This window comes from Gorilla gorilla, chromosome 4 (assembly GCF_029281585.2).
Source record: "Gorilla gorilla gorilla isolate KB3781 chromosome 4, NHGRI_mGorGor1-v2.1_pri, whole genome shotgun sequence".
NCBI classification, from domain to species: domain Eukaryota; kingdom Metazoa; phylum Chordata; class Mammalia; order Primates; family Hominidae; genus Gorilla; species Gorilla gorilla.
Window position 1 is genome coordinate 48542020 of NC_073228.2, and position 70737 is coordinate 48612756.

General features: G+C 50.3%; 1 protein-coding gene, 2 long non-coding RNA genes and 1 pseudogene across 4 annotated transcripts in view; 3 read left to right on the forward strand and 1 right to left on the reverse strand.

The window, feature by feature from the left end:
* Nucleotides 1–7375: 7375 nt before the first annotated feature.
* LOC101124456 (histone-lysine N-methyltransferase NSD3-like) lies at nt 7376–10219 on the forward strand (annotated as a pseudogene).
* Nucleotides 10220–21426: 11207 nt separating this feature from the next.
* Nucleotides 21427–50273, reverse strand: LOC129533748 (uncharacterized). The gene is made up of 3 exons (XR_008680113.2): nt 49819–50273; nt 47854–47953; nt 21427–22756 (listed from the first exon to the last, which is right to left on the reverse strand). It is a non-coding gene; the product is annotated as an uncharacterized lncRNA (long non-coding RNA).
* On the forward strand, nt 37451–38639 carry LOC134758453 (uncharacterized). The gene is made up of 2 exons (XR_010133651.1): nt 37451–37658; nt 38330–38639. It is a non-coding gene; the product is annotated as an uncharacterized lncRNA (long non-coding RNA).
* A 16095-nt stretch (nt 50274–66368) lies between the features above and the next one.
* MEOX1 (mesenchyme homeobox 1) overlaps nt 66369–70737 on the forward strand; it is a 21621-nt gene continuing 17252 nt past the window's right edge. For both annotated transcript variants that reach the window (XM_004041538.4, XM_004041539.3), the window contains exon 1: nt 66369–67237. In XM_004041538.4, the coding sequence (XP_004041586.1) occupies nt 66769–67237 (469 nt within the window). In that variant the 5' untranslated portion in view covers nt 66369–66768. The remainder of the gene's footprint in view (nt 67238–70737) is intronic.

Genomic DNA, 70737 nt, shown 5'->3' on the forward strand with positions numbered 1-70737 from the left:
TTTTATTAGCTCCATTGTTCAGGTAGGGGAAAATGAAACTTGGAATGGACAAGTAACTTGCCCAGCATTGTGGGGAACAATACCATGAGCCTGAAACCAATTTCCCTAATGATTTATTTGCCTAGTCACCTATTTCATCTTTTAGCATCCTAGTTTTCCCTAATCTTTTGGGTATCTGAAGAACTCTATTAAAAGCTAATCTAAAGATATATATTTTTGGCAGAGTACGGTGGCTCATGCCTGTAATCCTAGCACTTTGGGAGGCCAAGGCAGGCGGATCGCTTGAGTTCTGGAGTTCCAGACCAGCCTGGCCAACATGGTGAAACCCCGTCTCTACTCAAAATACAAAAATTAGCCAGGTGTGGTAGCAGGTGCCTTTAATCCCAGCTACTCAGGAGGCTGAGGCAGGAGAATCGCTTGAACCCAGGAGGCAGAGGTTGCAGTGAGCTCAGATCATGCCAGTGCACTCCAGCCTGGGCAACAAAGCAAGACTGTCTCAAAACAAAACAAAACAAAACAAAACAAAAAAACCCACAGATGCCTGGGCTTCGCCCCAGACCAAATGAACCCAAATCCCTCAGGGTGGGGCCAAGCATCAGCGTTTTCACCTATTCTCCAGGTGCTTCCACACCCCAAGGTCTGAAGCCCACTTCTCTATGACATCTCTTGGAGGCGGGTTGTCTGCATGTCTTGTCTCACCTCCCAATGCCCCTCCACTGGCCCTTGGGGACTCAGAATCAAGGAGGGGTTTAGGAGTCCCAGTCACTGCCTCTGGATGGTTACCATACCTCTTGCCCTCTATTTCTGCCCTCATTATAGAGATGGTGAGTGTGGCTGCTCAGGGACTGCTAGATGATTAGAGCTCAATCATCCCTTCCCAACAGAGGGCCATTTGTTCTTGAGAAGTGCAGGTTTGCTGGATTAACAAGCTACCCTGGCTTCCCAGGGGTTAATGCTGCTCCCTCAGAGGTTGCCTGTCTGAGGGTGCTGACCCCACTGTGCTCCTGTTGGCCCAAGGAGTCTCGTGCTCAGCTGGACGTTTATGCCTCTGCTTTCCTGGCCTCACTAGGTGGGTGGGGGCCGCTTCTTTGCAATCTGGTGTCTCCCCTGCTGGGTGACCTTGGGAAGGTCGCTTAACCCCTCTGAGCCTTAGTATTCCCCTGCAAAATAGAAAGGATGGTGCCTACCTCAGAAGGATATTATGAGGATTAAATAGGTCTCCACGCACTCTCAGAACACCCTAAGTTTTTCATTCAAAGTATGTATATTAATCATCGTTTAATGTTTGTCTCTAGCTGGACTAAGAGAACCACTAGGGCCAGGCCTGTGTCCATGTCCCAGAATCTTAACACAGGGCCTGGCACCTCGTAGTTGCTCATAGACCCCTTGTTGAATAAATGAATAAGGATGGGCAGGGCGAGGAATGGAGTCTGTTGTTGATGAGTCTTAATTCCTTTCCTTTACTTCCCTAAGATACTTCCAGAACAACCTCCGCAGATGTATATTCTTTTGTTAGCAGTCATGCATGTCAGCAACTTCCTTCACCCAACTTCCTTCAAACAAGGGTCCCCACCACACACTCACTGGCCTTCTCAGTGGTCTTCTGGTGGGAACAGATGTGGCTTCATTAGTGGCCGGGCAGAAGCATGGATATCAGAGACTCAAGGGGTACCAATCCAGCAGGTTAAGATGGCACAGCTAGCTATCTGTGGCTGTGTAACAAGCCACCCCAAAGTTGGTGGCATAAAACAACAACCATTTTATTCGGCTCACAGATTCAGAGGTTTAAGAATTTGGCCAGGGCCCAACAGGGTGGCCTGTCTCTGCTCTCCAATGTCTAGGGCCAGGGTTGTGAAGACTCAAATGGCTGGAGGTGGCTGGAAAGGCTGAGGGCTGAAATCACCTGGGGGCTTCTTCCCTCACATGCCTGGTGCCTGGACTGAGACATCTCAGTGGGGACTGTCAACCAGAGTGCCTTCACATGGCCCCTCTGTGTAGTTTGGGCTTCCTCACAGCATGGTAGCCTTGGGATAGTTGAACTTTTTACCCGGAGGCTCAGGACTCCAAAGGCAAGTGTTCCATTAACAAAGGCAGAAGCTGATGGCCTGAGATGACTTAGGCTTGGAAGTCATACAGCATCACCTCTCTGTACTCAATTAATTGAAGCAGTCACAGCCCTGCCAATATTCAAAGAAAAGAGAGAAATAGACCCCACAGCTCATTGGGAAGACCATCAAAGAATTTGTGGCCATATTTTAAGACTATGACACATACCCTGCTGGTTGCAGTTGCATGTGCTAGAACATGAGACAGGGCCTGGCTCAGGAGGAGGGCTCAGGAGTGGCTTACCAAGTCCCAGGCTCTTGGCCCAATGCTGCCACTCACTCATGCTGTGTGGCCTTAGGCAAGTCTTTTCCACCTTCTTGACCTTCGTTTCCCCATGTGACATTCAGAGAATAAAATCCTGCAAGATCAACCTCTGATATGGTCAGGCTTTGTGTCCCCACCCAAGTCTCATCTTGAATTGTAATTTCCAGGTGTTGAGGGAGAGAGCTGCTGGGAGGTGACTGGATCATGAGGATGGTTCCCCCATGCTGTTCTGGTGATAGTGAGTGAGTACTCAGGAGATCTGACGGTTTTATAAGAGGCTCTTCCCCCTTCACTTCCTACACACTCTCTCTCACCTGCCACCATGTAAGACATGCCTTTTCCCCTCCGCCATGATTGTAGATTTCCTGAGGCTTCCCCAGCCATGTGGAACTATGAGTCAATTAAACCTCTTTTCTTTATAAATTACCCAGTCTCAGGTATTTCTTTATAGCAGTGTGAATATGGACAAATGTAACTCCTTTCCTTGTTGCTGGAGACCCTCACCATCATGCACATACACAGCTCACCAGGGAGACAGAGATCCCAATAGGGTGGGGAGCAGGCACCAACAGAATCCTCCCAACCAGTTGGGAAAACAGGAGTGCAAAGGAGACTGTGTCCACTGTTTATCTGGAATTCTGAGTGGGTGGAGTCCTGTTCTATCATGGCACCCAGGGTCAATCAGAACCTCCCTGGGTCCCTATAGTATGAGGGGCCAGCTAGTTTTCCAACACTTCCAAGGAAGGCATAGAAGGTGCTGGGCAGGGCCTGGTGGGCTGGGAGGGCCTCAGCTGCAGAGTCAGGAGGACACAGAGTGTGTGGGCTAATTACTACAGAAAAAAAAGATGTGGATTTAGCAGACACCAACAAAATGGGGTGACCATGCCCAAGAGGTTAGTGAAGACAGATACTGATGACCATGGCTCGGCTCTCCCCCTCCTCCAGCTCCCCCTCCTATGGCACAGAAGCCACTAGAACTAAGTAGATGACCTGACAAGGGAAGTTGAGGCAACTGGGAATAGATTGAATTTAAGTCTGATATGACCGACTTCAGCTGACATTAATTATTAAATAAACTTAAATGTTTTTGGCAGTTGGACAGAATGTGGAGTCTATAGGAGAAACAGAGAAAAATGAAGCTGTGTTTTTAGAGGCCCCAAGATTTGTAGTTAATTCATTTCTTCTTTCTGCTTAGCAAGGGACTGGCTGAGATCTCAGGCCTTTCCAGCTGTGATATCCAGTGTGGCTCTGATCCCCAGGCTTTATGACTCTGCTGCTGCTACCGCTGCATCCCAGGGGACTGCCAAAGTGTGTGCAGGTCACGTCCCAGTGGGGCTCTGCCTGACCCAGCACTGAAAAATGGTTTACCCCTGAGTCATTCAGACAATTGATATCGTTGAGAAACCACGGTGTGTAGGCCCTAGGCTGGGCACTGTGCCTGCTTCTGGGGACAGTCAATTGAATAAGACACTGGCCTCATCTTCAACATGTTTACAATCCTGTGGCAGCAAACAATTAGAAGCCACTGGTTCTAGGACCTTAATTAGGAATTTCTCCTGATTACTGCTTTCGTTAAAAAGACATGAGCACATCTCCAGCTAATCAGTCAACAAATATTTACTGAGCACCTACTATGTGCCAGGCTCTGTTTTAGGTACTTGGGGTACATCAGTGAACAAATGAACAATAGAAATATAAATAAATGAGCCCTGAAGGCCTGCTTTTATCTCTCTGCCCATCTCGGTCCTGGGGAAATAAATGTGGGTGTTTCAGGCCGAACAACCAAATGATCAACTTTTTTTCGAGACAGGGTCTCCTTCTGTCTCAGGGCCTCCTCCTTCACCAGGCTGAAGTGCAGTGGTGCAAACACAGCTCACTGCATCCTCAACCTCCTGGACTCAAGTAATCCTAGCACCTCAGCCTCCCGTGTAGATGGGACCACAGGCATGTGCCACCACACCAGGCTAATTTTTAAATTTTTTGTTAAGAAAAGGTCTCACCATGTTGTCCATGCTGGTCTCAAACTCCTGGGCTCAAGTGATTTTCCCGCCTCAGCCTCCCAAAGCACTGAGATTAGAGGCATAAGCCACCGCAACAGGCCATCATCAACTTAATTCTAAGGCACTTCCCACCCCCACCCTCATTCCCTGAACTCCCATCCTCCTTTGATCCTCAGTCAAGGCCAACTTCGAAAACTCCTTGGTAATCAGCTGGGAGCTTGCAGGTCCCAGACCTTCAGCAGCTTGTGGGAATGTCCCATGAGGAACTTTTTTTGTCAAAAGAATGCCAGGAGTTTAATTACTGTGTGGCCCATGGAGGTGATTTATCAGCCAGAACCCAGACAGATCCTAGGAAGGCCCGTCATGTGAGGCTGTGGCCGCCGTGGCCTGCTCTCGCCAGCAAAGGATAACCCTGGGGCCTGTGCCCTGGGCAGGGGCAGCAGGAATGTTTTGAATGCTTCCCCTGCATGTGGCCTTGGGTTTTACCAATGGCTACAGCGGGTGGTTTAATTAATAAATGTCCACTGCTTGTCATTTATCATTAGCAAAACAGGAGGGGTTGGAGATGGGGGCAGCCAAGAGGGCAGGGAAGCTTTCTCCAAACAAGGTGCACCGATAAATTAAAGCTTTATCCATCAGTCTCACAGGCTGGCTGCTGTTGTACAGCCCCACGTTACTTTCCTCTGGTTCAGAGGCCAATCTCATGTTTCTGAAGGGCTTTGCAGCAGCTGTAGGGGATTTCATCTATGACTGTGTTTCCCTTGTCAAATCTCAGCAAAGGACTGTGTTGCATGGTATGGAGGAGAGAGAGCAGCATGTGCCCAGGGGACTGGTTCCCATCGGGGTCTCAAACTGAAACTCTATGGTGGATCCAGCCTGAGGCTAGATTTTTGTTCGGCTACAATGGCATTTGACAAATTGGAAATTTTTACATAAAAATTCAAGTTTCTGGCTTCTATTGAAAAAGCAAGGTGAGGCAAAACCAAACCCTCTTTTTCAGTATGGCAACAAGCAGCTGATGGCCAGCTTAGGCATGCAGGGCAGCCATGTGAGGTTGTGTGAGTTGTGCACTGCACAAAAGCACCTAGCAGAAGGTGCAAATGGAGGCTGAATCCAGGCCAGGCTGTCTTTCCAGCAGAAGCCCTGTAGGCAGGATGCAGGCCTTCCACTTCCCCACCACTGCTGACAATCCCTGCTACTTTACTCACCTACTCCATTCATTTACGTTACCTATCTGAGCTTGGTAAGCACTTGGTGTTTTCATTCCTAGTATACATTCAGGGCACTATTTCGTCTTCTCTATGTGAGAAATGCCTCTTCAACCTTCAAGGCTCAGCTCAACTCATAGAAGCTCCCTGGTGGTACCCTCCTCTGTGTTTTCTCAACAGCAACCCACACTGCTATTATAGCACTCGGCACACCCTTGTGCTCTAATTTGTTAGCGGATCCTGTTTCCTGCAGACTTTGAGCCCCTTGAAGATAGATCCTACCATTTCTACTTTTCCTCTGCCTGGCACATAATGGGCACTAAATCAGTAGGGCTGAATGAATGGGTTTATGGCCAAGTGTGCCCCAGGCAAGGGAGGCCTCCAAGAGGCTGCCTAAAATCCTCAGCCAGGAAGGTCAGGAAAGGGTGATAAAAGGTTTTAACTTTGGGGTTTTGAAAGACCCTAGACTCCTAGGTTTCTTCTCTTGGACACTCTATGGGGCACTTAAAATCCTGAGTCATGCTGATTTTGGGATTTCCTCTGACCAGAAAGCTGAGTGTTTAAGACTTTTCGGCCGGGCGCGGTGGCTCACGCCTGTAATCCCAGCACTTTGGGAGGCCGAGGTGGGCGGATCACGAGGTCAGGAGATCGAGACCACGGTGAAACCCCATCTCTACTAAAAATACAAAAAATTAGCCGGGCGCAGTGGCGGGCGCCTGTAGTCCCAGCTACTCGGGAGGCTGAGGCAGGAGAATGGCGTGAACCCGGGAGGCGGAGCTTGCAGTGAGCCGAGATTGCACCACTGCACTCCAGCCTGGGCGACAGAGCGAGACTCCGTCTCAAAAAAAAAAAAAAAAAGACTTTTCACATTCGCTTGTTTTGTTGTAAGGAGCTAGTAAGAGCTCAGCCTGGCCTCTGCCAAAACCACTCATAAAGGAGCAGCAGACATGGTGCAGCCAACAGAGGCTTCAGGGAAGAAGGATGGCTGTGACTTGTGCAGAGCAATTCTGGGATCCTGGAACCTGAAATACATCTCCTCCCCAGAAATTTAGCCTGAAATTTCTTTAATCAAGATCAAAAGGTGAACCTTGCTTCTAATAATCAGAGAGGACTGAATGTGTTCTGCGAAGGAGAGACACACTGGTCTAAATTATTTCCAACTAACGTGTAAATGACTGATAGAGGTTTTTGGTTTTTTGTTTTGTTTTTGTTGATTTTTTTTTTTTTCCTAAATGCTAGTTTGGTGAGAAGGTAAAAAGAGTTATAAAAGTGCAACACCAAGGCGGGTGGATCACGAGGTCAGGAGTTCGATACCAGCCTGGCCAACATGGTGAAACCCCATCTCTACTAAAAGTACAAAAAATTAGCTGGGCGTGGAGGCGCGCCCCTGTAATCCCAGCTCCTCGGAGGCTGAGGCAGGAGAATCGCTTGAACCCGGGAGGCGGAGGTTGCAGCGAGCCGAAATCGCGCCATTGCACTCCAGCCTGGGTGACAGAGCGAGACTCCGTCTCAAAAAAAAAAAAAAAAAAAAAAAAGCAACAAGCCCTCTCGCCTAGTCTCTCCTTTGTCGTCCAGACCCTCGCGGCCGCGGGCGTTCGTGGTTCGTCCCCTCCGCCCCCTCCGTCCCCTCCGCCCCCTCCGCCCCCTCCGCCCCCTCCGCCCCCTCCGCCCTCTCCGCCGCGCTGACTCGCCGCTTCCTCCTGGGCCCCATCGCCCCAAACCCGGGACTGCACTTCCCGGCAGACGCCGCGGCCAGTGAGGGAGGGGCTGAGGATTTGGCGGCGGCGGCGCCCCGAGAGTCGGGGTGACGGGGCTTTGTGCGCTGCGGCGGAGGCTGCCAGCACGGAGGCGGAGGCCCAGGGGCTGTGCACAGGTCACCGCGGAGAGGCGTGCGATTTCGCAGCCGAGCGCCGAGGACCCTGCTGCCCAGGCCGGGCTGCCAGCCGTAGGCTCCTCTCTGGCGGCAGCGGGGGCGCGGCGACACCCGTCTCTCGGCCTCCCCTTCCACCCCACCTCCGGAGCCTTCCTCCTGCCGCAGCACGCCTGGCCTGGTCCGGCTGTGGTCCTCCTCGATCTCCGTGTCCCTCCTGTGATCGCATTGAGACGGCCGGGCGGTTAGAACGGGACAAACTGAAGGCCCGATGAGAGAAAGGGAAAGTTAAGAATGCTGGAGCAGAACAATGGATTTCTCTTTCTCTTTCATGCAAGGGATCACGGGAAACACAGTTCAACCACCACCTCAACTCGCTGACTCCGCCAGCATCCGTCAGGAGGATGCCTTTGATAACAAAAGTGACATTGCTGAAAATAGTGGCCAGACACCATACGAAGCTACCTTGCAGCAAAGCTTTCAATACTCCCCTACAACAGATCTTCCTCCACTCACAAATGGCTACCTGCCATCAATCAGCATGTATGAAATTCAAACCAAATACCAGTCGTATAATCAATATCCTAATGGGTCAGCCAAAGACTTTGGTGCAGCTAGAAACTTTAGCCCCACTGACTGTTACCATTCAGAAATTCTAAACACAAGACCACATTAAATTCTAGAAAACCCTTCCCCTCCACAGCCACCACTTCGGTACCACAAACTGTGATTCCAAAGAAGAGTGGCTCACCTGAAGTTAAACTAAAAATAACCAAAACTTCCAGAATGGCAGGGAATTGTTCAAGTCTTCCCTTTGTGGAGACCTTTTAAATGAAGTACAGGCAGGTGAGCACACGAAGTCAAAGCATGAAAGCAGAAAAGAAAAAAGGAAAAAACCCAAAAAGCATGACTCATCAAGATCTGAAGAGCGCAAGTCACACAAAATCCCCAAATTAGAACCAGAGGAACAAAATAGACCAAATGAGAGGGTTCACACCATATCAGAAAAACCAAGGGAAGATCCAGTACTAAAAGAGGAAGCCCCAGTTCAGCCAATACTATCTTCTGTTCCAACAACAGAAGTGTCCACTGGTGTTAAGTTTCAAGTTGGTGATCTTGTGTGGTCCAAGGTGGGAACCTATCCGTGCTGGCCTTGTATGGATTGAAGTGATCCCCAGCTTGAGGTTCATACCAAAATTAACACAGGAGGTGCCCGAAAATATCATGTTCAGTGTTTTAGCAAACAGCCAGAGAGGGTGTGGGTTCATGAAAAATGGGTACAGGAGTATAAAGGTCATAAGCGGTATGAAGAATTACTGGCTGAGGCAACCAAACAAGCCAGCAATCACTCTGAGAAACAAAAGATTTGGAAACCCCGACCTCAGAGAGAACATGCTCAATGGGATTTTGGCATTGCCCATGCAGAGAAAGCATTGAAAATGACTTGAGAAGAAAGAATAGAACAGTATACTTTTATCTATATTGATTAACAGCCTGAAGAGGGTTTATCCCAAGCAAAAAAGAATGTTGGGGCCGGGCGCGGTGGCTCACGTCTGTAATCCCAGCACTTTGGGAGGCCCAGGCGGGCGGATCAAAAGGTCAGGAGATTGAGACCATCCTGGCTACAGTGAAACCCCGTCTCTACTAAAAAAATACAAAAAAATTAGCCGGGCGTGGTGGCGGGCGCCTGTAATCCCAGGTACTCGGGAGGCTGAGGCAGGAGAATGGCATGAACCGGAGATCGCACCACTGCATTCCAGCCTGGGCGACAGAGCGAGACTCCATCTAAAAAAAAAAAAAAAAAAAAAAAAAGAATGTTGTCTCCAAAGCCGAAGTTAAAAAAACCTGATGACCAAGATCTGTGCTTTAAACTCAGCCAGAACAGATCAATGCAGGGGAGGTGACCTCCTCACTCTCAAGTACTGACATTTGGAGACACAGCCAGAGGCAGCACAAAAGCGCGGACGAGGAAGAGCCACCTCCTGTTAAAATAGCCTGGAAAACTGTGGCAGCAAGGAAATCCTACCAGCTTCCATTACAATGCACAAAGGGAGCCTGGATTTGCAGAAGTGTAACATGTCTCCAGCTGTGAAAATTGAAGAAGTATTTGCTCTTCAGAATGCTACAGAGGATGGGAAATTAATTTGTTTATTCAACAAAGGGAATTGGTAACAAAACAGAAATAAGTGTCAGGGGGCAAGACAGGCTTATAATTTCTAAACCAAACCAGAGAAATGAAAAGCCAATGCAGAATATATCATCTCTTGAAGCAACATCTGGTTCTACAGGCTCAGTAGAAAAGAAGCAACAGAGAAGATCAATTAGAACTTGTTCTGAATCAGAGAAGTCCACTGAGGTTGTGCCAAAGAAGAAGATAAAAAAGGAGCGGGTTGAAATAGTTCCTCAGGCTACAGTGAAGACTGGATTACAGAAAGGGTCGGCGGACCGAGGAGTGCAGGGCTCTGTCAGATTCAGTGACAGCTCCATCTCCACAGCGATTGAGGAAACTGTAGACTGAGATTCCTGTACAATTTCATCCCAGGAAATCCAGACTTGTAGTCTCCATGCAAGATTTCTTTTTCTGTCGGCAGCTTGATAAACAGTTTATTTGTTTTAGATTTTGATTTTGCCAGTCATCATTACTGGCATTTTCCTGCCTGGTTTCTTCTTGAAGACTCTGAACGATTGCTTTAACATTCAAATGATTTTTTTTTTTCAGTTTGAGCTGGATGGGTACAGCTTAAATCATGGGTCCAGCCTAAAAACCACCATTTAACTTACACTGATCAGTTTCAACATGACATGGACTGTTTTTGGTTTTTTGTTTTTATTTTTTATTTATTTGTGGTGTTTTTTTGTTTGAGATGGAGTCTCGCTCTGTCACCCAGGCTGGAGTGCAGTGGCCCAATCTCAGCTCACTGCAACCTCTGCCTCCCGGGTTCAAGTGATTCTCCTGCCTCAGCCTCCTGAGTAGCTGGAATTACAGGCATGTGCCACGCCCGGCTGATTTGTTTTTTTTTTTTTGTATTTTTAGTACAGACTGGGTTTCACCATGTTGGTCAGGATGGTCTTGATCTCCTGACCTTGTGATCCGCCCACCTCAGCCTCCCAAAGTGCTGGGATTACAGGCATAAGCCACCGCGCCTGGCCAAGTTTTTTGTTTTTAAATAAAGCATCATTAATGTACCTCTGACAAAAATAAATAAATAAATAAATAAAGCAGCAAATTCTGAAAGGGAGCCCCGCAATGGGGAAAGAGGTGCCCAAAGGGAAGTGTGGAGTTTAGGAAAGACCAAAGTTAGCTCAGGATTTCCCCTGGAGCCTGGGAGCGGGGGAATTGTATTGAGATAAAGGAGCACCAGGCCCATCTGTCTGGAGCTGACACGGAGACCTCTGAGTAATGATTTCAAGGAGGAAGAGCAGGCAAGACCCACTGAGGGTACCAGAAACAGCAAAATTGGGTGGGTAGATACACCATCTACCTGGACTGGAGTAGAAAAAGGGAGGATAAAGAAGACAGTATTCACCCCACACACATTTGCTGTGGACTTACTATGTGCAGGGGGCCATGCCCAGTACTGAGTTCAGTCTCCTGTTGGAAAAGTTTCATCAGAGCCTGACGGAGAGCAGATTTCCATAAGCCCATCAATAACATTTAATGTGCAGTGCATTTTGGGCTCAAACCCTGAAGGTGCCTCGAAAAGGCTTGTAAGCTGGGGGTACAGTCCCCTGCCTGAGGAAGGATACCACAGGCTGGGCATAGCTCCACTGGCCCTTCTCAGGGTGGCTTTCCAGACCTCATTATTTTAAACTGCAACGCCTAGCACTTCTGATCCCTTGTCCTATTTTTCTGAGCATCACTTACCCCTTTCTGACATATGTTTTATTTATCTATGTGTTTATTGTCTGTTTTCCCCAGTAGAATGCTTCTCCATAAGAGCAAGGGTTCTTTTTTTTTTTTTTTTTTTCGAGGCAGAGTCTTGCTCTGTCGCCCAGGCTGGAGTGCAGTGGTGCGATCTCAGCTCACTGCCAGCTCCGCCTCCCAGGTTCAGTGTCCCGAGTAGCTGGGACTACAGGTGCCCACCACCACACCCAGCTAATTTTTTGTTTTCATATTTTTAGTAGAGATGGGTTTTCACCGTGTTAGCTAGGATGGTCTCTATCTCCTGACGTCATGATCCGCCCGCCTCGGCCTCCCAAAGTGCTGAGAATACTAGGTGTGAGCCACCACGCCCGGCCAGGTTCCTCTAAATCAACTTAATTGAAGGATCATTTACATATAATAAACTGTATCCATTTACCATTTAAAGTGTATAATTCTGAACTGTGGGATGTATGCGGATATATATACCTGTACAGCCACCACGACTACCACGATACTGAACATTTTCCACTACCCCCAAAGTTGCAGTCATCCCCATTTCTCCCATTTCCTACCCCACACCCACCCCAGGCAGCCACGGATCTGCTTCTTGTCACCATAGGCTAGAATTAACGGCAGGGATTTTTATCTGTTTTATTTCTCTGTCCCCAACACATCAGATGATGCCTGGCATATAATTGGCACTCAATACATCCTTGGTGAAAGACTGAATTAATGGATGGGAAATCAGATGATCAAGATCTGTCTTCGGGGCCGGGCGTGGTGGCTCACGCCTATAATCCCAGCACTTTGGGAGGCCGAGACAGACAGATCACCTAAGGTTGGGAGTTCAAGACCAGCCTGACCAACACAGAGAAACCCCGTCTCTACTAAAAATACAAAAGTAGCCAGGCATGGTGGCGCATGCCTGTAATCCCAGTTACTCGGGAGGCTGAGGCAGGAGAATCGCTTGAACCCGAGAGGCGGAGGCTGTGGTGAGCCAAGATCGTGCCATTGCACTCCAGCCTGGGCAACAAGAGCAAAACTCCGTCTCAAAAAAAAAAAAAAAAGATCTGTCTTCGGGCAGCTCAGAGCCCAGTGGAAAGAGACAGGTGAAAACAATAGTTACAACCTCCACAGGTCCTCTGCAGGAAGTGAGAGAGTGAGGATGCACATGATGGAACTGCAGACTTTGAGTTCTTTGGCATCAGAGGGATTTGAGCTGAAGGACCAGCTCCACTTCTCACTACTTTACAATCTCACGCGAGCCCCTACATTCCTCTGAATCTCTTTTCTCTTTTGTAAATCTTGTATAAGAGCAGTACCCACCAGAGAGTGCTGTTAAAGGATGTAATGGGATAACGCTTGCCAAGGGCATAGCACAGCGCCTGGCACACAATCCATGCTTAAGAAACCTTACCTACTGATATTCTTGGCCATTTGAAGAACGTGGGGCTGGGTATGGTGGCTCATGCCTGTAACCCCAGCACTTTGGGAGGCCGAAGCGGGCAGATCTCCTGAGGTCAGGAGTTTGAGATAGCCTGGCCAACATGGTGAAATCCTATCTCTTCTAAAAATACAAAAATTAGCTGGGCATGGTGGCAAGCACCTGTAATCCCAGCCATTTGGGAGGCTGAGGCAGGAGAATCGCTTGAACCAGGGAGGCAGAGATTGCAGTGAGCCCAGATCGCACCATTGCACTCCAGCCTGGACTACATGAGTGAAACTCCATCTCAAAAAAAAAAAAGGAAAAAAAAAAAAGAACATGGTTGAAGACCAGCTCTATGAGTAAGATCAGACTCTTGATTTTGTGAAGGTAAAGCCAGGGAAGAGAGGCAGAAGCTGAAGTCAAGACCAGCTAGTTTATGCTGCAGTAACAAATGAGTCCATGGTCCCAGGGGCCTCGAGCACTGAGGTGAAGTTCATCTCTCTCACACTTATGTGTGCCCTGCTCCACTCCTATGCGAGGCTGGCAGTGTGGTTTCTGGCTGGGGCACTGCCATCCTTGTAGCAGAGGGAAGAGAGAACAAGGTGAGCCATGCTTGGCTTTGAAAGTTTCTGCTCCCCAGTAACTCACATGTCCCACTTCACTGGCCAGCGCCAGTCATGTGGCGAAGCCTGAGTGAGGCCAATGGATCAAGGAAGTGTAATCCTTCTCCAGAGAGGAAGAGGAAATATTTGTGAGCAATGGTACGGTGTACCACAGGCATGCAAGCAATTAATTACAGGATGTGAGAAGTACCATCTACCTCTGCACGGTGCTAGGAAGGAAAAGGGGCTGACTCTGCTTGGAAGGCAGACGTCAAGCAGGGAAAGGGAAAGTCAGAGAAGGCTTCATGGAAGAGGTGATGTGTATCTGGGTCTTGAAGAAGGAATAAGAGCTCACTAGGCAGAAAGAAACAAGGGAACATTTAGGCAGGATGAAAAGGCAATTGTCAAGGATAAAATTGTGAAAGTCTGATGTGCTCTCCGTGGTTGGAGCATCTGAGTACAGGGGCTGGCTCTGGACAGGTGGACTGGACCAAGAGGGGTATTTGACCATCACACTAAGGATTCCGACTTTTCCGGTAGAGTGATGGACAGGCATTGAGGTTTCTGAACGAGGAGATATGACTTTGAGCCCTGGAGTGGCTGGATGGAGGGATGTTTTCATCCCAAGTGCTGAAAAGTAACCAAATAAAAGGGGACCCTAAATCAGGGGAAAATTCCCGGGAAGAGATGAGGTTTTTCTGCACAAGAACCCAGATAGGAACGGTCGCTCGGGGGAGCTGGGCCCCTTCCTGTTGCAGAGAGCAGGCACAGCTCGGTGGCAAACGCCGATCAGGGCACGGCGAGGCCGAGCCGAGCCCCGCAGACCTGCCTGACCTCGCGCCCGCCCCCCGCGCCGGGAGAGAGGCCCCTCCTGGCCCCTGGAGACCTGGCGGGGCGGATATTTGTCTGTGATACGATTGTAATTTGGGTCCCTTTTGGCCGCAGTAAATTGTCCTGTTTGCACAGCGCCAGGCTGAAATAGCCCGGCGCGCGCGCCCCAGGAAATGAGCTCAGGGCCGACGGCCGCGGAGAGCGCGCTGCAGCCGCCCTGGCGCTCCAGGCGCCCCGGCCAGCCCGCGTGGGGGCGGAGCTGCTATTTTTTTATTTGACCGACTTAAACAGGTAATTCGAATTATGAGCATGAAAAAGTGCCCAAGGCGCTGTCTGCCACCGAAAGCTCAGAGAAAAGTGGGAGACGCTGGCATGGGGACTGGGGAGGCTGCAGCATCTTCCTTCAAGCGCAGCGGTGGGAGGTAGGGGGACGAACCGAGGCTCGGTCTGAGATGTGCTGCCTCTGTCACCTCCCACGAGGCAATAAGGAAAGTCAAAACCCCTGGTGACAAATTGCGATTTTACAAAAATGATTTCATACTAGAAGGACTCCACAGCCATGGAAAAGAACATTTGAAGCACAGTTACATCCGCCTTACGGTGCCTTACAGGTAACACTACAACTATCTACACATACATGGATTTGTCAGCATTGCCATTGATCACAGCATATAGACAATCCTGTGCTCCTTTTTTCACTTGCTTTTATTTTCTCAACACTCTTTCTTGTTGCTACACAATTTTCAATTTACCATTTTTACTGGCAGGGTAACATTTCATTGGATGGATGTATCATAATTTATAGGACCATCCCTCTATGTTGGCTGGGGAGGGTGTCTCCAGTTTTTCCCTATCATAAATAACACCCCAATAAATGTCTTTGTAGATACAAAATGGTTCTTTCTTCCTTGTGAATTATTTTCTTAGGATTAATTCCCAGGAGGAAGATTATTGGGCCAAAGGCTATGAACATCTTTATGTCACTTGATATTATTGCCAAATTGCTTTCCAAAAGGGTTGTCTCTGATAATTTATGGTGTAAAAGAAGGAACTAACCAAATGTGTACACCGTCCTTTCCTATACACACACAAAGGGCGTCACCTTGGTGCCCAGAGGAACAGGTGCTTGGGGTAGCTCCGAGTGGGGGCGGGATAGGGGTGCAGGGGAAAGGGCATTCAGAGGTGCGGGTGCTGGGATCCACCTCACCCTGGTGTCGGTACTTTCTGGAAGGACAGGCTTCCCGGATTTTTTGACTCCCTCCCTTGTCCTACCTTTTGCTTCCATCAGATGTTTAGACCTATCACTCCCAAGCCCCTACCTTACTGTCCGCCTCTCAGAGTCCTTCCTGCCAGGGCTGCCTGGGAACTGGCCCACCCTAGGCCCTGAAATAGCGTGATTTGCTGAGCCAGCTTTCATACTAAATGGGAACTATTGGCACCTTTGGCTTCTTGTCATCTTTATGTTTTCCCGAGAGGTAGCACTAACCCCTCGATGAGGCTCAGGAGGGGAAGCTGGGGTGTGCCCCCAGGTGATACCCTGGGAGAGGCTGTCTTCCTTGCAGCTGCTCCTCAAGTCATTGCCGGGTTCGGCTCTGGTGGAAACTTCTGTATTTACAAAGATCAAGTCTGGGAGATGAGGCCAAAGACAAAACATCTTCTGTCCACACTCCTCACACTATTCAATTTGCGGATGTTGTTCCTCCCACAATTGTTTTGGTATCACCCCAGCTGACATCGTGGACATTTTTTTTTTTTTTTTTTTTTTTACTTTCCTGGCAACATTGTAGGAAGAAAGCACGTTCAGGGGACAATTCACCAGAGGGAAAACAGACTTGATTTCTCCTCCGCTGTAGCAACCCATGTGTTCTTGGGACAAATCTCTTAGGGAATATGGGTCCCAACTTTACTGACAAAATGAGGTTCTGGCTGGACCAGCCACATCATTGCTGTCCCTAGGACCCAAAAGCCCTTGGTGGAGTTTCTTTTTTTTTCTTTCTTTCTTTTTTTTTTTTTTTTTTTTGAGACCAAGTCTTTCACTGTCACCCAGGCTGGAGTGCAATGGTGCGATCTTGGCTCACTGCATCCTCTGCCTCCCGGTTCAAGCGATTCTCCTGCCTCAGCCTCGTGAGTAGCTGGGATTACAGGCACCTGCCACCATGCCCGGCTAATTTTTTGCGTTTTTAATAGAGACGGGATTTCATTATGTTGGTCAGGCTGGTCTCAAACTCCTGACCTTGTGATCCACCAGCCTCGGCCTCCCAAAGTGCTGGGATTACAGGCGTGAGCCACCATGCCTGGCCCCAACTTGGTGGAGTTTCTTATGCTCCCAAGTTCTCCTCCCATGACTGCACCATGGAGATGTGGGACAGAAGGTGCCCTTGGCGGGAGGGACTCTGAGGGGTAGACAGTAAGGTGGGGGCTGACCTGGGAGTGACAGGTCTGAGCATCAGACAGGAGAAGGACAGGGCAGGATGGGGAGTCTGAAAACTACTGGGACAAACCATTACCTGACAAGGAGAGACCTGACCCAGACACACAGGGCTTTCCACTGCCCCTCAGGCCTCCACACATCTCCTGTCTCCAGAGATGCAGCCTGTTTCCCCAGGGGCTGCTGGGAAGCCCCCCACTTTATCACTGGAGGGTGTCACACTCAGAATCACCTCTCCACCCAAACCGCCAACCTCAGTCCCAGGATCAGGCCTGTGCCTCTGGCTGTCTCCCCTCAGGTGACGGTCACACCCTGTTGGGTGCCCCGCCTGCGAGGACAGAGGAGCCATCACTGTTCCAGCTGCCTGGAGATCTTGGTGCTGGTGCCAGCCCTCAGCCTCAAGAGGTCTTTCATGGTTTCTTCCTTGAAGTTCCTCAGCTCCATGGGCAAACAGAAGCCCACATTCAAGGGAACTGCCCAGATGGGTAATGGGTACATGCCCTTGGGCCCCATTGGATGAAAATGAATGTAGAAAGAGGAGCCAAGTCACTCACTCTTAGGTTGGTCTTTTCTTGCTTTGGCGCGTGTTTTCCCACAAACGCTGCTGCCACGGTTGGAATGTTTGTCCTCTCCAAAAGTCATGTTGAGGTTTAGTTGCCATTGTGATAGTATTGGGAGGTGGACCCTGCCCTCACGATGAATGAATGACTCATGATATGAGTGAGCTCATTATCATGGGAGTGGGTTTGCCCTTTCCTGCTCCCTCTCTTTCCCTTTCTCCCTCTCTTTGCCCTTCCACCATGTGACACCCTCTGGCATGTTATGATGCAACAAGAAGGCCCTCACCAGATGCCGGCTCCTTGATTTTGGATTTCCCATCCTTCAGAACCATGAGCCAAATAAATTTCTGTTTGTTATAAATTACCCAGTCTGTGGTAATCTATTACAGCAGCACAAAACAGACTAAGACAATTGCCTACTAGCAGGCATCCCTTTCCACCAGCCTACTGAGCCATTTCCAACCCCTTAAGCTCAATCCCTAATCTGGAATATTGTCCCAGTGCCTCCAGTTCCTACAAACCAATTCATTTTGTACTTTGCGATGGCACCATCCAATGAGGGCTCAAAGTCATCTTCTCTGGGTGTCTGCAAGGTCCAACTAAACCCCACTTTACAATGTGGTCTTGTTTACGATGTCATGCATGGTCTGTCTCCCCATAGACCCCCCGGGGCACTGCCCACATCTTACACATCATTTGAACACCGTGGTACTCCGCCCAGGGCCTGCCTCTCAGCACATGCTCAGAAACATGTGTTGATCCATTTACATTGTTCATTCAACCCTTCCTGCACCTGAATAGGCTCTTGGTTGCAAGTGACAGAAACAACACTAGCTAAGAAGCAGCAAAGCAATTAATTGGAAGGATATTTATGAGCAAAAAGAGTCCATAGGGAGGGAGCACCAGGATGGGAATGGGCAAGGGAGGCCAGGGGACAGGAAACCAGCCAGCTTCAAGTCTCATGAACGTGGGTTAGGGAGGCTGCCCAGCCCTGCTCCTACTGGCCCCCACTACCACCCCTCGTGAAGACCACTGCTGAGTGTGAATTCTGGGCAAGATGGAGGAACATCCGATTGGCCAAGCCTGGGTCACATGTCTAACCCCAGATGGAGGTGGGAGGATGTGGCCTCTCCAACTTTTGTGATGGGGTCCCTGACTTCCCCCACCAGGCCTACTCGGTAAAAGACCCCACACCCCTAGGCCGGGCGTGGTGGCTCACGCCTATAATCTCAGCACTTTGGGAGGCCAAGGCAGGTGGATCACCTGAGGTCAGGAGTTCAAGACCGGCCTGACCAACATGGTGAAATCCTGTCTCTACTAAAAATACAAAACATTAGCCAGGCATGGTGGCACGTGCCTGTAATCCCAGCTACTACTCGGGAGGCTGAGGCAGGAGAATCACTTGAACCCGGGCGGCGGAGGCTGCAGTGAGCCAAGATCGCACCATTGCACTCCAGCCTGGGCAACAAGAATGAAACTCCGTCTCAAAAAACAAAACAAAACAAAACAAAAAACCCACACCCCAATGTGGGAGGCTGAGCAGCTCCCCAAAAGACAAATGTCTAACAGTTACTGAGATTGTGTTCACTGTGTGCCAGGTGTTACTCTAGACACTGACGTGTGAAGATGAGGAAGCCAGGCCCCTGCCAGGCAGCTGGCTGAGAAAGCAACCCCAGCTCCATTCATCATTTATGGGGCACCACTCCATGCCAGGTTCTTGCCCATGGGCTTTCTCAGACATCATCCCATTTAATCCTCACTGTGGCTGGGGCTGAATTAAAGGGGCTAGTGAATGGTCAAGGGAGCAGCATGGCTGCCAAGGAGTTAGGGCAGCATCACAGAGAAGTGACCATCTGGCAGGGACTAAAATGGAGTCAAGGAGGTTGAAAAAAGAGAAAGGCCTTCTAGGCAGAAGGAACAGCATGTATAAAGGCATGGAGGCCTGACAAAGTCAGAGAGGATTCAGGCCATCATGGTTTCTTGGTGTGGCTGGAATATAGGGAGCAAAAGAGGCCTAGAGGTGGCTGTTGCAGGTAGCTCATGCTAGCAATGAGCAGGCCTTGAATAAAAACAGCCAATATTTCTCAAACACTTGGTAAATGCCAAGCCCTCTATGAGGCCCTTTACATCCATCATCTCCCCCATCAGGCAAGCACTATTTTTATTTTGAAGATGATGAAACTAAGGATAAGAGGAGTTAAGTAACTTTTTCAAGGTCACACAGCTAGCAAATTGGAAGAGGCAGGATTTGAACCAAAGCTTGTGTGTTCAACCACTGATGGTGCCAGAAGGAATAGGAGGAGTCCATGTACCTACCCTGATCCTTTAAAAAAAAAATTTTTTTTTTTTGAGACAAGATCTCACTCTGTCACCCAGGCTGGAGTGCAGTGGGGTGATCACAGCTTACTATAGCCTCGAACTCCTGGATCAAGTGATCCCTTCACCTCAGCCTCCTGAGTAGCTGGGACTACAGCTGTGCACCACCACACCCATCTAATTTGTTAATTGTTTTTTTTTTTTTGAGACGGAGTCTCACTCTGTCTCCCAGGCTGGAGTGCAGTGGCATGATCTTGGCTCACTGCAACCTCTGCCTCCTGGATTCAAGTGATTCTCCTGCCTCAGCCTCCCGAGTAGCTGGTATTACAGCCACCACACCTGGCTAATTTTTGTATTTTTAGTAGAGACAGAGTTTCACCACGTTGGCCAGGCTGGTCTCAAACTCCCGACCTCAGGTGATCCGCCCACCTCGGCCTTTCAAAGTACTGGGGTTACAGGTGTGAGCCATCACGCCTGGCCTTTTTGTTAATTTTTTGTAAAGACAGGGTCTTGATATGTTGCTCAGGCTGGTCTCAAACTGCTGGTCTCAAAACTCCTGGGCTCAAGCGATTCTCCCACCTCAGCCTCCCGAAATGCTGAGATTACAGGCATGAGCTACTGCACCTGGCCCCTTCCCTGATCCTTCCCATCCCCAGAGACTGTATTTTGCAGGATTCCCTATTCCCCTACCTCCATGGAGAGTGGCCTCCATAGCCTAGGGAGTGTGGCTTGTCTTACCCTCACTCTACCAGGTCACTTCAAGGAGGCCATGGCAGAGCTAGCTCCTTTGCACCATGACATTAAAAAGTCAGTTTCCTGTTACCATTCTCAGTTTTGTATTCAGGAAAAAGGAACTGGCCAAGCTGCATAGAACTTTTTATGGACAGAGAGAATTGTTGAAATGATAAAATACAGTCTGCTGCTTTTGGCCGGGTCATTTCTAGGCACTTCCAGTTAGAGGGACAGGTACAGAAGGCACCCAGCAGGGCAGCTTCATGCTTAGGGTTTGGCCCTAGGTCACCTGGGTTTGGATCCCAGCTGCCCCATTTCATAGTCGTGGGACTTTCGGCATGTTATTTAACCTCTCTGGGACTCAGTTTTCCCATCCATAAAACAGAGAATAACCACAGTGCCTGCCCTATAGGGCTTAGGAGGTTTAGAGAAGATGTTTGTAAAGTATCTGGCATGTAGTGAGTACTAAAAAAAGAGAAAAAAAATGCAATTTGGGCCAGGCACCATTATTATTCTCCATCCATCTTCACAATAACCCGTGTGTGAAGCAGGAGGTGTACCCATTTGACAGGTGGGGAAACAGAGGCTCAAAGATATTAAGTGGCCCTCTCAAGTTCACTCCCTAAGTGGAAGAGTGGGAATTCAATCCCAGATGTGTCCAATTACAATGTCCCTGAGTTTTACACGGTCCCTCGCTGTCTCAGGGCTTCTATGCTGGTGCACCTCGCCAAAATGTCACTTGCGGCTGAAACCACATTGTCTTCCAGATGATCAGCTATTGCACCAGCAACACAGGGCAGGAGCCAAGAGCACTGTGCTGGGGGAGCATCCAAGCCCCCCACATGAGCATGCCCAGCCCAGGCACTTGTCCCTGCTGTCTCAGGTAAAACTTTGGAAACCTCAACCCCTAATTACCGCCTGGCACAGGGCACCCGGTGGTTTCCGGATGGCTTGTATTGACTCGCGCAGTCTTCATAGGACATAGGTCTGAGCTAAATTTAAGCCCCGTCACAGACAATTTAACAGTTTTCTGTGGGGGGGGGGGGGGTAATTGAATGGTAAACCATAATTACTGATACAACTGATACCTTAATTCCCAAAACAATCTGTGGAGGTGTGTGGAATTCAAATCAGTCCAATTAGAATTCTATCTTCTCATAATAAAATACAGCATAATTGCTAATTGCCCCCTGGCTCACAATATTTTAAGGCAGAAAGTTGGTTTTGTTTTTTAATATGGCTTTTGTTTTTAATTTTGGGCTGTTGCACATGAGTGGGAAAGGATCCAGGTCTCTGTACTTGGGACAAGACGCCCAGGAGAGGCCAGCTATGCACAGGGCTCCACCGATGTCGGAGGTCTGGCTCTTGGGAAGGCCAGGATGAGCTCTGTTGATAGAAGCCACCTAAGCTGGAAATGACCTTTGGGTTGACAATGCATTCTGATGAGCACTGCAGTCAGAAGTTCCAAGTGAGACTGTAGGATTTAGGGCAAGTTTCTTAACCTGACTCAGTTTCCTGATCTGTACAATGGGTGTAATAATTGATCTTCGTCTGTGGGTTGTTGGGAAGATTGACACAGTGCCCAACATATGGTAAACACTCTAGAAATAGTAGCTGCTGTTATTAGTATAAATTCACTCACTCATTGACCCAGCAAATACATACTGAGTACTATATGTGCCAGGCACAATTTTAGGTGCTAAGGACATAACGGCAAACAAAACAGATGAAGCCCCTGCCGTTTGTGCAACTTCTAGTGGGGAAACATGATAATAGACAAATGAATACATTAAAGAATCTGGCCTCTGTGAGAGGTCATGTGATGTGGTCAAGGAGGATGTCTCTGAGGAGGTAGCACCTAGGAGCCTGAATTTACCAAGAAGGAAACTGAGTCTCAAAAGTTCAACTTTGGAGGACCGGGCATGGTGATTCATGCCTGCAATCCCAGCGCACTGGGAGACCAAGGCAGACAGACTGCTTGAGCCCAGGAGTTCAAGACCAGGGTGGGCAACATAGCTAGACCCTGTCTCTGCAAAAAATTTAAAAATTAGCCAGGTGTGGTGGTGCATGCCTGTAGTCCCAGCTACTCAGGAAGCTGAGGTGAGAGGGTCACTTGAGCCCAGGAGTTGGAGGCTGCAGTGAGCTATGATCACGCCACTGCACTCCAGCCTGGATGACACAGTGAGGCCCTGTCTCTAACAAAAAAAAGTTCAACTTTGGGCAGCAGGTGCACACCGCAGATGTTTGGGAGAGAGGGGCAGGAGGATAATCTTCAGGAGAGGGAAGGAACAATCTTAGTGGAAAGGCACTAGGTGGTCAGGCAGCAGCTGCCATGGAGAAGTCATGGGTTGCTGAACTGTTGGAATCCCAGCTCTCTAGCTTTAGTCTGAAAGGCTCCTCATGATGACCTGAAGGTCGCTGTGGAGGAGAAAGTGCCCAGGCAGTGGAGCTGGAGAGACCCAGCTTCAGATCCTGGCCCTGGGTGACTTGCTGTGTGGCCTCAGACACCTGCTACATCTCTCCCAGGCTGCATCTTCTCTCCTGTAAACTGGGAACAAGAAGACATAGGTCACAGGGTCATTGGCAAGGTTGTGTGGGACCATACTTGTCAAGAACATGGCACACATTGGCACTCAGCAAGTGCCAAGTCTCCTGAAACTGAGGCTGAAAGAAAGGAAGTGACTTGTCCAAGATCACACAGTGAGTTGTGGCAGAGAATAGGCAAGCTTGGGTCCAGTGTTCTCACTCCTGATAGCCAAGAACACAGCTTCTCCCGCGGCCAGCTAGAGGGTCTTTGCAGGGCAATTGCTGATAGGCAGCAGGCCAGAAAGGATTTCAGAGGAGGAAGGATTAGGATCAAGCAAAGAGACAACCCTATTTGGCATGCACCTGAGTTAGTGCAAAACAAGCCATTCAAATTTCAACTTCGGGCATTCACTTACTTTCAACAGCTAAGCATGTTGGAGATACCTCCTAGGAGCTACAGAGCTGACTTGCGGGGTAGAGGGAGGCTGGAGGTATGGGAGGGGGGCTGTATGGAAAGGAGACATATTTCCCCAGCACAACCCCGTCTGGCATTCCCAGACAGCCCCGCCCCTCCCCATTTGACAAATCCCACTTCCCGCCTGGGATCCAAGGGGTCTCCAAGATTAAAAATCTGGTCACCCACTGGTTACAGCGCAAATGGCTCCTATTACGAGAGGGCTCTAGGGGCCTGGGAACCCAGCAAGGGGTGGGCAGGCGCCTGCTGACACAGTCTTACCCAGGGGCAGGCCCATTCACTGCCCACACAGAGGTGGGAGGTGGGGGCCCTACCTGGGGTCCCTGCACCTCAACAGTAATTACTGCTTTCTGGCTGGCCACTGCCCAGACCACCTTGTTGATGGGAACTTGGTTCCAGGCTGAACAGGGCTTGGCCCTCCTGCTCAAGGGCACCCCTTCCCACGACTGAGGCACGAGGGAGGGGTGTTGGGGGGGGAGGGTTCAGCCTCCCAGCAGCCTAAGGAAGAAGCAGCAAGATTCAGGGACAGTGGACCTAGAAACTGGGACTGATAGTCTGGGCAGGCTCTTAGGGTTTAAATCACACTTTTAGCCAAGGGACCCCCAGGTGCACCCTCAGAAGTCTTCTGGATATAACTTCAGACACCTGGGTCCCCTAATGCATAACTACCGTGACAGCAGGTATAACTGGTATGTCAAACAAGCATAGCTCCTAGGATCATCAATACACAACTTTATTTTTGTCTCCTACCTTCCTTTAGACTTTCTTTAGTGCAAGCAATCTCCCCTGTTTCTGAATTGGAACTCCCGCAGGCCCGTAACTTTTCTGCCCAATCCTAGGTAGAATAGAGTCCTGAAGTTACTTTAAGTCACAAGAAACATCTCAGTTCTGATGCTAGAATATCCAGTCCAAGATAGTGACCAAAACTGAACCTGATTTAGTGACAAGCTTTCCCCCTCCTGGGTGGGCAGCCTGCAGTGAGAGAGGAGGCCAGTGGCCTTTTCCTCAGTTTCTCAGCAGTGCTGTACGCAGCCTGGTCTTCAGCTCTCTGGGGTGGAGCCTGGGGAGAAGGAAGGGGAGGCCAGGGCAGTCCTACCCTGGGAAACAGGCTTTGGGCCTCTGGCTGGCCTTGGCCTATGTCTAACACCAGCTCTTTAGGCCTTGGTTAGGAGAAAGTCAATAAATTTCTGGGTTTTGTGCAATATTCCTGTAGCAAGAATGGTCCCCTAGAGTAACAATGACTAAAACAAGATAATATCTACATTCATACTCTGACACAATTCTCACTTATTCTGCAAACTCTGATTAAAGGTCCATATGTGATTAACGCTGGGATAGCCCTGGAGATGCAGAAAACAGCCTCGTTGGGATGTTTGATGCCCTTGGCTTCGTCACCCATCTCACAATGACCTGAAGCTCAATGACACCCAGGTGAGGAGAAACTCATTTTTATCCCTGTTTAGTCAATAACCAGGAAGCATGGGGCTTACAATCTAGAGAACACTTCTAAAGACCACATCTTCAGCAGTACCCACTTTACTGATGGGGAAATGAGCTTCAGAGAGATTAACTAATGTGCCTAATGATATTTGGTAACTGACAAGGTTTAGACTCTAACCAAGGTCTTCTGGTCCTAACTTCAGAGTCCTGTGCCCTTAAGACCACAATCTGACTCTCTTTTGTTGTCTGTGTGAGAGAAGAGTGAGGCAGGGATCTGAGTACATGAGAACGAACCAGGGAGGAAGGGCAGGCAGGCTAAACTCTCCCCGGGATCAGCAGAAAGCGGCCAGGGCTCAGACACTCACTGTAGCCATGGAAGCTGCAAGGCAGATTTAAACTCCAGACATTTGAGACACCATGTAAGCCCTCCAGTACTGTAATATTTTTGGCGAGAGGAAGATGCAAAGAACACTTAAGATTTCGAATTGTTAACAGCAGTGAAAACACTACTTGAAAGCTGAAGGGAATAGCATGATGCCTGCTTGCAGCTCCCAGCTCACATTCATCCCCTCAGCCACCCAACATTAAGAGTTTATTTTCCCAAGAGTTCAGACAGGAGTCCCAGAACAGATCTTCATTGGCTCAGGCGGGTCACATGTCCCTCCCTAAACCAATCACTATAACTAGAGGATTTGGAGCCCTGATTGGTCAGGCCTGGGTCACGTGGTTGATTTGTAGTACGCAAGGTGGAGTTAGCTCCCCGGCCCTACTTACAATGTGGGTAGGGAAGCGCTCTTAGCAGAAGGGGGAAGGGGGAACGGGGAACGGGAAATGGGAAATTAGATAAGAAAGAGGGCTTTGTACCACAGAAGGATTTCTACTTTATAGATTGGCAGTAGGAGCCCACAAATGCTTTCACATGGGAAAAGACATTTTCAATGTTGGGGGTCATGAAGGTGAATAAGGCAGCCAAGAAATTGTTGCTACCTAATCATTAGGTGTCAGTTAAACATGCACAATATCGGCTGGGCCTGGTGCTGTAATCCCAGCACTTTTGGAGGCCGAGGCAAGTGGATTGTCTGAGCTCAGGAGTTCGAGACCAGCCTGGGCAACATGGCAAAAGCCGGTCTCTACAAAAAATGCAAAAATTAGTTGGGTGTGGTGGCACCGCCTGTGGTCCCAGCTACTCGGGAGGCTGAGGTGGCAGGATTGCTTGAGCCCCGAGGTTGAGGCTGCAGTGAGCTGAGATTACACCACAGCACTCCAGTCTGAGTGAAAGAACGAGGACTGGGTGCGGTGGCTCACGCCTGTAATCCCAGCACTTTGGGAGGCCGAGGCGGGCGGATCACGAGTTCGGGAGATCGAGACCATACTGGCTAAAGCGGTGAAACCCCGACTCTACTAAATATACAAAAAATTAGCCGGGCGTGGTGGCGGGTGCCTGTAGTCCCAGATACTCGGGAGGCTGAGGCAGGAGAATGGCGTGAACCAGGGAGGCGGAGCTTGCAGTGAGCCAAAATCATGCCACTGGACTCCAGCCTGGGCGACAGAGCGAGACTCCGTCTCAAAAAAAAAAAAAGAAAAGAAAAAGAAAAAAAAAAAGAATGAGACCCCATCTCTGAAAAAAAATAAAAAATAAAATAAACATGCACAGTATCTATTAATGTAAGTTACTCGGCAATATGGGCAATGAGTAAGAGGGTAAAATCTGGTTCTGTCACTTACCAGACTTTGAAGGAGTTACTTAATTTCTCTTTGCCTCAGTTTCCCCATCTGCAAAATGAGGACAGTAACAATAACTGCTCCTAGGTTTGTTGTGCACATTAAACAAATGTATACACCGTAAGGCACTTCAAGAAGGGGTAGTCAGAGTATTTGCTTCAGTTCCCAGGAGCTGGGAGACCTCACATCCTGGCGGAGCCTCTGGTTCTGGCTGCACAGACCTGACTAGCCTGGCCTGGCCGCAGTAGCTGGCCCTGAGTAGTGACCCGCTCGCCCGCTGCCCTCAGAAGCCTCACTTGGCTGACAAACAGGAAGGTGGCAGGGCTGCCTGCGTGCCCTTGCCGCCCCCACAGCCCTGTGTCTGGCCCCAACCCTCACCTCTACTCGCGGCTGCGGTGAACTTGGATGGTGCTACTCTCACCACAAACCACAGTCCGTCACAAATTGCCGTGTGGTGAGTAGCGAGCACATTTATAATTGATGAAATCAGGGGGTGAGAGCTCATCGCTGAGATGCTCAGTAAACAAAGCCCTGGTCCTTGGGTGGGGGGGGGGTGGTGCTTGAGAGTAAACAAGGGGACAGGAATGTGGGGGGGCTTAACTCTCCTGGAGAGTACATGAAAGGTCTCACCCACCAGCTTTTGTTTTTATTATTAAACTTATTTTAAAGAGTTTCAATCCTATAGAAAAGTTGCACGAACATATAGACTCACATAGATTCCTTTTTTTTTAGAGACCGGGCCTCAGTCTGTCTCCCTGGCTGGAGTGCAGTGCTGCAATCATAGCTCACTGCAGCCTCAAACTCCTGAGGTCCTCTGATCATCCCACTTCAGCCTCCCAAGAAGCTGGAACTACAGGCGTGTACCACCATGCCCATGTAATTTTTAGTTTTTTTTTTTTTTTTTTTGTAGAGATGGGGTCTCACTATGTTGCCCAGGCTGGTCTCAAACTCCTGGCCTCAAGTGATCCTCCTATCTCAGCTTCCCAAAATGTTGGGATTTACAGGTGTGAGTCACTGCACCTGGCCTAATAATTATATTCTTCAGTCTTTTCTTACTAGTCTGTTCTTAGTCTCATTCTGTTTAACCATTCGTGAGTAAGCTGCAGAGATCATGAACTTCCCTGCTAAATACCTCAAGGACATTTTCTTACATACCTATAAGAATGACTAATGGCCAGGAGCGGTGGCTCATGCCTGTAATCCCAGCACTTTGGGAGGCTGAGGCGGGCAGATCACAAGAGACCATCCTGGCCAACATGTTGAAACCCTGTCTCTACTAAAAGTACAAAAATAAGCTGGGTGTGGTGGCGCCCACCTGTAGTCCCAGCTACTCAGGAGGCCGAAGCAGGGGAATCGCTTGAACCCGGGTGGCAGAGGTTGCAGTGAGCCAAGATCACACCATTGCACTCCATCCAGCCTGGTGACAGAACAAGACTCCGTCAAAAAAAAAAAAAAAAAAAAGAATGACTAATATCAGAAAATGTAATAACACAATACTAATATAAAATCCATGTTCAAATCTCACCAATTATCCAACACAATCCTTTTTAGCAACTCTTTTTTCCCAATCAAGCCTGATTAGCCTTTCAATAGTCAAGGTCCCAGGTAATTGTCACCCTTGGTCCCCCACCCCACTGGGGGCTAGAATCCCACAGTCAGGTAGGAGTGATGAAGCTGTGGTCAGATCAGAAAACAAGGCCAAGCTTAGGATAACAGCTGGAGCCAGATGTAGAATCTGGCTAAGTAAGCTCTGGGAGCCCTGGAAGCTGTTTCCAGAAGGTCCCCAGGGATGGGAGCCCAGGTGAGCAGGGAGAGAGGCATGGAAGCTCTTACTGGGAGCCCAAGGGAGACAGGAGGCTCTCACACTTCTGTCACAGCAGCCAAACCCTGGGCATGGACAGGTGGGGACAGGAGAGATGTTAGGAAGATAGGGAGGAGATCATCAACATTTCAGGCACAGAAGCTGGCAGAAGAGAGACACCTTTGTCATCTGTATTATGCTAATTGGTTAGTCTGTATATTTATTTAACAAATATCTATTGCACCCTTACTGTATGCCAAAAACTATTTTAAGTGCTGGGGATACAGACCCAGTTCCAGCCTTAAGGTGTTTATGTTCTATTGGGAGATGGGATAGTTTGCACTGTTGTTGTGAAAACGGTCACCCCCCATCCCCTCCCACTCCCCTTCACAACAGGTGTAAGAGAGTAAACTTGCCCAATCCACTGCTATTACACTTGGCCATGAGACTTCTTTGGCCACTAGAATGTTAGCGGTGTGTCATGATCACCCCTAACCGTGCTGTGAGGTTTGGCTTGGCTTTTAAGTTCCTGCCATTCTCCAAGAGAAGCATGTGCCCCAGGGAGCTGCTGGTCCAAGGAGAATGGAGAGAGACATGGAGTCCACCCAAACCCAAGCCACAGCCTGGAGCTGCCCTGCTCGGGCTGACACACAGACTCACAAATAAGAAAGATCAGCACTTGTTTGGAGCCTCTGAGTATCGGGGTGGTTTGTTACACAGCATCATTTCAGCAGTAGCTGACTAAGATGGGTGGAGACAGAATATAAACAAGCCAACTAAGACATGTGTGATGTCTTAGTGATAAGAACAGGAAGACAAAGAAAGCAGGAGAAGAGGAAAAGAGTGCTCAGTGCTGTTATAGATAGGGCAGCCAGGGGAAGTCCCCTGATAAGGGAGCAGAGATCTGAAGGAAGTGGGGGAAGGAGTTATCCAGGGCAGGAATTTCTCAAGGAGGAAACAGCAAGCGCAAGGCTCCCCAGGCAGGCACAAGCTGAGCCCAGGAGCAAGCCTGTATGGCTGGAGCAGAAGGAGCCAGCAGGGATAGGGTGGAGTGATCGGAGATGGTTCAGAGAGGAGGCTGGGGCCAGATCCAGTGGAAAGGACTTGGACATTTATTGGACTTGGACATCATCTCGTATAACTTGTTCCTAGCTGTCTGATGAAAGAGCGGACATGCAGAAAGGGCGCTGGCTGAGCTCCCTGGTTTGGGATTAGTACTGGCAGTGCCAATGTCGGCCACATTCAAGCCAGTGTTCCAGGGGCGTTCTCTCAGTCTCATGCTCCTGCTTTTCCTTGAGATTATCCCCTGTCTTGTCCCCTCCCTATCTTGGCTCTCTACCCACCACCCCAACACCTCCAGCTCCCCCTCTGCTCCCCCTTTTGCTCCCCTGGACCTTCCTGGCTCTCGGCCTTCAACCCTCAGCCCTCAGCCCCTTTGGCTCTCAAGGTGGGGACCACTCCCACCTCTCCAGCCCTGTCTTGGAGCCCTGGGCATTCTGTCACTAGCTCTCTGCTTGGTCCTGTCCCTCAGGTGGCCTGTGGTCCTTTCACACTGGACATGCCTCAAACGGAGCCCATCGCCAGGGGAAGGGCTCTCAGGGACTATCTGAAACCTCGGGAGCTTCGTAGACCCCTCTACAAAGGGGAGCCAGTGGCCCAGCCAGTGGCTTTATTTTCCTAAGATACTGATTTCAACATGTCACTCCCCAGCCTTCTGTCTTGGATGGCAGCTCTTTTCTATGGGATGAAGGAACCCTCCTCGGCCCAGCACTGAAGGTCTTCTACCGTCTGGTCTCAGCTCACCTTTGCATCGGCTCCCACCGCCAGCCAAGCTGGATGCCCTCCCACCCCATGCCTCAAGCACACCCTGCTTCTAGGTCCTTACTCACAGGGCCCTTTGCTCAGTGGGAGTTTGCTGAGGGCCCACTGTGTGCGGGCACTTTCCAGGGTGCTAGGCACAGAGGAGCAGCTGGCAGACTTACATTCGTAGAGCACACTCGGGTGCCTCCGCTGCGCCTCCCTGCACCTCCCCTTCCTTCCCTTCCCTCAAGGCTGGTCACCTATGGCCTCCACGACCAATGTCTCCCTGCTCCGTGGTCATTGGGAAGGTAAGCATACCTTGCTTTGTGTCTGATTGTTCTTTTAAATGAAGATTTCCATTTTTAACTATAGAAGTGACACATCCTCATTGTGAAAAATATGGAAAATGTGGAAAAGAAAGAAGTAAAAGAAGTTATATAACCTGGCTAAGAACACGGAGAAGCTTCTCTTAAAAAGAGGTGTCCTCAGCTGCTCGCCTTCCACACGCCTTCCTCGCAGAGGAGGCAGCCTTGATTCCTGGGTGGGAAATGCCAAAAATGACGGAATCAAAGCCTTTTCTGGAAGCGGGCAGAGATTTCTAGGGGTGGGGAAGAGAGAATATAGAACTTAAGAGAACTGAGCTCTTGATGGAAAGTGGGGGTGGGGAACGCAGAGGGGAGGCCCAGAGACTGAGAGGTCTAGGAGAATGGGTTAAAACCGAGGCCAGAGCCCTGGAAAAGGAGCCCAGAGGCCCCGGCTCTTTCCCTACTTACTTACTGTATCTGTGTGACCTTAAGCGAGTCCCTTGGTCTCTCTGAGATGCAGTATTTTCCTGAGTGAACGGGCATTGCCACACTTCACCTCCTCAGGGCATTGTGGGGACCTTCAAAGCCGTAAAGCCCTTTGTAAATGGTAACGCCTAACACAAATAGGAGAGCACGCTGCCCCCTCTGGGTAGGCCCCTCATCTGGGTCCTGGTTCCAGTCTGGTACTGAGCCTCTGGAGGACAAGGGTCACATTTATTCCAATTTCTCTTCTGCATGCCCCAGTGCCCACTGAGCACAGTGGGAATACAAACACATTTATTATGCACTCTGCATATGACTAGAAGGAACTTTGGAGCTCAGATCCACCCTTTACACAGATGGGGAAAATCAAGGCTCACACCACAAGGTGAGCTTGGTAGTATCTTTACAACTCCAGGTAGTGACAAAACCAGGATGCAGATTCTGAGGAATGAGCGAGTGAGAGAATGAAGGGAAATGGGGCAACAGTCAGCATGAGCAAGGGCTGACCTATGGTGGGTCTTAGCCTTGACTGTGCTCAGTGGCCCCGCAGCACCATCGTCTCTCCAAGGAGCACGGAGGCGGCCCCCCGTGTGGGGTATGGGCACAGACCCCAGGGCCCAGGCAGGCAGGGGATGTGCCGGTGGTCCTTGCCACGGGCCACCAGCTTTGCCACCCTGCTCCAGGGCCCTGGCCTCTCCCCAGGGTGCAGGACGCCACTCCCAGGCACTCTGGCTCCGTTTCTTACCAGGCTGCTCTGGGATGGCAGCATCCCAGCATCGCTATAAATAGCATCTCTCCTGGGCCCCAGACGGCCAGTTGGCAAACACTATAATTTGCTGAAAAGTTTGGAATGTGTCTAAAAATGAAGAAGGCAAATGAGACCAGCCATGAGGGGGAGCAACCAGCGTATCCATTTCAGAGAGGGGCTGAGCCTCACTCCTGCTTCTTGCCAACTTCTTTACGAGGGCACTGCAGGCAAAGCTTCAGGGAGAGGGGACAAATGTGAGTCTAGGAAGGAACTATTGTCATTTCCAGCATCAGCTGTGGCGGCTACCTCTTGTATTGGCCTCACCCCTGACCTTCCTGTCCTAACCAAAGAACGAGAGGAACTGCCACTGCTTAACCCTTTGTTGGGCTGTGCTAATGAAATTGAAGGGGACATGGTGAGCATGCGAGGACTGTGAGAGCCAGAAAGAAACCCCCAAAATAATTTCATTCAATAGTTTCATCCAAACTCTCCCAGTTTGCAAATGAGGAAGTGACTTGACAAAGGCCAGGCACCAAGTTGAAGCAGAACCAGATTTTGGCCAAGGTCCCTGGGCTCCCAGCTGGGTGCTGGGCACTGGATCCCAGGCCTGCTGTGAGGGCTGGCTCTCTTAGGGAAAGGGGAAGGGTCCCATGGCTCTCCCATCATGCTGAAGGTTGACACCTGACAAGTCACTGCAGCTTTCCCTTGTTCTGCTCTGATTCTCATTCTACTCTAAGGAGGCACAGCCACCATTATCCTGATTTTATGGCTGAACAGGCCAAGCTTCAGGGTAGAAACTCATCCTCACCCACAAAGCCATGGGAAGGCTTGAGTAGAATTTACCACTCTATCCCCAGACACTCTGGGCTGTTCCCACCTTCAGGTAGAACTCACTGCCTCAAAAGCCACCTTTTACTGTTCTTTGTCTTATCTTCTGGGATTGTGATTTTCCCTGTAGGAAAAATCATGGACAATGGCAGTAGACAATGGCAGTAGACTGGTGTGGTGGCTCACACCTGTAATCTCAGCACTCTGGGAGGCCAGGCAGGTTGAGACCAGCCTGGCCAACATGGTGAAACCCTGTCTCTACTCAAAATATAAAAATTAGCTGGGCGTGGTGGTGGGAGCCTGTAGTCCCGGCTATCAGGGATGCTGAGGCAGGAGAATCGCTTGAACCCGGGAGGTGGAGGTTGCAGTGAGCCGAGATTGTGCCACTGCACTCCAGCCTGGGCAACAGAGTGAAACTCTGTCTCAAAAAAAAATTCTGAGGTAGAGCCCCAGATCCAGCAGTCTCACTGTATGATCTTGGGCAAGTCACTTCCCTTCACTAAGGCTGAATTTATCCTTATGTAAAACTATAATAAAAATAAAAGCTTCCTTTGGGAGGCCAAAGCGGGCAGATCACGAGGTCAGGAGTTTGAGACCACCCTGGCCAACATGGTGAAACCCAGTCTCTACTAAAAATACAAAAACTAGCTGGCCATGGTGACAGGCACCTGTAATCCCAGCCACTCAGAAGGCTGAGGCAGGAGAATTGTTTGAATCCGGGAGATGGAGGTTGCAGTGAGCCGAGGTCGCACCATTGCACTCCAGCCTGGGCAACAGAGCGAGACTATGTCTCAAAAATAAATAAATAAATAAATAAATAAATAAATAAATAAAAATAATAAAATAAATGAATAAATAAGTTAAAGCTTCCATTCACAAAGCACATGGTCACGGGCTTTATGTGCATTTGTTCTCTTTGTCTTCATAACAATCAGACGGGCAAGATATATTCCTATCCTATTTTACAGATGAAGAAATTGAGGCAGAGGGTTAAGTGACTTGTCCGAGATCACATCAGATTTTTACAAGTTTGAAACTCACTGCACCAGATGCTCTGAGGTCCTTTACAGCCTTAATAATTCTGCCTTTTGTGGTTCCAAACACAATAGAAACTAGCAATGGCTCGCTTGGTAGTTCTCAGCTCTTGCCAGCTGAGAGGCTTCATTTGGGGGCAGGAGAAGACAGGGAGTAGGAAGAGTTCACATCTGTGAAAAGTCTGTACACAGGAGGAGCCAGGATGCCCGGTCTTGGCCTGTCAGCCAAGGCCATCTCTCTCTCTCTGCAGAAGGCACCTGCCGCCCTGTGGGGCCGCTTAGTGAGAACTGTGGCTGAAAAGCGACATCGCGTGTCCAGCTGTAGAACTGCACTGTTAGAGAACTCCAGGACAATGAGGAGTGGAGGGAAATATTCTGTTGTTATGGACTTGAAGGCGCTTTTAAATTATTTGTAAAGTTTTAAAAACACACAGGGGCCAGAGCCTCAGACCTAGAGAACCAGCATCTCAAGCAGTAGGACAGAGACCTGTTTTTTTAAGACTTGGGCGATTCTGTGGCAGCCTAGCTGAGAACCACAAGTATAGACAGCTTTTAAGGGGGTGCTGGTATGCTGGTCAGAACTTCTCAGCTGCAACGCCTCCACCTGGTGTTGCACTTCTGTCTGGGATACCAGAATGTTCTAGGCAGCTGACAGAAACAAATCCATTAGACATTATTTATAAAGGAAAATCTAGCTGCATTGTACATTTGATTTGTGCTTTGTTAAGAAATAAAATGGCTGGGTGCAGTGGCTCACGCCTGCAATCCTAACACTCTGGGAAATGAAGGCAGAAGAATTGCTTAAACCCAGGAGTTTGAGACCAGCCTGAACAACATTGGGAGACCCTGTCTCCACAAAAAAAATAAAATAAAATAAATAGCCGGGCACGGTGGCGTGCCAGCTACTGGGGAGGCTGAGGTGGGAGGATTGCTTGAGCCCAGGAGGTCGAGGCTGCAGTGAGCCATAATTGCGCCACTGCACTCCAGCCTGGGTGACAGAGTGAGACCCTGTTTCTTAAAAAAAGAAAGAAAAGAAAAATAAATAAAATGGCAGCTGGTAAAAAAAAAAATGAGTATAGAAATAGATTCAGTTATTTTAGAGAAATGTCAGTGAAATTCAGTCCATGTATAGAGGATACAGAAGTCTTTTTTTTTTTTTTCTTTAATGAAGTGGCTCTCAACTGGGAGCAATGTCTGGAGACATTTTACGGCTGTCACAACTGGAGGGTGCTACTGGCTTCTAGAGGGCAGGGGCAAGGGATGCGGCAGAGCATCCTGCAATCTACAGGACAGCCCCCCACAACAAAGAATTACCCGGCCCCAAATGTCCATAGTGCTGAGGCCCCAAGGCCCTGCTTCCATGAGCACAAAGGACTCCCATTTTTCAGGTCCCCTGAGGGTGGGGGCTCTGCCCTCTTCGTCCTCTCTCCCGGGACCTAGCAAGAGGCAGGTGCTCAGTACATACTGCATGACAGAAGTTCAGTGAGGGGCATTTTGAGAAAAATTATCTAATGTGAACACATTTGCAAACCTCCCTAATATGCACAGTCCTGGGTGCATTTCTACATGGCATAGACTGTCTGAAGCTAAAAAATCTCATTTGTCGGCTGGACACTACCCAAGTACACCAAACACAACCTGGGAGTCAGGGGAGAGAGGGGTGGTAAGGAGGATTCAGACCCCGTAGAAACGGGTTACACCTCAGGTCCTTCAAGCTGTGTGACTTTGGGCAAGTTGCATAACTTCTCTGGGCCTTAGTTTCTTCCTCTGTAAAATGAGGCTAACACACCTTCTCACAGGCTGTTGTGAAGGTTAAATGGCATTGTGCGCAAAAAATGATGAGCATGGCCCTGTATGTGCTGACTAAATGTTAGCTATGTGGGCCAGGTGCGGTGGCTCACACCTGTAATCCCAGCACTTTGGGAAGCTGAGGCAGGTGGATCACAAGGTCAGGAGTTCAAGACCAGCCTGGCCAACATAGTGAAACCCCCATCTCTACTAAAAATACAATTAGCCGGGTGTGGTGGCAGGTGCCTGTAATCCCAGCTACTCAGGAGGCTGAGGCAGGAGAATCGCTTGAACCCAGGAGGCAGAGGCTGCAGTGAACCAAGATCGCGCCACTGCACTCCAGCCTGGGTGACAGAGCAAGACCCCGTCTCAAAAAAAAAAATGTTAGCTGTGATTGGCACCCTCATGACTGAGGTCTGGATTGGTTGGGTGTGGGTGCTGTGCTGCCAGAGACAAGCTATCACTCACATTGTATCTGAACAAGAGTAATGATGGTGCATAATGAATACATTGGGAAGAGGCAGAAGGCCTTGGACTCACTAACTCAAAACCTCCGTGGGAGGGGCCTGGGAATATGCATCTGTAATAAACTCCTGGGCTTTTATTTTTTTGAGATGGCATTTCTCTCTTGTTGCCCAGGCTGGAGTGTGATGGCGCAATCTCAGCTCACTGCAACCTCCACCTTTGGGGTTCAAGCAATTCTCCTGCCTCAGCCTCCCAAGTAGCTTGGATTACAGGCACCTGCCACCACGCCCAGCTAATTGTTTGTATTTTTAGTAGACAGGGGTTTTACCATGTTGGCCAGGCTGGTCTCAAACTCCTGACCTCAGGTGATCCACCCACCTCAGCCTCCCAAAATGCTAGGATTACAGGCCCAGGTGATTCTTACAGTTGGGCAAATTTGGAAAATCTGGCTTTAGTACAAAGACTTTGGAGTTAAGCTACCAGGCTCTGCTACTTACTAACTGGGTGATCTTAGGCAAGCTACTTAACCTCTCTGTGCTTCGATTTCCCCACCTGTTAAGCCCTTGCCCAGCACTACTGCTGGCATCCAGTAGACTCAAGAAATGGCAGCTCCTCCCGCCTCTTTCTCAAGTTTAATGGTGTATGATCTTCACCTTCATCCTCCATACAAGGCCTGCCTTCTGCTCCTGTCATTTCTCTCTGACTCATCCTTTCTCTAAGTCCCCACTGGTCCTCGGTGGGTCTATTTGGTGCCCCTTGGCCTCCTCATGGGCTTCTCTAATTCTTGTCCCCACCATCTCACTGAGTCCGTCAAGCAGAAGCAAAAACAGAACGTGTGCTGTGGTTTGTAGTTTTCAAGGCATGTTTCACATATTTTACCTCATTGACTCTTCCCAATCATCCTGAAGCATCGCCGTCAGGATCTCTGCAAAATGAGTGAGCTGAGTCTGAAGCTCAGGGTGACTGACTGTCCTGAGCCCCAGAGCAAGTAAACAGGAGCATCTCTGCCTCCCGGCCCTGTGCATCTTCTCCGGTGACCTGAGGCCTCTCGGTTCCTCCCACTGCCCCTAGTCTGATTCGCATCCTGCCCTTCTGCTGCTCAGGAAGCAGCTCTGGCTCCCCAGCGATCAGATCCAAGTGCCTACACCTGGTTTCAAGGCCCATCACAGGCCACAGCTTGGAATCATTCTCCCCCTCCTGGATTTCCTGCATTTCCCAGACTTTCCATCAACCCAGCTGGGCTCCTCTCTGCCTCTCATCCTCCCTGCCTCCCTGCTTGAATGCAAGCTGTCTCCCTGCAGAGCACCCCTTATATAGAGTGGATAGCACAGGGAGGAATGGAGGCATGCCATGCCTGGGGTCCCTCCAAACCCCCATGCCTGGCCTCACTCCCTCAGCCCCTGCCAGGTCTCCTCCAGGAAGCCTCCCTGCCCTTCAGTGAGTATCCAGTGCTCAGCCAGGCGGTCACAGCCTTTTGCTGCTCCTCTCCTGCCCTCCCCCCCACCCCTCACACACACACTGGCCTTTGGTCCCTTTCTGCCCAGCAACTCAATCTTTTGGTGTTATTTGTATCTGTATTACCCTATCTGTCGAAAGGGGTGGGGTGAGGTGGGGGAGAGGGCTGCCACCCCCCATGTGGAGCCCACCGTGAGACCATGAACAGAATGGGGGTGACTGACAGGGCTCCTCTGCCACCTTGGCTGCTGGGGGCAGTGGTAGAAATCACCACTGTCTATTGTGACCTCCAAAGGCACTTGTCACTACACAGTGACACAAAGGTTGGTTTCCGGCTCCTCCCCGTGGCCAGCATATCCCTGGGATCCAAGACAGGTCCGCATCATACTGCCAGGGGATCCTCGGGGTTAGGCACCCAGGAATGGATGGGATGCAGGCAGGGCTGGGACTGGTGGCTGGCTCTATTGTGCTCTGATGCTGCAGGAACAGACCAGATGTCATCCAGGGGCCCGGAATTTGGGGGGCGCCGCTGGGTGTGGCAGCATCAGAAGCCTCAGATCCACATCTCCATCTGCCACAGGTGAGCTCTATACCTCTGAGCCAGTGGCCTGTGGGAGTGAAATAATCAGAGCCACTTTGAGGTCAGAAGGTACAACAGGGGTGAAGGATTGGGGTGGGGGAGGAGTTGGGGGTCCTGGAGGGCTGGTGCTGTGTTTCTGCCTTCACTCCTGACATCCTCTTGCAGTACAGGGTGAATATTTTTACCCACATCTTGCAGGTGAGAAAATAGAGGCCTGAGAGGCTGTGCTGGGAGTTCACACAAGATTCTTAGTCCTGGCACCACAAGAGTCACATGCCAAGTCCCAGGCTGCATCCAAACCAATTGAATCAAACCCTCAGGGGAGCGGGACCCAGGCAACAGTATTTTTATGGTCCCCATGTGATTGTGGTAGTGCAGTCAGTGGGGAGAAGGGAGACTAATGGCTCAGACGGCACTTTGCAAACTTTCAAGTTGTGCAAAGTTCCCTTCATGTCTTTGTGTAGCTCCTAATCCACCCTGAGCCTCCGTCCTCATCTGTAAAATGGGGATAATACGGTTCCTTGAGTTGATGAGTTGAAGTGCTTTCTTAATTAACATTGCAACTTGACCACCCGGCACTCTTGGTTCCCTTTTCCCTGTGTGGAGGGTTTGTTTCTGTTTTGCCATAGCCCTTACCACGTGTGAACATATGATATATTTTACCTATTCAGGATTTTCATTCATCAGTGCTTGACACTCCCCTACCTCTGCTAGAACACCATAAGCATGAAGGCCAAGATCTTCGTCACTGCTTCACTTTTATTCTTTCCTGTATCCCAAGCACCAAGCAGCACAGTGTTTGGCACACAGTAAAGTGCTTAACAAATAGCTGTTGAATGAATGAATGTGCCTGCCACCATCTCATACATGTTACAGGCATCGCTGCTGCTGCTGGGCTTGTGGTCTGGTCTGCAGCCTTCTCGCCTGAACCGCTCACCTCCCAAGCTGCTTGCAAACTGAATAAAGTTCTCCCAAAGTCAAGCTGATCGCTCCTTTCCCTGAGAAACATGCCTCTGTCCCTGCTTCTTGGGGTCTCCCCAGCTCACCATCTCCCCTTGGACACAGAGTGCCAGAGCACTAGCAGGGAGAAGTGGCAAAGTTTCAAGATTTCATTTGTAATTCTTTTCAGATGAAATGTCAGAAATATTAGAAAGGCAGAGTCATAAATCTGATCCTAATATAGCATAGAGCTTATTAATGAAGAATAAATCACCGAGGGAAACCTCCCCGGGGTGCTTCTCCGGGGCCTGTGGGGAAGATGGCATATTTATGTGCAAGCGTAGTGGGTCTTTTACCTTCTCAGATATATGGCCAAGGCAGATTTGTCAGGGCAGTAGCCTTAACATCAGCCAATTATATTTTTTTCTAGTAAAAATTAATCTATTCTATAGAAATCTCCTAAGCATTTATTGGATTAGGATCACATCCAAATGTAGAAAATTAAACACACACACAGTGCACACCACGGTGGGACTCTGAGAGGCCCTGAAATGGAATGACAACCACCCCCCCACCACCTCTGCTCCCTGCCAAGATATTCTCCCAACTGAAAAACTCAGAGTGAAGGAGCCAGAGGGAACAGCCTCATTGCACAGGTGGAGAAACAAAGGCCCAGAGAGGGGATAGGCCTTGCCCAGGGTCACCCAGATTGCTAAGGCTGACATGAGACAAGAACCCCAGGTCCGGGCTGGGTGTGGTGGCACACACCTGTAATCCCAGCACTTTGGGAGGCTAAGACGGGAGGATTGCTTGAGCCCAGGAGTTTGAGTCCAGCCTGGGCAGCATTAAAAGACCTCCATGTGTACAAAATATTAAAATAATACAAAAATCATCTGGGCATGGTGGTGCACACCTGTAGTCCCAGCTACTCAGGAAGCTGAGGTGGGAGGATCACTTGAGCCCAGGAGGTTGAGGCTGCTGCAGTGAGTCTCAATCACACCACTGCACTCCAGCCTAGGTGACAGAGACCCTGTCTCAAAAAAATGTTAAAAAGAACCCCAGCTCCTTCTTCCCACCTCAAAAGATGTCCACATCCCAATCCCCTAACTGTCCCAATGTGAATATGTTACCTTATGTGGCAAAGGGAACCTTCCAGGTGTGATTAAATTAAGGATATGAGGATGGAGGGATTTATCCTGGACTATCCAGATGGGTCCAATATACTCAAAAGCGTTCTTATAAAGGACAGAGGGAGGCAGGAGAGGCAGAGGAGGAGATGTAATGGCAGAAGCAGAGGCTACAATGACATGGGGCCATGAGCCAAGGAGTGCGGCAGGCTCTAGAGGCTGGAAGAGGCAAGGACCAGATTCTCCCTGGAGCCTGCAGAAGCACTGCAGCCTGCGGGCACCCCGCTTTTCAAACTTCTTCCCTCCACAACTGTCATAGTCCGTCTGTGTTCTCTGAAGCCACTTGGTTTATGGCAATTTGTTACAGCAGCACTAGGAAACTCACATAGTGTTAGAAGGAGAAGCATTGCCAGGGAAACTGCACCTGGCAGTGTAGGCTTCCCTCTGTACTCAGTGCTAGGGAGGTACTCTTACCCTGAGGGTCACCCCAGATCACCCCAGAGTCATGCGGCTCCTCCTCTCCAGAGGCCACAAGGCCACCACCCCCTGCCTGCTCTTCCCTCGTTCATGACGCTCTCACCCTCACATGCTGGGCTGCAGTGGGGTCTTCCACTGTTTTCTTAGTCCTCCAGACTCCTGCAGCTTTTCTGCAGCCTGACCCCCTTCCAGATGGTTTTCCCTAGTACCTCACCTTTCCCCATCCCTCCTCTCAAAGACGCTAAGGAAAGAGCGACTTGCGCCCAGGGCTTTTTCCTGCAGCCCCTCCCTGGTTCTCAGCCACTGTCTTCGGTCACCTCTCACTGCCTCCGGTCACCTCTCACTGCCTCGGGAGCCTCAGAACACCGGCCTCCCCTTCCCATCTCCGCTCTGGGGGCCTGCTCCAGTCTGGTGATTCCTCTCTCCATCTCTCAGCACTTGGGGACAGTTACGTCACTCAGAGAGCTCCCAGGGAAGAACCTGAAGAACAGACCCATATAGAGGGGACAGAGGGCAGTGGAACCTTATGGAAAAAGGGGCAGGTAGCCAGTGGCTGTGGTGCAGATGTTCTCGAGTGTGGCCCCGGCCTGCCTAGCCTGGCTGATGCTTATTAAAAGTGCATATTCGGCCAGGCACAATGGCTCATGCCTGTAATCCTAACACTTTGGGAGGCCGAGGTAAGCGGATCACTTGCAGTCAGGAGTCTGTGATCAGCCTGACCAACATGGTGAAACCCCATCTTTACTAAAAATGCAAAAATTAGCCGGATGTCATGGCAGACACCTGTAATCCTAGCTGCTTGGGAGGCTGAGGCAGGAGAATCGCTTGAACTCAGAAGGCAGAGGTTGCAGTGAGCTGAGATCACACCACTGCACTCCAGCCTGGGCAACAGAGTGGGACCCCGTCTGAAAAAAAGAAAATGCATATTCTGGCTGGTGACGATGGCACATACCTGTAATCCCAGCACTTTGGGAAGCTGAGGCAGGAGGATCACTTGAGCCCAGGAATTTTAGTCCGGCCTGGGCAACATGTTGAAACCCTGTCTTTACAAAAAGCACAAAAATTATCTGGGTGTGGTAGCACACACCTGTGGTCCCAGCTACTCAAGAGGCTGAGGTGAGAGGATTGCTTGAGTCCAGGAGATTGAGGCTGCAGTGAGCTGTAATCAGGCCACTGCACTCCAGCCTGGGCAACCAAGCAAGATCCTGTCTCAACAACAACAAAAAAAAGGCCGGGCACGGTGGCTCACGCCTATAATCCCAGCACTTTGGGAGGCCAAGGCAGGTGGATCACGAGGTCAGGAGATCAAGACCATGCTGGCTAACATGGTGAAACCCCATCTCTACTAAAAATACAAAAAATTAGCCGGGCGTGGTGGCAAGCGCCTGTAGTCCCAGCTACTGGGGAGCCTGAGGCAGGAGAATGGCATGAACCTGGGAGGCAGAGCTTGCAGTGAGCCGAGATCGTGCCACTGCACTCCAGCCTGGGCGACAAAGCAAGACTCTGTCTCAAAAAAAAAAAAAAAAAGGTCAGGCTTGGTGGCTCATGCCTGTAATCCTAGCACTTTGGGAGGCCAAAGCAGGTGGGGCTGATCACCTGAGGTCAGGAGTTCAAGACCAGCCTGACCAACATGAAGAAACCCCATCTCTACTAAAAATACAAAATTAGCCTGGCGTGGTGGCACATGCCTGTAATCCCAGCTCCTCAGGAGGCTGAGGCAGAAGAATCGCTTGGACCTGGGAGGGGGAGGTTGCGGTGAGCCGAGATTGCACCGTTATACTCCAGCCTGGGCAACAAGAGCAAAACTCGGTCTCAAAAAAAAAAAAAGTGCATATTCTAGTTGGGCATAGTGGCTCATGGCTGTAATCCCAAAAATTTGGGAGGCCAAGGTGGGAGGATCTCTTGAGGCCTGAAGTTAAAGATCAGCCTGGGCAACATCACAAGACCCCAACTCCAGAAAAAATTTAAAAATTAGCCAGACATGGTGGCGTGCACCTGTAGTCCCAGCTACTTAGGAGGCTGAGATAGGAGGATTGCTCGAACCCAGAAGTTTGAGATTGCAGTAAGCTATGATTGCACCGCTGCACTCCAGCCTGGACAACGAGACCCTGTCTCTAGAAAAAAAAAAAAAGGCACGTATTCCTGGACACCCCTCTCACCAATAAACACATCCTTGCCAGAGCAGAATCTCTGAGAGTGGGCCCAGGAGTCTTCAGTCTACCACGCTGCTGGGATGTGTCTTATACAAAAATCAGGAAGTAGGCCGAGCACAGTGGCTCATGCTTGTAATCCCAGCACTTTGGGAGGCCAAGGCAAGCGGATCACCTGAGGTCAGGAGTTCGAGACCAGCCTGGCCAACACGGTGAAACCCTGTCTCTATTAAAAACACAAAAAATTAGCCAGGCATGGTAGCGGGCGCCTGTAGTCCCAGCTGCTCGAGAGGCTGATGCAGGAGAATTGCTTGAACCCAGGAGGCAGAGACTGCAGTGAGCCAAGTTTGTGCCACTGCACCCCAGCCTAGACAACAGAGTGAAACTCCGTCTCAAAAAAAAAAAAAAAAAAAGAAAATCAGGAAGTAGAAAGAGAATGGACTTTGAAGTCAGGGAGCTCTGGGCTGAACTCCTAGCTTTCCCCACCTCCTAGTTGTGGGAATGCTCTTTATCTTCTCCAAACCTGTGTTCTCTTCCATAAAGCTGGGGGCTCTGATCTGCATGTGGCGGGAATTATGAGGATTCACATAAACAGGGAAAGCACAGAGGCAGATGCTGCGGACGCCCTCCCGCATCTTCTGGGGGTCCCCTCATCCTGGAGCCCAACGGACCTAACTTCTGACAGCCTGAGGGCCCCTGGGAGTGCTGAAGAATGAGTGTCCCACCCACTCCATCCAGCAGCCTTAACAAAGGACGGGGATGGAGTTGGTGTATAAGTACCCGCTCCCTCATCCTTCCAGTGGGATAACTCTGAGGTGCAGGTTCCATGCTGGCTCCTGAGTTTCCCAGCAAAATTAAGCTTCCGTCACCCACCGGGGTGCCCTTCCTGACAACACGCCCCTGTAAGCTGCCTTCCTTCCCTGGGTCACCTCCCTACCCTCCTACTGGAGCTTCCTGTGAGCATCCCTCAAACAAACAACTTGCCCTCAAGTACTTGTCTCAGGTCAGCTCCTGCGGGACCCCAGGCTAACATAAGCCTGGCAGCCTGGAAATGAGCCTTTTTTTTGAGACAGTGTCTTGCTCTGTCGCCCATGCTGGAGTGCGGTGGCACAATCACACCTCACTGTAGCCTCAACCTCCCGAGCTCAAGCCATCTTCCCACCTCAACCTCCAGAGTACCACCATTCCTGGGTAATTGTTCTCTGTTTTTTGTAGAGACGGGGATTTCGCCATGTTGCCCAGGCTGGTCTCAAACTCCTGGGCTCAAGGGATCCACCCGCCTCGGCCTCTCAAAGTGCTGGAATTACAGGCAGGAGCCACCACGCCTAGCCGTGAGTTCTTTTTCCTCTCCTCGTCTTTGGCTGTCAGTGTGGAGACCAGGTTGGCCCAGACCAAGCAAAGCCACCACAGGGCCTGGATAGTGTTGTGGCTTGCAGGGATACATAGACACTGATGTCCGGGACCCAGCAAGGACAGTGTCCCCTGACTGTAAGGACGCCATCGAAGTCCCAGGAAAGGCAGCTCACCCTTCCCTTCCCCAGATCCCCAGTATCTGCTAGTCAGGGAGCAGAGCTATAGGCCCATCCACAAGAATCCCCTAATCCCACATCCCTCAGTCTGAAATTGGCCCTAACAACAGCTTTCCCTATCTTCATCTTTCTTTCCTAGTTCCTCAGACACAAAGCAAACAGCCGCTTCCCCGCTCCTCAGAGACACCTTGCCTCTAAATCTTGAAACTGCCAAGCCCCAGCTGGCTAGGCCGCTGGCCACATGAATTCTAGTCCCCAGGGGCACTGAAGTCACCTCCTAGAGAAATCCCTATGATTTCATCTTCTATTTAATCTTTATTTCTCCTCATACTTTTTAGAACTTCAAATAATTTCTCGTTTGTAGTAACTAGGAAGCCATAAATCGCCCCTTTATGTCTAAGGAAAATCAATTGTTATTTGACATTTTACCTTAATATTCCCGACTTCCTTCAACTGTAATAAAGCTTCCATCTGCCTTTTATTTTACAGGCAATTAGTAAGTCACCTTTTTAAAATTTCTCCACATTTTCTATCAAATGAATGCTAGGATTGAAAGGGGAGAGCTGTTTTATGGGATTGAACTCACTGAGTAGAAGGGATTTATCTGTAGCCTTCGAGGTACCAACACTCATTAATGGGTTTTATTGATTCAGGGGCTTTTTAACCCTTAGCAATAATACAGGTGTCACCTGCCCAAGGCAGTTGGGAGGGGGCAGGGATGCTGGGAGGGGCTGTGAGGGAGTCCATACATTTCTGAGACCTGGGCCCAAGTTAGAAAGGCAGAGAAATGAGATCTAACCCTTTGAAGTGTGATCACGCTCAGTGCAACCACACCCTCAGAGGTAAATCACAGCCCAGACACCCTCTTTTTCCTGGAGACAAAGTTGGAGTTTTTTGGGTTTTTTCTTCAAATTACCCAGGGGAATGCAATGCTTTTGCACCCCTATCATGGGATCAAAAGAAAGAGGCCCATTGTTGGGGTTCAAGGCCCTGGGCTTGGTCTGCCTCTTTTAGCCCTGGGGTTGTGGGCAGGCCAGGGAAGGAACCTCTGAGACTCAGTTTCCTAAGATGTGAAGTGGAGAGAAGAATCTCCTCTTTGGCCACCTCTCAGGGCTGCTGGTGTTCGCCCCCCGACCACGTCTGTGAGAAATGCTTAGAAGACTATGCAGGGCATAAGAAACTACATAAGGAACCAATGAGAATCCTGGTCACAAATGGAAACCTCAGTCCACAAACTCCAGAACGAAACCTTCCTTGCTTTTCTAGAACTCATCTTATGGGTTCTGTACCCCCCATTGCCTGGGCTGGTGGAACTTTTGTGCCAGTCTTTCCCTAGTAATTTCTCCAAAACCCCCCACGGCCTTTTCCACCATTCCCCTTCCTTGAAGGCCGCCATTTGACACTCAGAGCCCAGGAAGCCTTTCTTGGTCCAGACAGCAGGACTGGAAGCCTTAGAGCTGTCGGCAAGAGATGTGAGTCCTGTAGCTGAGGACAGTCCAGGCAGAGTATGAATAAGACGGCAAAAGTAAGTCCAGAAGACATTAATGGTAGACTTTGGGTGGCAGGTGTATGGGTGCTCACTATAAAATCTTTTCAACATTGCTATACACTTGAAATTTTTCATTAAAATGTTAGAAGGGAAAAAAAAGGCTTATTCTGGGGCAAATCCCCCAAGGTAGGGTACCCACCTGTGATGGGAGAAAGGAACGAATGTGAGCAGAGGAGGAAGGCAAGGGGCCCTCTGAATCTAGATGAATTTGTTTGTGGGACCTGCTACGTTATTTGTGGGCCCAGTGCAAAATGAAAATTTGGGGCCCTTCCTTCATAAATTAAGAATATCAGCTAGGCACGGTGGTTCATGCCTGTAATCCCAGCACTTTGTGGGGCCGAGGTGGGTGGATCACCTGCGGTCAGGAGTTCGAGACCAGCCTGGCCAACATGGTGAAACCCCGTCTCTACTAAAAATACAAAAATTAGCTGAGTGTGGTGGTGCATGCCTGTAATCCCAGCTACTCAAGGAGCTGAAGCAGGAGAATTGCTTGAACCCAGGAGGCAGAGATTGCAGTGAGCTGAGATCACGCCATTGTACTTTATCTTGGGTGACAATAGTGAAACTCCATTTCCAAAAAAAAAAAAAAAAAAGAAAAAAAAAACAGTATCAGGACAGCAAAGCATTAAACTATGTGCCCTTCTTATCTTAGAGCCCTGGGTCCTGCACGGTTGCCCGGCCATGAAGCCAGCCCTGTCTGCTTGGGTTGAGAGGTCTGTTTTGACCAACCCCTTCTGACCCATCTCTCCATTTCTAATCTTACAAGAACAATACACTGAACCTAGCATTTGATGCAACTGAACAATAAGTGAGTAGGTTGGGACCTTTTCTTTTTTTCTTTCTTTCTTTCTTTTTTTTTTTTCTTTTGAGATGGAGTCTCACTCTGTTGCCCAGGCTGGAGTGCAGTGGCGTGATCTCAGCTCACTGAAACCTCTGCCTCCCGGGTTCAAGCGATCCTCCTGCCTTAGCCTCCTGAGTAGCTGGGACTACAAGCACGCACCACTATGCCGGCTAATGTCTTTTGTATTTTTAGTAGAGATGGGGTTTCACCATGTTGGCCAGGCTGGTCTCTAACTCTTGACCTCGTAATCTGCCCTCCTCAGCCTCCCAAAGTGCTGGGATTACAGGTGTGAGCCACCACGCCCAGCCAACCTTTCTAATAATAATAATATTTACTGCTCACATGGCCTTCACCGTATGCCAGGCACTGATTCAGCACCCCATGGACATTAACTCATTCAAGCCTCCCAGCAACCCTGTGAGACAGGACTATTGTTACTCCCATTTCACAGATGAAAACTCAGAGGCACAGAGAGAATAGGCCACTTGCCTAAGCTCTCAGAGCTGGTAAGTGGTAGAGACGAGCTTTGCTCCCAGGTAGCTGGGCTCCAGAATCATGCTTTTAACCACTCCACTCTGCCGCCTCTGCAAAAAGATAGTCAGGACAAGCCTGACAGAGATGGCCTCCTGGATGGAATTTTTGCTGGTCCCAGGAGGGCAACCTCCTTGGCATGGCTATAGCGCTCAGTGCTTCTCAACTGCAAGGTCACCACACACCATCTTGAACTGAGTCACAGGTGTCACATTACTAGTCAGAAAGAAGCAAAGTCTGTGAATAATTAAACTTTTTAAAAAATGAAATCAGATTCAAGCAGTGTCCTCTCACATATTTGTATCTTAACTGGCTTTTCAGACTGCAGGAACAGCCAGCACCAGAGATATCTCCTGCAAGGCCTCCTAGGTGGGTTCTTGGAAGAAAGGAATGCCAATGAATATGATTGCAAGGTGAGGCAGGGCAGGAGACGCAAGAACTGCACTGCTAACCTTATTAATAGGGATTGAAGAGTGCTGAATTTATAAAAACAATGCTTTTTGTTTCACAGGCTCCCGCTCTCATTACACCTGCCCCAGGACACCACGGACACCTGGTAGCCACCAGTGGAATTGCAGGCTTAGTGTCCAGAAGGGTCTTTCTCACATTTGCTAGAGAGGAGAGAAGCGGCGTCCTCAACTCCAAGAATCCCATATTCCCCAACCCACATCCTTCAGTCTGAAAGTGCCCCTAACCACTACTTTCCCTACCACGTCTCCCTTTCCAAGTTCCTCAAACGCAAAGCAAACAGCCATTTCCTGCACCTGTGTGCAGTCGTAGCGGTACGCAGGAGATCCAATATGCCTGGGTGAGTCAGGAGAACTCCTTGAGATCATGACCCTTGAGAATGGGTAGGAAATGGCCAGGGAGACAATAGGGGAAGGGCATCCTCAGAAAGAGGGGACAGATTTGGGGGCACGCCTTGTAAGAAAGAGCTCCAGGATGCACCCGTGATTATTGTTTCATTTTACCCTCACAAACAACCTTGCCAGGGAGATAGTATTGCTCACGTTTTAAGGTGTGGAAGTAAAGATTCAGGAAAATGAGCTTACCTGCCCAAAGTGATCTGACAGGTAAGTGGCAGGGCCATCTTGTCTGATGTGAGTTGAGGAGGATTTCAGCTGGTAGAGTTCGGGAGTAATTCTGGATCACCTGGGGAAAACAATAAACATACAGGGCGGCTTTCAAGTGCTCGCACTACCCTTGGCACTGAAGCCTGCCCAGTCCTTGGGGCACAGCCAGGAGGATGAGGGCCCTTCCTACCAAGGTGGCTGCCACCGACTGGCTGGGCTGCACTGCATGCAGGCCAGAGGGCCGGAAAGATGAGATTTACGATGGCCATGGCCTTCACGACTTAATGGTCAGGAGTTGAGCTATTTTATCTTATCAGACAGTTTTGCCTAGAAATAGCCACAGACCTTCATTCCAGGATGGCTTTTAGTCATGAGGGGGTGACCTGCAGGTCTCCTAAATCATGTTAATTCCCAGGGCAGCAGGCTGTGCTTTCTTTTCTCCGCAGTGTCTTTCACCATTCCCCAGCCATTTGCTTCTCTGAAGGAAAGTCTCTCCGGGGCCAGCAATGTTGAGGAATGCGGGGTGTGGGGGAGCAGAAAGGCCACTCTGGTGTGGCCTGACTTGGGACCATCTGTCCACTCAGACAGAGCTCAGCAAACGGTCAAGGAGCTGAGAATCGGCTCAGTCCCTCCCTCTCCCTCTCACTCTCTTCTTCCCTCTTTCTCCTCCCCACTCTCTCAGCCCCTCACCTAGCTAGCTGCCCCTCCCTTACCTCGCAGGACCCCCCTGGGGTGGAACTGCTTGCTGAGCAGTTCTGATGAAGGCAGGACCCTTTCCTCTCTGTGGACTCAGTCCACAGTGTCTGTGGACACTGGCCCTCCAGAGGACCAGTGTGTGAGGGGGTGTTGCCAGCCTCTGTTTCTCCTGAGCCCTCCGCCAAAGTGCAAGTATGAGAACTCCTCTCCACACCTTCCTGAGTGTCCAGGGGCTTCCTTTAGGGCTCTAGGAGTCCCAAGACATCATGGGTAGGCAGCAGATGGAGAAAGAGCAGAATGTTCCATCCAGGCCAGGCACAGTGACTCACGTCTGTAATCCCAGCACTTTGGGAGGCCGAGGCAGCGGATCACTTGAGGCCAGAAGCTGGAGACAAGCCTGATGGAGTAGAAACTCCGTCTCTACTAAAAATACAAAAATTAGCCAGAAGTGGTGGCCCACGCCTGTAATCCCAGCTACTTGGGAGGCTGAGGCAGGAGAATTGCTTGAACCCGGGAGGTGGAGGCTGCAGCGAGTTGAGATTGCGCCACTGCACTCCAGCTCTGGATGACAGAGCGAGACTCCGTCTCAAAAAAAAAAAAAAAAAGAATGTCCCATCATCCAATGGCAGGACCCTGGGCACACGCCATGGGACAGTCTCAGTCATAGCCACTGGCTGGGACAACTCCAGCAAACAGTGTCTTCACTGGTCCTTCTCACCATCCACCCACCGGCTTTTCTTGACTCATGGAGGGGTCTTGCAGACCCCTTCCCCAGATCTGATTCCTAGGTCTGGGATCCCCCCAGCACCCTCGCTCACTCTTCATTCCCCCAGAGGTCCCACCCCACACACACCCTCTTGACTCTCCAGGGAGTGGAAAGCTCCTTTCACTTTCACCTTGATATTCTGTTAAAAGCCAAATCCAAATCATTAGCAACAGAAGCCAGCTGCCCTTCTCTAAAAGCCGGAGGGCCGGTCCTCAAACCCCTCCTGGGGGGTGAGATACTTTTGTATCCTACCTGGCTGGAGTCATGCCTTCCCCTCACCCTCAACCCCCAGAATAGGCAATAAATAAAATGAAAGTTTTCTAATGCAGTAAATAAAAGGAAGAAAACTGGAGCAGACCAGATTCTGTTTTATTTCCTAATAAAACAGAGGCTGTCTCCTGACAGTCCCCAGAGGGCCCACCACCTCATGATGTATTAGTAACACACCAGCTGCCTTGCAACAAGATTTGGTTATCACTTACCTTTATAAGGAGGCTTCTCAGATCTCATCTCACCATGTGAGTTGGGCATTATTAATAATCGCTACCATTAAACATACCTACAATGTGCTGGGTGCTTTCTATACGGTATTCTATGCAATCCTTACACCGACCCTGAAGTGTAGGCGCTATTATTTCCACTTCACAGGTAGTGCTCTGAGGTTCATTAGCTTTCTTAAGGTCATGCAGCTAAAAAATGACAAAGTGAATCCAGGTGGGTCCTCACTCCTGTGGGGCCCCAGGGAACTTCCGGCTGATTTCCGGGGCGTTTGCGCGCAGAGCGAGACTTGGCCAGCAGAGGGCGCCAGCGCCCCGCCAAGGCAGTGGGAGACCGGCGGGAAGGCGGCTGTGAGGCCTGGGCTAGTTTCGGCTTAGAGACTGCAGCTTCTAGATTCAGCACGCAGAGCTCGGACCAGTGGGACCCAAGGCTTCTCTCTCGGAGACTGCCCTGGAGCCAAAGTCTGTGGGCAGAGGAGGGCCAAACACTGCCTGGGCCTTTATTTTGCATCCAGAAACAGGGTGCTCTGGATAGCGGCAGCCCCCACCCGCTGAGCGAGCTCAGGCTGGTTGCAAGGAGAGAAAAAGGAGGTGGCTGTCCCTGTCCTGCGACCTGGGTTCTGGTCCCAGTGGGCCGTGGGAAAGCTGAGACTTTCTCCGTGCCTCTGTTTCCCCATCTGTAAAATCGCAGGATTTGTGCGCCGCAGACTCCTGAGTCCATGGTGGGGGGCGGGGGCGTGGTCCTCTCCCATTTCAGAAAACCTATCTTAAGAGGCACATCTAGGAGGCTGCCTAGAGTGACCAAGGTACCAGGGGCTGAGCACCCTGCAGACATTGCTGATCTCTGGTTGATCCAAAACGAAGAAGCCTCCCTGCGTGTCGATATGGGAAAGAGAACTGATATGCAAATACATGCAGCTTCTTTGGTAAATAAGAATATCAAATCAGAGTCTATGAGAGTTGGGGGCTGGGGTCGGTGGTCAGAGATGGGATCCCCAGGCCTGTAGGGCCTTTCTTCCTTTCCAGCTAGCCAAGCCCTGCCAGTCTTTCCTCCTCAACCTTCTCTCGTGCCTAAAGAGAAATTGTCATGAGCCTGCTAATCGTGAAAGGTTCTGTGCCTTCCCTGCTGCCAAACCCATCAAACCTATTTACCAGAAATGGCTTTGTTCTAAGAGGAACAAAATGAGGCTCAAGGGTGAGGGTCCACAGGTCTGGCCCCCAGATGCACCCTGGAGCAATGAGGGCCCCCAGAGCAGGGACTTTTACCAGCCTTCCCTGGTGGAGGCAAGATTCACAATGCAAACTCTTCTCCAATGCAGGGACAGATGACCAAACCTTGCAGACAGCGGCGGGAGCTGGAGGGACTTTGTTGAGGACTGGGACCCAGGTGCGGTTGCTGCAATGCCCTCTGCTTTGGCAGAGAAAAGATGCAGATTCCCAGGTCACACCAAGTGACCTCTCCAGAACCTGGAACAGCCTCTGTGTGGACTGCCATGGGAGAGCTGGAGCCACCACAGAATCTTGCTCACCCCAGGGAGGTGGCAGCAATAGGATCATCATGACTTTTCACCTTGACCTTTCACCACAGCCTGACCCCTCCAAGGTCGGAGTGAGCGCAATGGCACAGGAGTTGGGAGTCTGTGTCCGAGTAGGAGGGGTGTTTAAACGGGAAGTAAGAGAGCATTGCAGAGAATGTTAACTGCCCCTCTCTTCTGTTTGCCAAGGCTATTTGGCTTCATGCTGTCTCCAGCCTCAGGAGTCAGGAGGCTCTGAAATGTCTAAATGTCACATGGCTTGACCACAGCCAGGGAGGGGCAAAGCCAGGCATTGAGGTTTCTTTTCTGATTCCCAAGAAGAAGGAAGGAGGGCGGGAGACAATAATTAAAAAAAAAAAAAAAAAAAAGAGAGAGAGAGAGCAAGACTTGTTAGAGGCCACGAGGAGTCTCAGGCCAGAGGTGTCGCTCCCCAAACCCGGGATGGGAGGGAGCTGGGGGCCACCCTACCCTCCTGCTCTTTCTTCTGCCCTGGGATTTAATTGCTCTGCAAGTTCAGTGAGCTGTTCACTGACAACACTGGGGGCTCTGGGCTGCTCAGACTCAGACACAGGTGTGCCCTCCCCGCTGAATTTATGAGACCCCAGACTTAGGGGGCCTCAGGGCAGTAATTCAAGGCAAATCCTAGAGACCTGTTGAACCCATGGCTACTCAGCAGCAGAATTCCCTAGGAAGCATTAGAAAGCTACAGACTGCTCCGGGCTTCTGCAGGCTCAACCCTCTGCCTCCTGCTGCCTGCCCCTCCCTGCCTACAGCAGCCCCCCTCAGAGCATTTCTCTCCCCCCATCACTAACTGCCTGTCTCCCACCACCCCCTTTAGGACCTTCCCTCCTCCAGCCCATCCTTGGAGCTGCCCAGTTCCCTATGAAATGCTCCTCCCCACCTCGCCACCAACATCAGCCCCTCTGTTGCCCTCTGTACCCCATACTGGGCATTCTGGCTCTCAGCCCTTCTAACATTCTCTTTCCTTGCTTTCCATCAGAACTTTCCCCTTGAGCCAAACTGCTTTGTTCCTGTTCTGCATTGCCCTGGCTTCTGGATGCCTTGTGCACCCTTTTGCTTTGTTCTTTCCCAGCCCTACACAGGCCTGCATGCACATGCGTGCGCACACACACACACACACACACACAGAGAGAGAGAGAGAGAGAGAGAGACACCCTGCCTACTGCTCACACACTTTCCTCCTCCTCTGAGTCTCCTGAGCCCTCTCCCTTTTTCAAGTCCCTGCTCCAGCCCCACCCTCCCTGGGCCTGCCCAGGCCAGCCCTGTCCGGGAGACCTCTCCTCTTTGAATGGCAGTGCCTGCGTCCTCATCTGTTCCACGCCCTCCCCAAGTTCATTCTCTTCCTCCAGAGCTAGCCAGACCTCCCAAAGAGCCCTGGCAGGAGCTCCCAAAGTAAGAGTTTCTTTGATCTCCTAGGTAGCTGCTCAATGCCAGTTTGTGGATCGACATGTGATTCTTACATTTGCAACAACATCTTCTGTGAGTAGCCTGCTCCCCCAGCACGAGGAAAATGAGACTGATCCTGAGAGGATTTGATTCGTGCATTCTGGAGGGACAAGCCTGCCTGGAAAAGTCTCCTGCAGGAGAGGCAGACCAGGCTGCCCCAACCTGAGTGTGGACTCCAGCCCTGGGCTGCCGGGCGATATGTCCTCCCATGCACCCACTACCCTCACCAGTCTCAGCAGCGACTCAGAATCTCTGTCTGGGTCTGGTCCACCACCTTCCCCTATCTGGACTTGAACTCCTTCAGGGCTGGAACAGTGACCCGTCATCCTATCATGCCCACAGTGACCTGCTGGGTGCTGTGAGATGTCAGTTTGGGCCCTGCTGTGTGCACCAACTTCACTGGTGATACTGTTACCACCTTAAGGGTCAGAGAGGTTTAAGAACTCACCCAAAGTCACCCAGCCAGTAAATGGCTCAGCTGGGGTTCAAACCCAAGTCTATAAGATGCCAGATCCCCTGGTCCATCCAGACACCTGACTGCATCTCGTACATTGCACACAGTAGATGTAAACAATACAAACGTCTACAGAAGTCAGGGACTGGGCGCGGTGCTTCACACCTGGAATCCCAGCATTTCAGAGGCCAAGGTTGGTGGATCGCTTGAGCCTAGGAGTTTGAGACCAGCTGGGCAACATGGTGAGACCCCGTCTCTACAAAAAGTACAAAAATTAGCCAGGTGTGATGGTGCACACCTGTGGTCCCTGATACTGGGAGGCTGAGGTTGGAGGATCACTTGAAGTTGAGGTCAAGGCTACAGTGAGCCAAGATTGCATCACTGTACTCCAGCCTGCGGGACAGAGCCAGACCCTGTCTCAAAAATAAATAAATAAATCTACAGAAGTAAATCTGCCTGGAAACGGAGAACCTAAAAGAATCATCAGGAGGTTTGGTTGGTGATGTAGCATTAAGGTGCCTGAGAGCCTCTTACACACACAGGGCAAGTGGGGATCTAAGCCAAAGCACCTCCTCCATGGTTTTAGGCCTATGCTGGTGAACAAGGCAGATAGATGCAGCCCCGACAGCACCTGCCTTCCAGCTCTGCCACTGGACGGAGACATCACAGACTTGTAGCAGGGACAGCCATCCAGCCCACTGGGTGTTCACATATCTTCCACTTAAAACCTAGAAAATGGAAGCGCAGAGTAGACATAAGCCTGGTGCTGTTTTAAAAGGGAATGGTTTAGTAACCTGTAGGTAGCTCTCTTCCTATCCCCTGTGCCTGCATGCAGCTGTGGGACCACAGTGGCTTGACACCTCCATCAGTTCCCCCATTCTAGGGTCAGAAGTGGGTCCTATCAGAAGGTAGAGTTTTCTGGCCTGGGCACATTGCAGAAAGTGCTGCGGTTCTAATTCTCACCACCAGAAGGCGCTCCCAGACCCTCCGCTGGGTTCATACTACAATGTTTCCATCTAAATCCATGCATCAGTTTTTTCTCACTCCTCTGTATGTGAAAGCTACACCTAAAATGTTTCTACTTAAATCCATGAACTAGTTTCCCTTACACCTTCCTCTGTAGGCGAAAGTTCCTCCAGAGACTAGAGCAGGACTTTCAAGGCCCATGAACTGGGAAATTAACTGTTTAGGTGCCAAAAGTGGGAGTTGTGATGGGGGTTAAACTGACAGAGGAGGCGAATGCTATTGCTGTTTGAAAACGTAGGCCCGGCACTGTGGCTCACGCCTGTAATCCCAGCACTTCGGGAGGCCAAGGCGGGCGGATGACGATTTGAGGAGATGGAGACCATCCTGGCCAACATGGTGAAACCCTGGCTCTACTAAAAATACAAAAATTAGCTGGACGTGGTGGTGCATGCCTGTAATCCTAGCTACTCAGGAGGCTGAGGCAGGAGAATCACTTGAACCGGGGAGTCAGAGGTTGCAGTGAGCCAGGATCGCGCCACTGCACTCCAGCCTGGTGACAGAGAGAGACTCCGTCTCAAAAAAAAAAGAAGAAAAAAAGAAAAGAAAATGTAACCACACATTCAGCTTTCAAAATACCCGAAGGCTCGGCCGGCTGCGGTGGCTCAAGCTTGTAATCCCAGCACTTTGGGAGGCCAAGGCGGAAGGATCATCTGAGGTCAGGAGTTCAAGGCCAGCCTGGCCAACATGGTGAAACCCTGTTTCCACTAAAAATACAAAAATTAGTAGGGTATGGTGACGGGCGCCTGTAGTCCCAACCACTTGGGAGGCTGAGGCAGGAGAATCACTTGAACCCGGGAGGTGGAGGTTGCAGTGAGCTGAGATCACGCCACTGCACTCTAGCCTAGGCAACAAGAGTGAAACTCCAGCTCAGAAGAAACCAAAAATAACCAAAGGCTGAGGACATCAGTTCAATGTGTGTGTGTGTGTGTGTGTGTAACAAAGACCACAGTGTGTAGACATTGGGTTTCAGAGATCACCTCTGTGTCCAGCGAGTCTGGACTGATGAGACTCTACCCCACTGGTGAATGTGGACCTGCATATGTGTATGGCAGCGGGAGTGGAAACATTGTCCTGATGTGTCTCCTAGCGTGTCTAGCTGTGTGTGTGTTGTTAGGAATGCTGGATGTGGATTGAGCTTTTGTGGCTGTGCTAGTGTGTGTGTGTGTGTGTGTGTGTGTGTGTGCGCGCGCGTGCGCGCGCGCCTGCCCCTGCTTTGGCATTTCTGCCCAGATCCAGGGGCTCTGCCATATGGGTGAGCAGGTACACACACGTGCTTAGTAGTATCTCTAAGGGTGTCAAGGACATACGTGTGTGCTGGTGCTCTGAGCCTGCCTGTATTCAATTTTGTGTGATGTGTGGCCCACATGCACCTGCTGTATATAGGGACTCTCAGGCTCCAGGGAGGAGACATACATGTGTATGTGTGTGTTTATGGGTGTGCACCCCTGGTGTCCTGCCTCTCCTGGGGCTCAGTCAAGGCCTTCTGCTCTCTGTTTCTGGGATGTTTTACTTCCCCATGACACAGAGCCCTTCTAGGCTGCTGCTCTCCTCTGTGAGCCTTGCACCTGCCTTTCTCCTTCGCCAAGCATGCCTTAGGGGAGATGGTTTATTTCTTCAATTAAAAGAAGAAAGACCCTGGGAGGCTGCACACTTAAAATTACCACATTTTAAAAAGCTCTGACAGTCATGAAACTATAAACCTCACAGCAGTGTCTCTGCTGCCCCCAGGCTACTCCCAGCCCTGAACTAAGGGGTTCACCTCCTCCAGGACTTGGATGGCCCCTCTCCTGAGGCTGGAAGATCACACCTTTTCTTCTCTGATCAGAGAGACCCCAGTATTGTTTGCATGTGTAATCATGTGTTCATCTTTCCGTTCCTCCAGATCTTTTTCTTCCATAGTGTTATATTCAGGAAAGAGGTTAGGATGCAGAAAACCCAGGTTCTAGCACCCTTTCCCTGGCTGGGTGACCTTGGATGAGGCTCCTAACCTCTCTGGGCCTCAGATTTTTCCATGGCAGAATGAAGCTGGTGCACATCATGATCTAAAGTTTCTTTCTGCTCTGACACTGACATCTGAGCCCCACAAAACCTTGACAGTGAGTATAGGAGTCTGCATTATCCCCATTTTAATAAAGAAACAGAAGCTTATTAAGGTTAAGTGACCTCCCCCTTCCAGGGACACTGCATTTTCCACAACAGCACCCTGAAATTGACAAAGGCGGAGAGAGCAGCAAGAAACAGACAGGCACACGCTCACACTCCCTGCGTGATCCTCTCTGAAAACACCCCGACAGCCAGGAGGGGATTGATGAGAATTTGCGTCACAGCCCTACACAGTAATTATTGGTGTTCATAATGATGCCCTAAGGCATTACATTCCCCTGAAATGCCTTCAGAATCATCAAAGAAAGATTAAGCCATGCCTACTATAATTGCTCTTTGAAATACCTTCTATTTTATTCTCCTGCTTGGAAAATTGATAACCTATGGATTTTCAATTAACTTTAAGTTACAAAGAATATTCAGTTTACCCAAGTATCTCATCCATTTATGGTTCCTTTTAGGAGGAGTTGATTATCCATCTCAAGCTGTATTCCCCAAGGAGCCTGATGTTTTTACGAGATGACTGAGTTTGGGGGTGGAAAAACCCTTGATCTGTAATTGGAGGCCCTGGCTGCAGCCCTTTCTAGGACTGTGACTTTGGCAGGTCACCAGCCTCTCCAAACCTCAGTGTTCTCACCATTAAAAAAAATGGATTAATGCCAGTTCTGCTCCCTCGGGGTCATTGCCAGAATCAAGTAGATGATGGATGTGTTTGTAAATGTCATGTCTATGCAAATGAGAGACGCTCAGGAAGCACTTGAGAACTGCATGGTGAGACCTCTGGCGTAGCCAAGCCAGCCAAACTGCAAGGCTGGGCAAAGAACACATAACAGGCATCCTGGCCTCATGGCATTCCCAATAACAACTGATGCAGCCATGGCTAAGTCCCTAGGCCTCTCTGGGCCTCAGCTTCCTGATCTGTAAAATGGGGAGCAGGGAGAGTTGGACAAGATCAGAGATTGCAGATTGGTATTACAAGAACCAGTCGTGCCATGTTCTGGGCTGCTTTTAATTGAATGGCAGTGTTTTGAATTCATTGCCAGCATTTAAAAGTTGACAGGTTGCCTATAAAAAATCTGGAAATATGGCTTTTTTTTGACAAATGGAAAGATATGGTTGGTTACACTGGGCCCATGTTCATGCAAGGGAAAATTGGCCAGTGCCAAGTAGCTGTTGGCTCCCTCTTTCTCCCATCAAAGGCACCCAGGTGTCTCCCTTCCAGCTGGCTTGGGGAACCTGTGTTTACTTGCCTGGCTCCATGGGTTCTGACCCCTAAACTGACTGATCTCTAAAGCTTTAGACCTTGAACCATCATCACACCTCCCCCAGGGATGCTGGCCTTGAGGGGAAGGGTGAGGTGGGCAGTGATCTGGGAACTTCCGCAGGGCCGCCTTCTCCACCTGGCCTGGGATGGGGAGAGGCACATTCCTTCAGCAGCTCCCAGGCCAGTGGACAGAGGGCTCTGAAGAGACTCCCCCCACCCCAGCCCTCACAGCCAGAGCTAGTAACTCACAGCTGCGGTTACCCACACGCTGATTTCTGTTTTAAAAAATACTGCTGGGTAAACAGCGAGGGAAACCTGAGCTGTTCCCACACCACATAAATCCCCGGTTTGCTGTCCTATCTGGTTAGCTGGTTTCCTCAAATAATGGCACTGCTGCCTCGAAAGCAAGGGGCTGGAAAAGGGAGGCCCCGAGAAGTGGGCGGCTGGGAGTCTCCCAGGCTGGCTCCAGGCCCAGGCCTGGTGGCCTCCCTCCTTCTCTCTTTCAGCACTTCCTGCCCAGGGGCACTCACCTTTGTCCTCACTCCTTCCACCTGGGCCGCCCTTCCTCCACCCCTCTGCTTTGTCTCTCTCAAAAGACCTCCACAGAAGGCTTTCCTGGGGGACTCTGGGCCCCTCCAGCAGCCAGAAAGCCCATAGCCAAAGGCAGACCTACCCCAACACCGCATTTCCCTCTGGAAGGCTCCCTTTAAAGTTTCCTTCCAGAGCCTTCTGTCAAAGTGCAACGTCCTGACTCAAAAGGTAAGGCCAGAGCCTTCTGCGTCCTGAAAATGAGTTTAGCCTTGGATTAGGATTGCCAGATTTAGGGGGAAAAGAAGACACTCAGTTAAATTTGAGTTTCAGATAAACAATAATTTTTTAGTCTATGTCCCAAATATTTCCTGGAACAGACTTACCTCAGCACCCTGCATTTTATCTGGCAGCCCTACCTTAGCTCTTTTCCTTGAGAACAGGTTCCGATGGGGAAGAAGAAGAAGATAAAAGAGTTATTAGGGCCACCAAGGTGCCTATAGGCTGAATCTCCCAGCCTCCCCAGCAGTTCCTCACTGCCAAGTATATAGTTGTGGGCAATTGGTCTGTAGAGTAATTGTTGAACAGGACCCTCCTTAAAACAGGGCAGGGAGGGTTGGGCACAATGGCTCATGCCTGTAATCCCAGCACTTTGGGAGGCCAAGGCGGGTGGATCATTTGAGGTCAGGAGTTTGAGATCAGCCTGGCCAACATGACAAAACCCTGTTTCTACTAAAAATACAAAAATTAGCCAGGCGTGGTGACATGCACCTGTAGTCCCAGCTACTTGGGAGGCTGAGGCAGGAGAATCAATTGAACCTGGGAGGTGGAGATTGCAGTGAGCTGAGATCACGTCACTGCACTCCAGCCTGAGGGACTGAGTGAGAGTCTGTCTTAAAAAAAAAAAAAAAATGTAGAGAGGCTGGGCACTGTGTCTCACTCCTGTAAATCCCAGCACTTTGGGAAGCCAAGGTGGGAGGATCACTCAAGGAAGGAGTTTAAGACCAGCCTGGGCAACATAGCAAGACCCCATGTCTATTTTTTTTTTTTTTTTTTTGAGACAGAGTCTCGCTCTGTCGCCCAGGCTGGAGTGCGGTGGCACGATCTCGGCTCGCTGCAAGCTCCGCCTCCCGGGTTCAAGTGATTCTTCTGCCTCAGTCTCCTGAGTGGCTGGGACTACAGCCATGCGCCACCACGCCCAGCTAATTTTTATATTTTTAGTAGAGATGGAGTTTCACCACGCTGACCAGGCTGGTCTCGAACCCCTGACCTCGTGATCCGCCCACCTCGGACTCCCAAAGTGCTAGGATTACGGGCGTGAGCCACCGTGCCAGGCCTCCATGTCTATTTTTTTTTTTTTTTTTTTTTTTGAGACGGAGTCTCGCTCTGTCGCCTAGGCTGGAGTGCAGTGGCGCGATCTCGCCTTGCTGCAAGCTCCGCCTCCCAGGCTTACGCTATTCTCCTGCCTCAGCCTCCGGAGTAGCTGAGACTACAGGCGCCTGCCACCACCATGCCCGGAGAATTTTTTGTATTTTTCGTGGAGACGGGGTTTCACCACGTTAGCCAGGATGGTCTCGATCTCCTGACCTCGTGATCCACCCGCCTCGGCCTCCCAAAGTGCTGGGGTTACAGGCGTGAGCCACCGCGCCCGGCCCCCCATATCTATTTTTTAAACGGGTTGTGGGGAGGGGGGCAGTGGGCAGAGAGATGGGGAGAGTCCATTTGTCCTTCCTCCTTCGTGCTGTGTGGAATGCTGACATGCCAGCTGAACAAGGTGCCGCAGGGGGGCAAAGTAGAGAGACAGTGCCTGGGGGAGAGGCCATCTCAGCTTGGACTGTCACCTCCGGCCTTTTTTATGGGGGAGAATAATAAACTCTGTGTGTTTCCCCTTTTGTCATTTGTTTTCATTCTATACAGCTGACTCCAGTACAGAACCCCTGGAAGGTGTTCATTTGCTGGGTGCTTACTGAGTGTCTGTACAGTGAGCCACCACTTTACAGTTGAGGAAACTGACTCATATGACCTCCAAGAGCCAGGTTTCTATGCAGGCCATTCTGTGTGTTACATTTTTCAGTCATCTGCCTACAATTTTGGTAGCAGACAAGTAGAGCACCAAAGGTTTAAATGTATATATATGTGTGTGTATATATATATGTGTGTGTATATATATATGTGTGTGTGTATATATATATGTATACACACACACATACACAGAGAAAACCCATCTGCAGAACTTACCTCCCTTAGCTTAGTGTTTTCTGAGATTTAGAGAAAGACCTCGTTATTGGGCCCCTGGGGTGGAATGCAAGGACTATGTTCTGTAGTTTACTCAACTCTGACCCTTGGATCATATTATTTGAGCATTACAAAGCCCTGTCAGGGCCAGGCGCAGTGGCTCATGCCTGTAATCCCAGCACTTTTGGAGGCTGAGGCAGGCAGATCACCTGAGGTCAGGAGTTCAAGACCACCCTGGCCAATATAGTGAAACCTTGTCTCTATTAAAAGTACAAAAAATTGGCCAGGCATGGTGGCGCGTGCCTATAGTCCCAGCTACTTGGGAGGCTGAGGCAAGAGAATCACTGGAACTTGGGAGGCGGAGGTTGCAGTGAGCCGAGATTGCACCACTGCACTCCAGCCTGGTGACAGAGCGAGACTCCATCTCAAAAATAAATAAATAAATAAAAATAAAAATAAAAAATATTAGCCGGGCATGGTAGCATGCACCTGTAATCCCAGCTACTCAGGTGGCTGAGGCAGGAGAATCGCTTGAACCCAGTAGGCGGAGGTTGCAGTGAGCCAAGATCACACCATTGCACTCCAGCCTGGGCAACAAGAGTGAAACTCATCTCAAAAAAAAAGAAAAAACAAACAAACAAACAAAAACCCTGTCAGGCAGGCTGGCAGGCAGTAGTAACTCTGATGCCTCAAAGTCTTCTGAGAAGCAAAGGACACATGTGTACATTCCAAATAAATCCCAGGCCCAGTAGTAAACACGCTAGCCCACAGCCACGTATACTGTATCCAAAATCTGCCTGTCTTTTGTCCATCCCTTAAGGTCTTGCTAGAGACCAAGCATCTCATCTGATTCACACATTCTACTATGTAAGCGCAGGCTAATGGCTTCATCCTGTGCCCTGCTCAGTGGCATATAAATATTTCACAGGGCTCTCTGGAGTTGTCTGTAAGGCAACAATCTCAGGTATCATCGTCTTCACCATCCAGATGTTACCCCTGCATGCCAGGCTATGACAAGAGCTTTCATAGACCACCTCACTCACGTCTCTCAGCATCCTCATGCGGACGGAAGAAGTTTATCCCCATTTTACAGATGAGGAAACTGAGGCTCAAGAGATAAGGCAAGTCGCTCAAAGCCATTTAGCTTATTAATAACAGAGCTGAGGTCAGGCACAGTGGCTCATGCCCGTAATCCCAGCACTTTGGGAGGCCAAGGCGGGCAGATCACCTGAGGTGGGGAGTTGGAAACCAGTCTGGCCAACATGGCAAGACCCCATCTCTACTAAAAATACAAAAATTAGCTAGGTATGGTGCCAGACACCTGTAATCCCAGCTACTCGGGAGGCTGAGGCAGGAGAATCGCTTGAATCTGGGAGGCAGAAGTTGCGGTGAGCCGAGATCACACCACTGCACTCCAGCCTGGGCAACAGAGCAAGACTCCGTCTCAAAACAAAAAACAAAAAAACAGAGCTGAGATTTGAACCCACAGGCCCCCAATTCCCAAGGCCATGATTTGGATCCTTGTGTTATGTTGCCATAGAAGAAGGTATCTGGGGGCTGGGATGAGCCGTCTTCACCTACATTGTGCTGTGTCCTGCGCAGTGGTTCAGCATAGTTAAGGACAAGCTATTCCTCACATGCATCACCCTTTATAGTCAGCCAGCTCTGTTCTCAGATGCAGTTCATTTATCCTCCTAACCGCCAGGTGAGGCCGGAACTGTCAACTCCATTTTGCCAGTGAGAAAAATGAAGCTTAGAGAAGGGTGTGATTTGCCTGAGACCACACAGCCGGTAACAGGCAAGGTCACACCTTGAACCCGTGTCTTCTGCCTCCAGGTCCAGGGCCTTGCCCTGACACCCTGCCTCTCCAAGCACAAGTGGGTGGGGTGGCCACAAACAGAAGCAGCCCCGTCCTGCCAAGTACACGCCTGCCTGCCACGCACAATGGGAGACATTCCGCAAGTTCCATGTGATGGCTCAGGTGTGGCCAGGCTGAAAGCCCTCCTGGGCCCCCCCACGCCCCTGGGGGACCTCCTCGTGACTCACACTTTTCCTCTTCCTCCCCTTATTCTCCCCCACAACAATCAGAAACCGGGGTCCCCTCCCTTCCTGAAAACAGAGCTCTCCTCATGAGGCCACAGGGCTTTTTCGACACACAGCTCCTTCCATCCATCTCTGTCTCTGGCCCTGTGGGGCCTTGACAGGGAAACGCTGACTTTGAGGAGGTTAAAGGTGCTGGTGCCCGGCCTTCATCTAACAAATGGGTTGTCGTGAGGGGAGGAACTGTTGTTGTTTTTTCCTGGCCTCAGAAGAGGGGCCTGTCAGGAAGATGTAGGGGCCAGCAGGCCCCCGGCCGCGCCCCGCAAGGTGGCTGACAGACGCCAGCAGCTGCCGGGGGCTCCGGGGTGCCAGGGGCCTGTGTTCTCAGGGCAAAGCACCCCACCGCGCCCCCTCCCCATGGCCCTCCTGACCTCCCTGCCCACCCCACCATGACCCAGGGCCCACCCCATCCAGGGGCAAAGGGCCAGGCGCTGGGCCTCCCTGCCATGAGGTCCCTGGGCCAGATGCAGAGGTGGAGCAGGAATCCGGTTACAGCCTGCGGCCAGCCCAGGGGAAGGTTTTCCTAGGGAAGCTGACAAGCCAGATCTTCCTCCCAGCCTCCCACGGATTCCTTCCAGAACCCCCACAGCACAGCGTGCCCCCCCTCAAAGGACCTCACAAGGCTGTTTCTGTAGAATTTCCTCAGAACTCCCCATTCCCAGGTTCACCCTTTGGGATCATCGAGGTTAACCAGAAATAGATGTGCTAGGAAGGGAGCCACATTTGTCCATTACTTACTCTGCCTTTTGCATAAAGGATTTCTTTCTTTATTTCTTTTTCTTTTTCTTTTTTTTTTTTTGAGACAGTGTCTCACTCTGTTGCCCAGGCCGGAGTGCAGTTGTACAATCTCGGCTTACCGCAACCTCTCTGCTTCCCAGGTTCAAGCGATTCTCCTGCCCTCAGCCTCCCGAGTAGCTGGGATTACAGGCATGTGCCACAACACCCAGCTAATTTTTGTATTTCTTTTTTTTTTTTTTTTTTTTTTTGAGACGTAGTCTCGCTCTGTCACCCAGGCTGGAGTGCAGTGACATGATCTCGGCTCACTGCAAGCTCTGCTTCCCGGGGTTCACACCATTCTCCTGCCTCAGCCTCCCGAGTAGCTGGGACTACAGGCGCCCGCCACCACATCCGCCTTTTTTTTTTTTTTTTTTTTTTTGTATTTCTAGTAGAGACAGGGTTTCACTGTGTTAGCCAGGATGGTCTCGATCTCCTGACCGCATGATCCGCCCGCCTCGGCCTCCCAAAGTGGTGGGATTACAGGCGTGAGCCACCGCGCCCGGCCTAATTTTTGTATTTCTATTAGAGACGGGGTTTTACCATGTTGGCTGGGCTGGTCTTGAACTCCTGACCTCAAATGATCTGCCCGCCTCAGCCTTCCAAAGTGCTGGGATTATAGGTCTGAGCCACCGTGCCTGGCCTACATAAAGGATTTCATTGAAGATTTGCAAATGTCTGTGGGCTGGGCTGCCTCAATTTGAATCCTGGGTCCTCCGCTTCCCTGCTGTGTGGCCTCGTCCAGGTTACACAGTCTCTCTGTGCATCAGAGTCTTCTGCTGAAAAACGGAGCTGATAAAAAAAAAGAGAGAGAGAGAAACGGAGCTGATGAGAATGACTGTTGCCTCAGAAGTCTTTTGTGGGAATCCATGGGGGTAAAAATGTGTAAGGTGCAAAGTGCCTTACACAGATCCCACTCTGACTGTCATCTCAGATGAGGAAACAGAAGTTCAGAGAGATGGCCGGGCACGGTGGCTCACGCCTGTAATCCCAGCACTTTGGGAGGCCAAGGCGGGCGGATCACGAGGTCAGGAGATTGAGACCATCCTGGCTAACACGGTGAAACCCCGTCTCTACTAAAAAATACAAAAGATTAGCCGGGCGTGGTGGCGGGTGCCTGTAGTCCCAGCTACTCGGGAGGCTGAGGCAAGAGAATGGCATGAGCCCGGGAGGCGGAGCTTGCAGTGAGCTGAGATCATGCCACTGCACTCCAGCCTGGGCGACAGAGTGAGACTCCATCTCAAAAAGGAAAAAAAAAAAAGAAGTTCAGAGAGATAAGGTGACTTGTTCCAGGGCACACAGCCAGGAAGTGGCAGACCTGGGGCTTGAACTCAGACCTGTCTAACCTCAAACCCCATGCCTCTTCCTCTACATCTGGCCTGCTCCAAACTGAACAGCAGGACACCTGAGGCCAAGTGCTGATTCCACCATTTCTTAGCTGTGTGAGTCTGGGCAGCCCAGTCATCCATCTGAGCCTCAGTTTTGTCATCTGCAAAATGGAGACATAATTCTTACTTAACCCATCCTAGGAAAGTTGTGAGGCTCAGAGAATTGTGTGTGCCACAGCTAAGCCCTGGGCAAAGCAGAAAGATGAGTCTGGTTGGCAGCTATGACCCCATCCACCCTACTGGTCTACAACACTCTGACTGCTTGTTCCAGAAGAGGGCACATCTTTTCATATGTACACCCCTCCCCATCTTTTACAGCTGTTCCTGCTCCCAGGATGTGTATCTGACTGGAGTTTCTGGATTATAAGGCCAGTCGTGGCTTCATTCCACATCCCTGGGTGCCCTTTGGCTCTTCCTAGGAGCATCTCCTGCACCCAGCCCCCAGGGCCCCACCTCCAGGCTGCAGAGCTAAGACCTAGGGTCCCCTCCTCAGGGAACCCTCACCGTCTTTGGAAGCAGCCAGCAGAGACGCTGCTGTTAAGGTCCATGCCTGTTTCTGCCCCCATCCTGCTGCTCTGGGCCATGGGAATAACCAGTGGGGAAGGAGTTCTGGCCCCTGGGTGTTAGGAATGTCGTCCTCCAAGAAATTGCATTAACCCTCTGAGAGACCAGCAGGGCGCAGCCATGAGGAAGACTGATTGGGCATCAAGATGGCACTTGGGCTGGCTGCCCTGTGATGTGCACCAGCCCGGAGACCCAAGTGCCTGCTTGCCAAAGAGGCTCCTTTGGGGAATGAGGAGCCCCTGATTCCTATTTCCCTACCCCAAATTCCTCGGAAGCCTCCGCCTCTGGGGGATGAGAAAGGGAAGCAGGTGGGTGGAGGTGAAGGGGGCAGGGAGCAGGTGGGAGGAGACCCGAAGAAACTTCAAGGACCTTATTTAAGAGCCTTGCCATTGCTGTGAAGAAAAATGACTTGAAACCTCTCTAGAGAAGAGTGTGGCTAATTGGCATGTATGTTGGAGGTTAAAGAGCGGAAGGAAGAATCTGATTGTTTTTTTAAGTTACTGAGAAAGTGAGAATGTCACTCTGGGCAGAGAGAAATTCTTTTTTTCTAGAGTGTGCCTTTCTTTATACTACAGACCATAGTGGGCCGCTGAGACTTGCAAAAAAGATTTCTTTTAATCCACCTTCCTTTTTCGCAGGCAGCAGTAGAAGGGCCTTTAAATCAAATGCAATCACCAAGCTTGTCTCTTGCTCTTATTCCTCACTTCACTCCCTGGAATTTGGCATTTGATGGATTCTGGATCTGACTTAAGGCTTTTTCTAAATCCAAGACTTGGGGAATTTTGTTAACAGTGCAATAAAAATAACTTCATAGTGTTACAGGAGGCACATTAAAGACGGTGTGTGTGTATGTGTGTGTGTGCTGCTCTCTTTCCTTAAAAAAAAAAATACAGACAATGTTTCTTTAAAAGTCTCCATCTGCAAATCCCATTAGATGTGCATATAAGGTTTCTGATGATTAATAGTTGCCTGCTAGGGTTTTGGTTGGAGGGGATCTTGTGTGTGTGGGTTAACCCCTCCCTCTCCTCTCTCACATTTCACTTCAGAAATTTGTCACTCTCTCCCCACCGCAGGATTTAAAAGTGTGTCCCAGCAGCCCTGGTCCAGCCCTCTGCAGGCATTTGCTCTGGGCTCCAGGACGAGCTCCTCGTCAGCTGGTGCGTCTGGGTTGGGACAGTGAAAATGTTTAGTGTCATTGGCGACAAATACACATACAGGGGATCCCAGTAGGCAGGCTGGTGCATTGGAGGGGCAGGAGCAAGCCCGACATAGGTGTGTGCACACACATAGGAGTACCTGGCCACATGTGTGTGTACTTTAAGGAGAGACTTTAGTTTTGGGTTTTTTTGTTTTTTTTTTTGGCTCCTGGGGTAATTTTTCTGTTGAACATTTTTCCCTCCTATTTAGTTTTTTTTCTTTTGCATTTTTAAAAATTTGAACATAAAAAGTATAAAGAATCAAATCTTTGAAAGGACCGAGGCGTGCAGCGGACAGCAGATGGATCCCGCGGCCAGCAGCTGCATGAGGAGCCTCCAGCCCCCAGTGCCTGTCTGGGGCTGCCTTCGAAACCCCCACTCAGAAGGCAATGGGGCCTCAGGGCTACCCCACTACCCGCCCACCCCATTCTCCTTCCACCAGAAACCAGACTTCCCGGCGACAGCGACGGCAGCGTACCCTGACTTCTCAGCCTCCTGCCTGGCAGCCACCCCACACAGCCTGCCCCAGGAGGAGCGCATCTTCACTGAGCAGCACCCCGCTTTCCCACAGTCCCCCAACTGGCAATTCCCTGTCTCAGACACCCGGCGCAGGCCCAACTCAGGCCCGGCAGGGGGTTCCAAGGAAACGGGGACCAGCAGCCTGGGCCTGGTGGACACCACAGGAGGCCCAGGCGAGGACTACGGGGTGCTTGGGAGCACTGCCAATGAGACAGAGAAGAAATCATCCAGGCGGAGAAAGGAGAGTTCAGGTAGGTGGCTCAGGAGCAGCTGATCATTCCTTTACTGTGTGACCTTGGGGAAGTTACTCACCCTCTCTGTGCCTAGGTGCTCTGAGCATGAATTTCTGTCTAGTCCATCCAAATGCAGGAGACTGGACCAGTTACCTTTGGGGTTTCTTCCACTGAGAGTTCTAGGATTCTCTGGTGATGGGGACCATGTCTGTGTCCTAGCACTCCTGGGCCCCAGGAAGGGTGTCCAGCAAGAGAATGAAACAGGATCAGCCAGGATTTGGAGGACACGTGAAATGGATCCTCTGGGTGCAGACTGGCGAGGGCTGGTGAGGGGCTTTCCTGAATCAGGCTGCCATTGAGTCATGCTCCTCCCCACCATGCTTTGGCCAGCCCCAAGTGGTCCTAGAGCCACAGGGCTCGCTTACCAGGGAAGTTCAGCTGAGGTTAAGGCTCTGAGAGCTAAGACTGAAGCTGGGACCCTGGGTGGCCACCCAAAGCCAAGACCCTATGTGTCCAGGAGCCTAGAGGCAGAGAAGCAGGCCTGCGGCTGGGATGGGAGAATCAAGGGGTGAGGGGGAGATGGAGGGCTGAGGTTTGGGGCAGACTGCCCACCAGGTATCACCCTGCGGAGCTGGGCCATGTCCAGGCCAAGGGGCAGACAACTCAGCATGCTGAGATCTGGCTGACCCCCGGGGCAGGCAGCCCCGCAAGGAGCTGCAAGGGATGGGCAGCCTCTGAGAGAGTCAGGGAGGCAGGCAGCCAAGGGAGTCCGTGCTGGAGTCCCAGAGGCTGGAGGATGAGATTGGCCTATTTGTTAAGATTCCAGCTAAAGCCCTTCTCTTCCCCAGGGTGGGGACCTGCTGCTTCTTCACCTCCCCACCAGGACCTCCCTGGTTGCTCACTCTACCTGTCCACCTTTTGTCTGGTTCCTTGTCCTGGCCTCGTTCAGAACAAAGCAGTGACCAAGCCTCCTGCCCGTGCTGCCCTGTTTTCCTCCTAACAGCCGCCCTCAGGGGCACGCCTGTCTGTCGGAGCCTGTAGAGGACCTTCCCATGGGGCTAACCAGGGTAGGACAGAAAAGAAGGACACCAACCAACAGGTGGGAATGCTTTGTGCTTTGCTTTATAAGCACAGCTTTCCCGAGTTTCTGCTCTTAGCCAAGCCCAGGAATGCTCTGAGATGAATAAAGGGGTCTCACCCAAAAAAGCTCAAACTGAGAGGAAGAAGAAGCCTGCAGAGGTGTGTCAGCAGTGGGATGTGCCCTGATGGGGAGGCTTAAGGTGCCATGGGATACTGACGTCAGCTCTTTTGAGTCCCACGGGTTTGGGAGATGGGGACAGTAGGTTTTATTAGTACCTTGATTCTCTCCATCTGCAAAATGAAAGACTGAAAGTTGGTGAGAACACAGAAAGAATGGGGTCAAACTAGAGTGAGCAGCTCATCTCCATTTGCCCAGGACTTTTCCAGTTTTAGCACTGAAAATCCTGTCGTAGGAAACCCCACAGTCCCAGGCAAACAGAAGAATTGGTCACCCTAGAAGTGAGCTCAAACCCCAGGCTTCAGGCCCCCGGTATCACCCCCTTCAGTAGATTTCAAATGCAGTCCTCATTTTGAAATGATGTTTGGTCTGTCTGCTTGAAGAAGCCCCTTCTTCAATGGGAGAGGAACTGTAGCAGCCTTCGTGGCCGCTAAATAGAAGGGCCCTTTAAACCGCCAGCCAGTTAGATCCCCATCCCGAAAATTAACTCATCCTGCCCCTGGTAGGAAATGTGCTAAGGATGAGAAGCAACTGTCAGCGACTTGGCTCTGAACCCGGTTGAAGAGCTTTCCCCTTGGTGGTGGCACCCAGCACTGTGGCTCCTTCCTCTCTGCCACTTTCCAGAGAACTGAGAGCCAAGGGCATTGGGAAGGGATAGCAAAGCCAAGAGCCTGCTGGGCTCAGGCAGAATCTTCCAGCATTCCGAGTCTCAGCAAAACCCAAATGCACCAGCTCTCTTTTTGGCGAGTGGCCGATGGCCCTGCAATGCAGAGAGAGCATTCACACTAAGCAGCTGGCCACCCAGGAGTACAGGGACACCCTCTGCTGAACGGCCTGCATGCTTCAGGGTCAGATTTTGGTGGAGGGAGGTTCCCATTCGCAGGGGCCCTGGGCTTCTCTAAGGGTCCCCTCAGGAGCACCAGCAGCAGATGAGGCAGGGCCCAGTGAACTGACTCTCACTCATCCCCCTGTGATTCCAGACAAACTCACTGTTCAGCATGGAAATCTTTATTGCCGCAATGCTTGCATCCTCCTTTGGAATTTAACTGAAGGGGAGGAAGGAGGCAAGAAAGATCAGCTTTGTAAGAGCCCAAAGAAGGGGGAAAGCGACACAAGGCTCACGACCTACTCCAGGAATCTGGAATTCAGCTCAGAAAAGGCAAACCCACAGAGAGCCCCCCACCCAACCCTGCCAATCCTGAGTCTATAATTGGATCCCCTCTCCAAAATTGTGATATTTTGTTCATTATCAATTTTTTGCATTATTTTTGATTTTTACAAATATTGCCTTAAAATATTCTTTCTTTTTTTTTTTTTTTTTTGAGATGGAGTCTCACTCTAACGCCCATGCTGGTGTGCAGTGGCACAGTTTCAATTCACTGCAACCTCTGCCTCTTGGGTTCAAGCAATTCTCCTGTCTCAGCCTCCTGAGTAGCTGGGATTATAGGCGCACGCCACCTCTCCCGGCTAATTTTTGTATTTTTAGTAGAGTCAGGGTTTCACCATGTTGGTCAGGATGGTCTCAAACTCCTGACCTCGTGATCAGCCCACCTCGGCCTCCCAAAGTGCTGGCATGCGCCACCGTGCCCGGCCTGCCTTAAAATATTATTGATCTTGACTACAGAGGGGTTGGGCATGCCCTTGCATTTGGGCCTCCCCAAGTCCAGGCTGAGTGGTCCCTGGAAGGTTAACCAGCATTGATCAGAAACGTGTTTTCCGTAGTTCTTCCCAGCCAGACAGACAGGCTGCAGTGTCAGCACGACAACTTTTGGCTGCATGACTTTGGAAAAGTTCTTAACTTCTTCCAGCCTTTGTTTCCCTGGCTGTAAAATGGGAATATAGCAGTAGCACCTTCCATAGAGAGTCTCTCTGTGAAGGTTAGATGCAGTGATCCATGAGATTAACTCTGTGCCTGGCATATAGTAAGAGTTCAATAAATAGCAGCTGTAAATGGTATTAGGCCCATATTTCCTGAACCAGCCTTCAGAATATAAGGTCTGACAAATATTTCTATATTTATGGGGATGGTGGAATTGAATATTTCAATTATGCTGTCTCAGAAATTCCTGAGTCTAGGGAACTTCTGGCAATCATTTTGTTCCAGTTGTCATCAGGAGCATGGAGCTCAGAGACCTGCTGGAGAGGTTATGGGGTGAGTTGGGCCTGGCAAATGCACCCCATATTGAGTGGCTGAGAAGCCTCCAGAAATGGAAAGTTTATTGTAAGAGGAATGTTCTCTGCACTTCCTTCCTCCTCTGCC